The sequence below is a fragment of the Diceros bicornis genome, chromosome 38 (genome assembly GCF_020826845.1).
Source record: "Diceros bicornis minor isolate mBicDic1 chromosome 38, mDicBic1.mat.cur, whole genome shotgun sequence".
Taxonomy (NCBI): Eukaryota; Metazoa; Chordata; class Mammalia; order Perissodactyla; family Rhinocerotidae; genus Diceros; species Diceros bicornis.
This window is the reverse complement of record NC_080777.1, coordinates 26,674,557-26,745,929: the sequence shown is the minus strand read 5'-3', so window position 1 is coordinate 26,745,929 and position 71,373 is coordinate 26,674,557. Positions and strand designations below refer to the sequence as shown.

The 71,373-nt window shown below is 44.3% G+C and overlaps 2 protein-coding genes and 1 long non-coding RNA gene across 5 annotated transcripts in view; all 3 read right to left on the bottom strand.

Moving 5' to 3' along the window:
- LOC131399467 (uncharacterized) overlaps window positions 1–17,569 on the bottom strand; it is a 20,450-nt gene extending 2,881 nt beyond the window's left edge. The window contains exons 1-2 of the long non-coding RNA XR_009217136.1: window positions 17,487–17,569; window positions 1,635–1,745 (exon numbers count right to left, since the gene is read on the bottom strand). This is a non-coding gene — a long non-coding RNA (uncharacterized LOC131399467). The remainder of the gene's footprint in view (window positions 1–1,634; window positions 1,746–17,486) is intronic.
- Window positions 17,570–39,912: 22,343 nt separating this feature from the next.
- LHX9 (LIM homeobox 9) lies at window positions 39,913–56,677 on the bottom strand. Of its 3 annotated transcripts, XM_058533931.1 has the most exons (6): window positions 56,498–56,677; window positions 54,290–54,408; window positions 52,200–52,402; window positions 50,726–51,081; window positions 44,685–44,887; window positions 43,234–43,491 (listed from the first exon to the last, which is right to left on the bottom strand). In XM_058533931.1, the coding sequence occupies exons 2-6, from the start codon at window positions 54,404–54,406 to the stop codon at window positions 43,234–43,236; spliced, it is 1,137 nt and encodes a 378-aa protein (XP_058389914.1). In that variant the 5' UTR covers window positions 54,407–54,408; window positions 56,498–56,677. The 3 variants fall into 3 exon arrangements, with proteins under 3 accessions (XP_058389915.1, XP_058389914.1, XP_058389913.1); XM_058533932.1 differs by lacking the exons at window positions 43,234–43,491; window positions 56,498–56,677 and adding an exon at window positions 39,913–40,587 and having other exon boundaries at window positions 54,290–54,566; XM_058533930.1 differs by lacking the exon at window positions 56,498–56,677 and having other exon boundaries at window positions 54,290–54,566.
- An 8,190-nt stretch (window positions 56,678–64,867) lies between these two features.
- On the bottom strand, window positions 64,868–69,940 carry C38H1orf53 (chromosome 38 C1orf53 homolog). The gene is made up of 3 exons (XM_058533929.1): window positions 69,677–69,940; window positions 66,401–66,502; window positions 64,868–65,091 (listed from the first exon to the last, which is right to left on the bottom strand). Exons 1-3 carry the CDS (start codon window positions 69,938–69,940, stop codon window positions 65,020–65,022), a joined length of 438 nt encoding a protein of 145 aa, XP_058389912.1. The 3' UTR covers window positions 64,868–65,019.
- Between the last annotated feature and the right edge of the window lie 1,433 nt (window positions 69,941–71,373).

Sequence of the window (71,373 nt, the reverse complement as noted above, 5' to 3'; positions counted from 1 at the left end):
ATGTGGGACGCGGCCTCAGCATGGATGGAGAAGTGGTGCCTCTGTGCGCGCCCGAGATCCGAACCCGGGCCACCAGCATCGGAGCGCGCGCACTTAACCACCAACCCACGGGGCCGGCCCCTAAACATTTCTATATAATCAACCCAAGCCACATTTTCATCTCAGCAGACAACAAAGGCTAGAACCTGCCAATTTCAAAGAATGCTGAAAGAACGTGTTCACATCTTTTTTCTGTTGTAGACAACATTAGTAGTCTGAATCTTCAGATACCAAATACTTACTACTATAAAATTTATGAAAGTATGACTTCTAAAAAAAAAAAAAATCCATACAAGTTGGGGCAACTAGTTAAGCACTAAGGTGTGTTTACATGTTTCTCAATGTGACTTAACCTCACTCTCACTGGAGAGTTGGGCTCCCAGAAGGCCAGGCCCCTGTCTCAGCCACCTGTGTGTCCTGGTGCCCAGCACAAGCGTTTGATCCCGAGTGCTCATTGGCTGAGTGGACATATAAATTAATGAGAGCCATCAGAGGAAAGTCAAAAATTACTAATCATAACATGTTTTTTCAATTATTTACCTTTAGTTGATAAATTAGAACAGAGATTACCTCTGCAAATCCTTTTAGTTAAGTGATCCTAATTTTGCTGAACATTGTAATTTCTTACAAAATGTATAAATGCCATAACTCTAATACGGTGAGGTATGGGAGGGAAGAAGAATTGATCTCATCACACTATGATCCAGGCCTGTTATATGTACATTTACAAGGAAAGGAGTGACTTTGTTTTAACTAAAGTCCATTAAACTTAAAGTCTTTTTTATTTCCCCAATGTTTTATTTTGAAAATGTTCAAATCTCCAAAGATGTTAAAATAGTAATGAACACTCAAATATTCTTCACCTAGAATTACCAATTTTCAACATACTAGTATTTTTGCTTTATTTCTCTCTCAAATATTTGTGTGTATTATTTTATATATATATTTCACACACATACATATATATGTGGATGTATTTCAATTTTTTCTCAACCATTTGAAAATAAGTTACAAACATGATAATTCACCCTAAATTCCTCAGTATGTATCTCCTAAGAACAAGGATATTCTCCTTCACAACTACAATATGACTATCACACTAAATAAATGTAATATTACACAATTATATTTTCAAAAGTAAGTCCACATGCAGATTTCCCCAACTGTCATCAAAATGTTCTTTATAGCTGTGCTGTGTGTGTGTGTGTGTGTGTGTGTGTGGCATCCAAGATGCCATCAAAGAATACACCTTACCTTCGGTTGCCATGTCTCTTTTCGGTCTCCTTCAACCTAAAATAGTCCCCGTCTTTAATTGTCTTTCGTGACACTGATATTTTTGGAGAATCTAGCTAATTGTCCTGCAGATGTAGAATGTTTCATGATCTGGATTTTTCTGATTTCATATCCGACGACAATCTTCGCCTGCATTGATTATACAGGTGGTTGTGGAGTACTGATCTTTCTTAATTCTATTAGTCCTTTTACATTCATGAGCTGGCACTTTCTGTACAGCAGAGCTCCTCCCATCCCCTCTCCTTTTTAAATGCCCCTATGCACTCACACATTCTTTTTTATTCATGGTTATAATACATTACCTTTTCTTTTTTTGGCTGCTCAAATTGTCCCATGATTGGCTTGTCCTCTTCCAGCCAGCTCCCGTGTCCTTTCGACATATACCTATCATTCTTCATGTCCTCTCTTGCTTTCTGAAACAACAAAATGTTCCAGGGTCACCTTGTGCTTCTCCCGGCCCCGGGCCTGGAATCAGCCATATCTCAATGGAGCCCCAGTTACTCTAAGAGGATACCAGAACTTGGAAACTCAGATTTGTTGGTGTGCTTACTGCTATAACAAACTTCTTAAAAACAGAGAAGGCGTCTGGCTTATCTTGTATCACCAGTGCCTAAGCACACGATCTCGCACAGTGTAGGTGCTCAATAAACAGGTGTTGAATGTTGACATTTTATGAAATGGATACACTTGCAAAAACTAGTATGTGTTTTTTAAGAGTATTAGAAATTGGAATATCTTTCATCCACAGGGTCTCTGATCACATTTTATTATGTGACATTGGCCATCATACACTTAGACTTGGGATAGAATCATAAATGATCTTCCTCTTCCCCTTTATGAGCACTGATCAAGTCTCAAGTGTGCTCTCACTTTTAGGAGCCATTTTTGATGACTAGATATATAGACACAGAAACATATCTATACAGAGGACCAGACATATATGCAGCAAAAATCAGGAAAAGAAATTTGGGATTCAGTGCTAAATATTTTTTTCCCATAATTTACACATTGTACCATTTTGGGGGGTTGCCCATTCCTTAGTTGTCTGCTGACTCTCAGTGCGTCCGCGCACAAATGGAAGAACAGTATCCATATTTCCTCACCTTAACAGAAGCTGAGTTCTTTACAATTACTCTATTTGAGCAGCCAGTCTGGATGCTGTGACTATAGACTCCACTTCTAGCAAACGCTGAAAGAGTCTTAAAACAGGAATTAGGCATCTTTTCTGCTCGCTTTACTTACTTTTTCCTCAACTTACATCTAGTCCCAAGGGGGTGAATTCAATGGCTTACTAGTTTTTTTCTTCTTTCAGAAAGCTGCAATTTTCCGCAATGGCAGACTGCCATTTAAAGCAGAGCTGTTAGGCGTCTCTCTTGTGGATTTAAACTGTGGCTGCTGGCTAAAAGCTGAAAGGGCCATTTTTCAAGCAGCACTTAGGTTTTAGGAGCCAAGAGGGTCCTAAAATCTAAAGTGTTTCTACTTTTACTGGGGGGGGAAAAGCGTTAATTTTTTTTTTTAACCAGGAGAGAGTACATGTTTTCACTAGTTTGTCTCTTCCACAGTCATCATAATTAAGAAAACCATTCATCAAAGAGCTTTGATTAGCATATAGTGGCATATCAATATATGTTTCTGAAAACATCTCCGGTTTACAAGCCACCTTTCATTCTTCCTATCTTAAACCCATAGAGGGATACTTCAAAGTCAATCTTTTATGACTTTATGTAAATAACATTTTACATAAATCGTCAACAAATAAATATAATGCACTTTTAGTTAAATGCTTGTAAGGGCCTTCATTTGTAAGCCAACAAAATATATATTACTGATGTTATAAAAAGTATTTTGTTTACATAGGGAAAGGTACAGCACATTATGCGAAAACAACTATTTTAAATAATGTTTTTGCTATAATTTATCACCTATCACACTGAAAGTGACCCCCTAGGACTCCAACACCTTATGAAAGGAGAAAAGGAGCCTCAACTTTTTCTAAAGAAAACTCAGAGATGACTACGATTCTAGGTCAAACATCCTGCTGCCAGGCCATATTGGTTGAATGATTTGAAGAAATCATTCAACAAATATGCAATTTATAAATAACACACTCCAATAAGTCTTCCTTGACAATTTAGCTATTCCTGGCCATGTGATTCCAGGCATTGCCTGTGCAGAGATGGCTCATGGTTAGAAAGTCCTCATTCATACTGTGGAGGAACTTCTCTCTGGGTTCCAGTTTCTCTTATCAGAAATGGCCCCTTCTAACAGTATTTGTCCCAGGACTGCTTTTTCTTGGCCCCCATCTCTCCATATATGCTTAAAACTTTTCTAACAGTCAGTAGTCAGCAACAATTCATTGATTGCCAACAGGGTGCATAGCACAGGTACCAGGTTGCCTCTGTTACTTTGATGCTCCTTTCTTTACTGCTAACAGTGAAAATGGCCTGTCTTTGCTTCAGCCGGCTGCACTTTGCAATTGCTAGAGGATCAAACACCTCCCATCTAAGGAAAGTTTAGCTTGAGCCTTAATTATAACCTATGGCAGCATTTAACTAAAGGTTGAAATTTTTGATCATGATTTATGGAGAACAAGATAATGTTTGTTAACCACGAAATGAGATAATGTTTGTTAATTATATATTGTCAATTTGGAGCTCTACGTTTATATATATTGTCAGTCAATTTAGAGCTCTAAAAATCAATCTAACACATGATATGTTTAGATGATTTAAAGAAAATTATTTAATGAAAATTGTGGTTGGTTTATTTTCTGTGAGGCATGGAAATTATAAAAGACAAACATTCTAGGAATTAAGCAAGAAACTTCTAGAGATTACTCCAGCTGAAATATTGTCATTAATGCCCAAAGATATTTGATCAACTATTCATTTGGCACTCTTTGTAAGAAAAAATTGTTAATAATTAAAACTTCCATCGATTGATAGTTAATTGCTAATTGATAATCTATTGATAAGAGATTGATTAATGAATAATGGACTACCACATAGTCATGTAAAAATAGCTCAATATAAATTGACTCATTCAAGGGGGTTGGCCCAGTGGCACAAGCGGTTAAGTGCGAGCGCTCCGCTGCTGCGGCCCGGGGATCGCCGGTTCGGATTCCAGGCACGCACCAACACACCACTTGTTAAGCCACGCGGTGGAGGCATCCCATATAAAGTAGAGGAAGATGGGCATAGATGTTAGTCCAGGGCCAGTCTTCCTCAGCAAAAAGAGGAGGATTGGCAGATGTTAGCTCAGGGTCGATCTTCCTCACAAAAAAATAAATAAATAAAAAAAAATAAATTGACTCATTCAAGATATATTCTCTAGTGAAAAATGCAATTTATTGAATATGTAGGATGTATCATATGATCCCACTTGTTATTATCTATATGCACATATAATTATAACACATATTTAAAATATTAAATCTAATCTACAATAAGTACATATATGTATACAAAGACAACACATACTTTCCATACACACACACGCACACATAAGTATGTATTTTCATAATCAGAGGAAAAAGGCAATTAATATTTTTTTAAATAAAGAGGATTCTAGGGCCGGCCCGTGGCTTAGCGGTTAAGTGGACGCGCTCCGCTACTGGTGGCCCGGGTTTGGATTCTGGGCGTGCACCGACGCACCGCTTCTCCAGCCATGCTGAGGCTGCGTCCCACATACAGCAACTAGAAGGATATGCAGCTATGACATACAACTATCTACTGGGGCTTTGGGGGAAAAATAAATAAATAAAATCAAAATTAAATAAAGAGGATTCTTTAGTGATATGGTAAAATACTGACAATATATCAACTTAGGGGGAAAAAAGTCACACAGCAACACACACAGTGTGACCCGAATGTCTTAAAAGAAACATGTGGCCCCTGGGGGTCCAAGATGGCAGCATAGGAAGACCTGAGCTCACCTCCTCCCACTACACACCCAATCTACACCCACATATGGAGCAAGTCCTCCTGAGACAGAGCTGAGGGCGGAATGAACAGCTTCTGCACAACAGACATAGAGGGGCCACTTGGAGACCATAGGAGAGACGGAGACGGTAATGGCGGGAACCCCACCCTGAGGTGAGGTGGGACCTGCAGCAGGGAGGGCATCACTGAGTGTCGGCCCCAGGGCCCAGTAGGAAAAGAGCAAGGGCACCTAGACTCTACATGAAGGAAATCCAATTACTAGCCCTAGAGCATCTGCCCAACTGAGCCTGACCCACTAGAACTCTCTTTAGGTTGAGACACCACAAGCTCCATTTTCTGAGTCCCCTCCACCCTAGTAGCGTGCATGCGGTGTTGCCTTGGGTCCTGTTCCAGAATACAACTTCAGGAACCCTGTGGTTGCTACTGTCTTGACTTCAAGTATCAACTCTGCCCGGAAGTTGTGTTTCTGTACCTCTCCAGACTGGACCAAGATGAACTCACATGCTATTTTGGCCAAAGACTCCTTTGGTGTCTTAGATGCATTCCTCAAGGACTGTATGAGTGATCTTGCCTGATGGTTTCTCTTGGCCTTAATTCCTCCTGGTTCTGGCTTCTTCCTCTTTTTCCTCTGCCTGTCACTGAGGTCTCAACAGTCCAAGTCTTGGCACCGAGGGCCCTTCCAATTGCAAGATGTTTATTAGGTGATACATTCCTCGATCATTTCATACCACACTAGACTCTGCCCTCTTATAAATTATCGTGTGTTGCCTGTACCAGATATTTTGGATTTTAAACAAATGAGGGTTTACATTAGTCTCTAATTCATCATTTCCCGAACTGTTCTACAGAATGCTAGTGTACTGAGAGATGTGAAAGGTGTTTCTTTAAGAGGAATGATGAATGTCTGCAATTTACCTAACAGGTAATTGATATTTCTCATCACACAGGACTAGAGGCAAGAGAACTGTTCTGGGATCCAATCTTAGCTTTATTGTAATTTCCCGGATGGTCATGTGCAAGTCCCTCTCCCTCTCTGGCTTCAGCACGCCCGTTGCAAAATAACTTGAACCAGGGCTTCTCTGAGGTCATGTCCCACCAGGAATCTACAGGCATTTAAGTAATGTCCAGGATAAGAGTCTTTAAGTTATCTTTCAGATAAAGAAATTTTTTCAAAACGCTGGTACCCACAAATGTGCCACAGAGCGCACTAAATATTAAGTCAGAGCATCTGATATTTAAAGAATAAGGCCTGGCACTTAAGTAATGAAAAGAAATCTGAAAAGGGAGTAATCAAAGCAAAAATTTGTTTTCCTTGAGATATTTAATTTATTCTATGAATTTAGATGTAATAAATATTAACTGCTTGGTCAAACTCTTGAATTTTCTTAAGAACAATGATGTTTTAAAATAATATTTGCTTCTTCAGCTTATATATTAATGCTATAATTATTATAATGTCTAATTGTGTATCCTCCAAGTTACTTCAAAGAGATTTACCCATTTATTAATTCATTTGAGAACTAGAAATGTGAAAGCATCAGAACTAGGTTTGATTCACAAGTTCTTATACTTGGGAAGATCCATTAAATTCTTTCCACTTTAATTTCATCATTGGAGGAGAAACATTGTCAATCCCTGGCACAAAGTAGCCAAGTGATAAATGGTACTTGATAAAAATAAAGGTGCTTCTTTAAAGAGATATGAAGATTCAAGATGCACCTAATTATGTAAAAGTCTCCATGAAGTTGCAAAGTGAAAAACTGTTAACCCAATGATTCTCAAACTTATTTATAGCTTTTCTTTAGTGCATCACCTACTAACATCTTATAGGACACAAATATTCCTCGGAACATCAGTTGAAAAATACAGTTCTAATTTTATCACATAAACATAATTCCTTTCAATGAGACTTTAGTCTCTCATATTTATGACAGCCACCATAGTACTGAGAATATAATAGACACTCAATAAATACTTGTTTAATTAGTCTTAGACGGACCTGTGAGGAGTGTGGGCAGGCTGAGGCCTCAGCAGACATGGTACCCAATGTGCCATGGCCAAACTGGCCTAAAAATACCCCCAAGGAAACCAGGAAATGCTTCTGGGGCTGCCTGAGGCTGCCAAGGAGCCCAAACTGGCTGAAACCTTCTGTGTCTGCCATTTGCTCATTAAGGACATGATGCAGGACATGGTGACTTCCCACTCAGCAGGACCAACTACATGATTTTTGAGGTCCAATACAAAAGGCAAATGCAGATCCCTTGCTCAAAAATTGTTAAGAATTTCAAGACAGTAACAGCACAGCATTAAACCAATAGCAAGGCCCCTCTTAGCATGAGGTGCAGTGTGTCTGTACAGATTGCATGCCCTGCTGCTCAAATCTGGGAGGAAAGCTGAAGGCAACAGTGGAAACTGGGAGACTGCTAAGTGAGGAAATGATAGAATACTCATTAGGAAGAATTTGGGGAGCTCTCTGTGCAAGAATGGTTTCTTTCTGCATCCTTCCCTTGGACTAAGGCAGGCAGAAATACTTGATGACCTCAGGGAAAAGAGAAACTTGACTCTGTAATTGAATTCAGCACCCTAGACTCCCTGCTTACCCAAAGTATCACAAGAAGTCTGATTGACCCTGTGGGTGGCCATGAGGAGGGGTCATCAGGGTAAAGATGCAGAGAGGTGGTTTGGGATTCAAAAGGAATATTTGGAGGAGCAAGAATGTTATTGTAGTTAGGCAATTTCTTTTTTCATATAGATAGGAGCTTATAAAAGTATAAATAAAAAGAGAAATTTTATTTTTAAAAAACTGTGATTGCAGGGGCCGGCCCGGTGGCGCAAGCGGTTAAGTGCGCGCGCTCCGCTGCGGCGGCCCGGGGTTCGCTGGTTCGGAACCCGGGCGCGCACCGACGCACTGCTTGGTAAGCCATGCTGTGGCGGCGTCCCATGTAGGGTGGAGGAAGATGGGCACGGATGTTGGCCCAGGGCCGTCTTCCTCAGCAAAAAAAGAGGAGGATTGGCGGATGTTAGCTCAGGGCTGATCTCCTCACAAAAAAAAAAAAAAAAAAAAAAAAAAAAAAAAACTGTGATTGCAGATATAGGCTATGAAGGGGAAGCCTATCCTCTAGCCACTCTGGGTCCTTTCTGGCTAGGGTACGAATTAAATTGACACGAGACAGAATAACAGGAGAAAATGAAACAAAGCTTTACACCATGTATATGTGGAAGAGACCCGGAAAAACTGGGTAACTCAACAAAACGGTGGAGGTTCTCGTCTTAAATACTATCTTCAGCTAAAGACAAAGGAGGATGCTGGGGGTGGGGGGAGTCGGTTATGGGGGATTACCAGAAAAGCGCAGTAAACAAGAGTAAGATTATTATGCAGATTTAAGGCCTCGCCTTCCACAGTGATAAGAGTTTCTAGAGATAAGGTCATCCCCCTTCTTCCTGGTACAGAGAGGGAGATACCTTTACAAACGGAGATTTCCCTTACAAATGTAAATGTTTGGTAAACAGAACTTTGATAAGCATGGGCTTAGCAAGGACCCTCCCAGTCTATCCATACCCAGAGTTATCTATGGTGATGGCCTGTCCTAGGGACAGGCCTTCTATCTTAAATTCTTTTAGGCAGTTAGTGGGGTGGGGGCAGGTCAAAGTTTCTTTCAGATTCTTCTGAGCCTTTATCTCGTCTTCAGCTAGAAATAATCCGCATACCAGAGTAGCACATCTTGGGGCAGTCTGCCCTGAACCCCATCAGCTAAAACATGGAGATACAGTATTACTTCTAATTAACCAAGGGCATTGAATTTTCATTCATTCTAGAATGATGACAATATTTAAGAAACAAGTCTATGAGCGAGTTTCACTTTCAGCATGACAGTGTAAGGACCCATTCCTCAGTGCAACTGGTGAAAATTATTTTTTAAAAAACCAAACAAACACCATTATTGTCTCTGTAAATGGTCCTAAGGGCATACAGTAAATGGAAAAAAAAAACATTTATTCAAGATAATCTACAAAAACTCAGTAAGAACAATGAGCGTCAATGAGAACAATGAGGTATTTGACCAAGGCCTACTCCCTCTCTCCCCACTCCCAGCTCAATGACACAAAATTCCACTCTAGACTAGTGCAGCCAAGAACACAGAGCTCCCTCTCCTCTCAGTTCCCAGTCAAAGGAATATCCTTCTGAGGAAGGGGTGGGAGGGAAGGCAAGATGTCAACATTTCTCACCCTGCACCCAGCTTCCAGCTGCTGAGTCTAAATTCCCAACAAGTGCAGCCAAAAGGCGGAGGCTCCCTTCTTCCACCCATCCCCCACTTGTGAGGTGGGGGCTCTATCTTGGGCATGGCACTGCTGAGAATCCTGGAGCACCAACTGCACTTGCCCAGGCTCATAAGATAGTGGTTCTATTCTGGGAGAAGCAAGAAGATCTGAGGCTACTGCTCTCCCCTCCTGAAGTGCACTCAGCTCCTGAAGGAGGAGTAACTCAGAGAAGCACACCATTGGCCCCACCCCAGCTTCAGAGCTATGGCTCAGAGATTTTGCCAATGGAGAGAAGCAGAGCATAAAACAGAGAACTCCATATCTCCTCCCAAAGGAAATGACTTCATTTGCAACAGAGTGTGGAGAAGTTCAAGCCTAGGTGTGGTCTCAAAAGCAGTGGCAGTTGTAGTGAAAGGCAACTGAGAGGATATTGGTAGATTGATTGGAGATGAAGCAAAACTGTAGGCCTGCTAGTTTCCTGAAGAGAGCTGGGGAATAAGACAGCTGGGAGGAGCCCTCCTGGAGTCAGAACAAATCTCAAACCCCAACCTCAAGGAACACCCCTTCAAAGGAGCTTGATCTTGACTGGATCAGTCTGTGGAGCAATTTATGCCTCAGGGCATTGTTGAAAACAATGGAAGAGTAGCCTACAATTAGAGCCAAACAGCTGGGTGTGGCAAGGAAAAGAGACAGACAGAAAGAGGCCTGCCAAAACCATCATCATCCCAAGACAACTGTGCGCATACCCAAGGCTGCACCCCTGAGAAGAAACATCAGAAGCCTCACGCTGTGGATGGAAATAGACTTCACCAAAATAACCCAGCCAGTCACTAGACAAAGAAAATGTAAATGACAAGCACCTAGGTGAAGGGGAACCAGTACCCAGAGTTGCTATAATATATTGTCCAAAATGTCTAGTTTCCAACAAAAAAACTAAGAGACATGCAAAGAAGCAGGAAGGTATGCCAAGGGAGCCCACATACATTGGGGAAAAAAAGCAAGCAACAGAAACTGCCTGTCAGAGTGACAAGATGTTGGATTTAACAGATAAAGATTTCAAAGTAATTATTGTAAATATGTTCAATGAGGTAAGGGAAAGTATGATGACAATGTCACATCAGATAGAGAATATCAATAAAGTGATAGAAATTTTACAAGAGAATCAAATGGAAATTCTGGAGTTGGGTCTGTGGGCAACTGATTTTCTGTAAGAGTGCCAAGACCATTCAATAGGGAGATTAGTTTTTTCATCAAAGAACGGTGCTGGGACAACTGGATAGCCACACACAAAAGAATGTGCACCATCTACAAAAACTAAATCAAAATGGATGACAGTTAAAATTAAAAGCTAAAACTACAAAACTCTTAGAAGAATACATAGGAGTAAATCTTCAAGACCTTGGATTTGGCAACGGATTCTTATATATGACATCAAAAGCATGATTCACAAAAGAAAAAATACATAAATAGAATTCATCAAAATTAAAAACTGTTGTGCTTCAAATGACATTATCAAGAAAGTGAAAAGACAATTCATAGAATGGGAGAAAATATTTGCAAATCATATATCTGATAAGGGACTTCTATCTAAAATATATAAAGAAGCTTTACAACTCAAAAATACAAATAACCCATCTTAAAAATAGGCAAGAACATTTCTCCTAAGAAGATATACAAGTGGCCAATAAGCACATGAAACAATGCTTGATATCATTAGTCATCTGAGAAATGCAAACCAAAACCACAATGAGATACCACTTCATACCCACTGGAATTGCTGTAATCAAAAAGTCAGATAACACCAAGTTTTGGTGAGGATATGGAGAAATTAGAACATTCATACGCTGTGGGAATGTAACATGGTGCAGCTGCTTTGGAAAACAGTCTAGTATTTCCTCAAATAGCTAAACAAACAGTTATTATATGATTCAGCAATTTCACTCCTAGATATATACGCAAGAGAAATGAAAACATATGTCTATACAAAAACTCATATACAAACATTTATGGTAGCATTATTCATATTCAGCAAAAAGTAGAAACAACCCAAAGGTCCATCAACTGATGAACAAAATGTGATATATCCATTCAATGTGGTATATCCATACAAACAAAATGTGCTATATCCATACAATGTAATATTATTCAGCCATGAAAAAGAATTAAGTACTGATACAGGCTACAACATAGATGAACCTTGAAAACATTGTCAAAGAAGTCAGACACAAAAGACCACATATTACATGCTATTTCTATGAATTGTCCAGAACAGACAAATCTATAGAGACAGAAAGTAGATTAGTGGTTGCTTAGGGCTTGGGAGATGGGAGTAGGGGAATAAGGTGCTGATAACTAAAGGGTGCAGATTTTCTTTTTGAGATGATCAAAATGTTTTGAAATTGACTGTGGTGACCATAGCACATATCTGGATACTAGACACCATGAAATTGTACATTTTTTTGTGTGTGTGTGTGAGGAAGATCAGCTCTGAACTAACATCCATGCCAATCCTCCTCTTTTTGCTGAGGAAGACTGGCCCTGGGCTAACATCCATGCCCATCTTCCTCTACTTTATATGGGACGCCGCCACAGCATGGCCTGACAAGCAGTGCATCGGTGTGCACCCGGGATCCAAACGCGGGCCATCAGCAGCGGAGTGCGCACACTTAAGCGCTACACCATGGGGCCGGCCCCTGTACACTTTTAAATGAGTGAATTATATAGTATATGAATTATATCTCAGTAAGAATTTTTAAAAAACAGTCAGACTTTAGCTTTGATCTCAGGACCTCATGGATTGTCAGCCCAAAAATGCAACAAATATCTGTTACCCTATTTGCCCTATAGCTCAGAATAGGAAGAGTTTGGCTACTGACCTTGATCTACACACACACACACACACACACACACACACACACACACATCCTGTGAGGCCAAAAATGTACCCCCCCATTTGGAAGAGACATAGGGCATAGTCATGATTATGGTGGGTCATCAAAGCAAGGTCCCCCAAGTTCCTGGGGAGAGGAGAGCAGGCTGGCCTCACTGCCTTCCCCTGGCTTGCCTCTGATCTTGCCACGCCACCTGCTTTCCTGGCATAGGTTAGCAGCTGCCCAGCACAAGCCAGAAGCCTATGCTCTAGCTTTCTTCCGTTCACGGAATATGAAAGGATTCTCTTTAATAAATAAGCAATGATCCCACATTGTATCATCCAAAAATGGTTTTTTCCATCCTCAATTCCTGTGCCTGGGATCACTTGAAAGCACTGTGATATATTTTCAACAAGATGTCTTACTCACTAAAGGCTGCCTTGTTTGGCTTCTGAATCAATACAGTCTGTTACAAGTTTAAAAAAAAAATTACCTTAGATCAGTGTATCTAGAAACAGTTCAAAAATCAGAAAACAGAAGACTAAAGGAAATGCTTTTTCTCATTGCTATAATTTTCCCTCTAGGTTTCCAAAGTCCAGCTTTTGTTGTTTGCTGATTCTGGTTTGAAGAACCAGGATTAACCTAATGACTATGTGAAAAATAAATTTGTGTAGGCAAATCCTTATGTAAGATTGAAAAGAAAACCCTCTGGGCGTGAAAATGATTAGTTTAAAGAAGGACGAATTAGTCATCTTCAGGTAGATGGCAGGTTGTTATGAGAGATGTGAGTTGTGTGGTCCCAAGAACATAGGAAGGACTTTGTACTCCAGGGAGTAGGCCATGCGTAGGTTTTGTAGTAGTCCTTCCCTATTGAAGCTGATCAGAGAACATCGAGGCTTCTCACCTGTGCACCTGCCTTGGTTTCACCTTGAGATTGAATGGCTGTTGTAGATCCAATATCTACCGTGTGCCTGACGCATAATAGATATTCAATAAAGTCTGATTAATTGAATCATCAGCTTCTAGAAGTATTTTGATTGAAAATAAAATATTATGTCAGAGAAAAAAATGAAACTAAGACCACACAAGCTAAAACTTACATGAACTTAGGAATTTTCAAGAGATACTTGAAAATGAAAATTATGATGTCAAAAAACAAAGCAACAACAACAACAAAAAGACACTATTGCCACAATGCTCCTCATCATAAATTTTCAGTATTGGTTATGAAAATCACCACTCATTCCATTGCCCAAGTGGGAAACCCCAAGGTAATACTTGGCTCCCTGGCTCCACCCAATCAGCCACCAGTTCCTGTAGATTTTATGTTAGCAATCTCCATGTTCATTGTTGCTCTTCTAGACTTGACACTCATCCTTTATTCTTGTCTGAATTATTGAAAACTACTCTTGTAAACCACAATATTTCCTCCACTTCAACTCCCATTCACTACATGCATCTTAGCTAATCATGTTACTACGACACTTAAAAACCTCCATGGCTCTCTACTGCCTACAACATCCAAACTCCATGCAGAAAAGGCTCTTCAAAATCTGGTCCCAGTCTGACTTTCTAGTCTTATTTTCCAGTCATTCACCAGCAGCACCCTCTTCTGGCTTGTTCCAGCAGCTTCCCTCAGTTCACTCTTCGTGCTTTCTTGCCTCCAGGTCTCTTGCCACTGCCTAATATGATATTTCTCTTTCCCGTTCCCTCTCCCCTGAGTCCTACTTCGACTTCAGGACCCACCTTACTTATCACTTCTCATTTCCTACGTGTAGTGCCCTCTCATCCCCCTCCCTCAGGCAGAATTAATTTCCTCCTCATTTGTATTTCCACGGCCCCATATACCTCCTTACTGATCACTTTGTGTTATGGTTATGTCGCTTACATGTCAATACAATTTTTAAAGGAAAAGACTTATTTATTATCTGAGTCTAGCGTAGAGTAGATACATATTTTGTTGAATGGAACTTCTATGTAAAAACAATGCAGGCAACATGATCTTTGGACCTTGAGTTCTAAAGTTTCTATTACCCACAGAGACAGTATAGTGTAATGGGTAAGAGGTCAAAGGGACAGCATAGATTCAAGTCATGGCTTGTGTCCCTCTGAGGAGTTATTTAACTTCTCTGTGACTCAGTCTTCTCAAGTACACATTGTGGATCATTGTACTACCAACTTCAAGGAATTGTCCCCAGGAATAAATGAAATCATGCGTGTTCAAGCACGTTCAATAATATCTAGCACATAGTAATGCTAAATAAATGTTAGCTGTATAAAACTCTGCCATAGTGATGCGAAGACTCTGCATTACATATTTCTATTTCAAAATATAAGGCTTCTATAATCAGGATTTAAGGGCAAAGTAGGGTTCTTATAAAACCTAGACATTAGTTACCCCCTGAAAGTAAAAGTAGGAGGAATGAATGTTAGAAGGAACAAGCTTTGAGTCAGACAGAACTGGTTTGGAATTCCAACTCAGTCAGGATCAGGCTGTCTGACCCTAGGCAAGTCATTTAACCTCTTTCAGCTTCAGTGTCTTTATCTCTAAAATGGGCATTATAATACGCAGTCTGCAAACTAAAAGAGATAACATGAGCCTGGTGGCATATTATAGTCTCAAAAAAATGGCAGTGACTATTACCATGAGATCAGCCATCTGTGAAAGAAGCCCACCTTGATAGTCTGAAAGTGGATGGTTGAGAGACATTTAGAACCCCCAAGTCCAATCGATCTCACTGGGCACTTAGCTACAGGAAAATACGATGGCCTGGAAAAGATAGCGACGGCTTAATAAAAGACTGGACTACAGCCTGCATGGAATGTAGAATGCATGGAAACACAAGATTAAAGATTTTGACACTGTTTATATGACTCTGATTCAGAAAAGAGAAAAAGAGATGCTGAACCTAGAAAATGAGTCACCACAGAAGAACACCCTGTCGAGGAGCAGAGAAAATTCACCTAGATTTACCGTGGTGTCGTCAAAATATTCAAACAAATCCAACTCCCTTTGGTCTGACTCTACAATCACCAGGCAATATTCCATTTATTATTATGTCCTTCCTAGTAACTGAATTCCAGAAACTGGAATCCCTGAATGGCAGAAACAAATACCTGGATATTGGAAGGGCATAGTCTCCGGAAATTAATTAATGTTTGAATAAAATCAGACGTCTGTTGTTATTGTTGTCGTTAATTTAGTTAACATCAGCCAGACATGAAGAGCCTGATAAAATCTGAAGACACGGCAAAAAGTCAAGATGGTTTGCTTTGAAATCAGGAGACTGAGTCCCAGGGTAAGGAAACTCCACCAAAGACTGCTTCCGGGAGAAAACCCATCTAGCCGGTCAGCCCACCTGCCTCCGTGACGTCTCTACTCAGACAATGTGTCTTTAACATCAACCACTAGAGTGTAGCATGAATGACTCAGTTTGATGATTTCCAGCCCCGAAAAGATCAACCCTTAGATGCCATTCTCTTTCTCACACATGGAACGCAAAGAATCGCTAAATAATATTAGATGTCTTGCTGAAGTCCATACATCAAGTGTTAACACAGCAGGGATGGAAATCCTTAGTACCATCCTAGATTCTGACATTATCTCAAATCCACTTTCATATTTATAGTCATTCTCCCATATTAAATATTAACCACTATTGCTATCATGCCAATGGTAGGAAAGATTAAATTAATAATGCCTAATAATTAATGTAGGTGTATTCATCTTGGTATACTAATCTACATATTTCATTAAACTTGGTTAATAAAACAAAGGAAGGGCTATCCTATATCTTTCCACTCTGGTCCTCACTGAGATGTTTCTGACACCTCACGCACAAGAGAAAGATGAAAGTTTTCAAGTTGTTTAAATGAAAACAGAATCTAGCGTTCTATTTTTTAAATATAGTCATATCAACACCACCAAACACAAACTAAATGCCTTCCAAGTGTTTTAAATCAAAGAATTACAGGGAATTTCACAGTTTACTCCTTGGTTGAGGATGGTATCTCAAAATATGGACCATTTGGTTTTTAAAAGCTTCTTGGCAAGATCAATACATGAGCCAAAAGGCATACAAAACGTAGAGAAGAAAAACGAGCCCTAAATTTTATTTCTAAAATCTACTAAATGAAAACATATAATCTATTAAGAAAAGAGAGAGACACTCCCCTCCCCATTTTACTCTCAAAAAGGAGGATGTGTGAAGTATTGCAGCCCCGAGAGAGCAATATTTGACTCACAGCAGACGACATGGTTTCACACATTTGTTACTATACTAGTCCAAATAGACGCAGAAATACACAGCCACTCATTCGGTAAAGTTTCTAGGTTACTTATGAAATTCAGATATCTTCCCTAAAACTGCAAATTTTCTTCTTGTTTTTCATGCTCCTAGCATAGAAATGTGTTACCAAATGGGCCTGTGGTCAAATTTATCGAAAATCTTTTGTGCTGCGATTTCCTCAAATATTTAAAAATGCAATGAAATCGATATATTAAATATTTACTAAATTAATGTTAATGGGTTCAGAGAGACAAGAAAAATGAACTCCACCTTATTACCATCCATGATTCCAACACATGGCACTACAGAGGGAGAGGGGTCCGGAAGGCAACCAGACCCTGGTTCATCAGTGGTGAGCTCTATGCATTCACACCACGTGACCTAAAAGGCTTGTGAAGAGAAGACGGCAGAACAGTGCTGCACTGGCGAGAAGAGCCAGAGGGAACTAGCACTTAACTATGATATATGATATTCCCCAAAACCTCTCAAGTCTCAGGACAGAGACTGCACAACACGTCAACAGGAACACAGTTGTGCAAAAAACTGAGCCACTATGCAAACTATACATCTGCCCAAGGCCCACTAAAATCAACCTACTTATATAAAGTCTTCTATATTCATCGCTCCTGGGGTGTTGCCCTAGCCCACAGCCCTCTCAGAGAGCTTCCGGTGCCTGCCCGCCCACCTCCAAGGAGAAATTTGGCCTTCTGGTTCGTTCCATACGACCCTGCCTTGCTGGCGTGGCCTTGATCACAATGGGGCCTATCACAACCTCTCCAGCAGTTTGTACTTACAAGACAGGTCAGTCAGTCAGCCACTCTGGTCCTCGATTTCAGCACAGACACACAAAGGAGCTGTGGTGCCGCCATGTTGATCACATGTTGAGCAGCAGAGCAGCCAAAACACAGCTAGAGAGAGAGATTGAGATCGGGAGAGAGAGAGAGAGAGAAGAAAAAGGAAGAGGGGGAGGAGGAGGGGTGGGGGCGAGGAGAAGGAAAGAGAGAAGAAAGGAGCAGAGGACAAAGACCACGTAGGGTGTGGAGCTGAGGAGGGGAGGGGGAGAGAGAGACAACCTGGTTCCCAGTTTCATTCCACTTCCTATTTCTAGTCCCTCAGACCCAGCTGCATTTACTTACTCCGGTTCCGTTTTCCCTTAAGCTAGTTTGAGTAAGTTCTGCACCTCAGTCTGTTCGAGCTCTTCCCACCTTCCCCTTTGAGATATCTCGTTTCCTACCTTCTTCCCACCGTGGGAAGCATCCCACCTTGAACTAGCCTGTTTCTTCTTTCAACGGCTTCCTTCTAGTAAACTTTGTTAGAATTCTGTGAACGTGTTTCCATAGGTGCTTGTTGCTTCAGTAAATGAGGCAAGTTTGAAATAATCTTTGTTCTCACTTCTCTCTTGAATTTAGGACTTTTGGGCCCCTTCACTAAGAAGAATTTCCTTTGAAAATCTGCTTACGTTTAATCAGAACCAGAAACATACAACCCACAGACTACAACAGTCCCAGTGGCAGCAACAAGGCCTTAAGAAGCAGTTGTTTAAAAAAAAAAAAAAAGAAGCATTGTTTTCCCTTCACTTTGATTTCTGGTTAGTGTGTCTGGTGTGCTTGTTTCCAGCCTTTAAAAAACAAAAAGAAAAGAAAAGACCTTCTATCTGACTTTCCATATTTTTTAATGATTTAGCGTACTGACCTGCCAAAAAGCCAAAGGCTCAAAAACCCTAATAAGGCCTCACAATAATAGTTTCTCCTCCGAACAAAATTCCCCTCCAGAGCACCTGAGTCAGCTTGTTCCCTCTGTAAGGAGCCCCCTAACAAGCCGCCCTCCTACAATTCCCGACACTGCCAGAAAGGAGGATAGGGTTCCTGAGCAGGCCACCAGCGAGTTCCAAGTCCAACTCAAGCCGACGCAAAGCATCGTCAAGGAGACAGCCCCAACCTTTGACACAATAGGGATTATTTTTTTTAATATGTTAACACTCGAGTTTTGGAAATTTGAATCTTACCTTTTTTTTAGATGCAAAGGTCCTGATTTTTCTGAGATTTCATGCTATTGTTGTAAATGCACAGAAAGGTCATTTTTTTTTAACATAGAGGAGTCAGGCATTCCCATGTCAATGCACTGTAATGAATTTTCTCACGGGCCTTTTCCCATCAGAGGTCTTTCTGTCCCTCTCTGCCAGGTGAAAACCTTCTGCACCAAACTCTAACTGGAGATTGCCTTCCGGTGTTTAAGGGTTTTTAAGCAGATGATTTTGATCTGCTCTTCTCTCTCTCCCCTAAAGGGAAAAAAAAGGATATAGGCTTTACATTCACCAAAAGTGTTTTACAAAAACTATACCCTGACCGAGAGTTCTAGAGCAAATTACGATGTAGCCCGGGTAGAGTTTCTCCCCCAGGGTGTTTATACCTGGTGGGAGAGTGTGAGGAAATCTGAAGCAGGACCTCTTGAAGTTGCTTCCAGGCACATGGCTTTATTATTCAGAACTTCCGGGAAGACATTAACATGCCTGTGTGCCTGCTCTCTCTGTGGCAATAGTCACAGATGGGAGTCACGGCCCTGGGGTGCTTTTAGACTTCATCTACAACTCGTATTAATACTGGATTTTATCTGTTAGTCCAAGGCGTTTCTGTAAACTGGATTTTGAGGATTCACCATCTCCATTTTAAGATTCTCACTCTCGGCCTCCACCTCCTCTCAGGCCAGCTCGCTTCCTCTGGGACAGGACTCCAACAGTTCTTTGCAGGCCCAGGGAACCTCAGTCTGTTGATCCTGCCGCCTTTTCAAGGGCGCTCAGCACCCTCGTGTCATCACCCTTCTCCTGTAACAGCTCACGGTTCATAGTTGGTCATGATAACTGCTTCCTCGCTTAGGCCCTTCTCTCCCAGAGCCCTCTCTCACTTTGTTTTCCTTCCTTGGCAAAACTCCAGGCCCCTGCCGAATCCGTGGCTACACCTGCTCGGCTGATTGTGGCTGGAGACAGGCTGGTCTCAGTGTAAATCCACCACCATAACCTTAAAGGGGGCCCTTCCGGCTGCAGGCAATTCTGCCATCATTTCCTAGTCCATGCCTTCTCCATTTTCTCGACCATGGTTTCATATCTTCTTTTTCATCAAAGCTCCAACACCTCCTTACCTATCTTCTCTCTCAGCTGATCGCCTTGCTTCCTTTTCCACTGAGAAAATTGAAGTCATCGGTAGAGAGTTTCCACTGGCTCTCACCATCACCTTTACCCACCACCTGCACCTGGGCTACAAATTCTGCCTTTTTCCTGTTATTGTGAATAAACTGCCTATGTTCCTCTGGGGCGCTAGATACCACCCCTCACACCCCAGCTCATCTCCCCTCTCATCATTGTCAGTTTTCCCATCTCTGTGATGTCTTTCCCACCAGCCAGCACACATACTGTCATTTATTCCATCTTAACTGGATGATGTCATTTATTCCATAGTAACTGCTTACTCAACATCTCCACTTGAATATCTAATAAGTGTTATCTCAAACTTGTCTACATCCACGCTCCCAATGTTCCATCCCCCAACCCCACACCTCTCCTCCCACAGCTTCCCCACCTCAGCTGATGGCATCTCCATCCTTCTAGTTGCTGAGATTAAAATTTTTTGAATAATTCTTAATTCCTTTCTTTCATATCCCATATCCAATCTGTCAACAAATCCTTTTACTCTTACCTTCAAAATATATGCAAATCTGATTACCTGGTGCCACCTCCATTGCTCTAGTTTGCTTAAATCCACAATCATTTCTCAACTGGACTTCACGACAGTCCCCTAACAAGTCTCTTAGCTCCCATCAGGTTCTTTTCAACATGACAACCCCAGTGATGGTGTTAAAACATTAGACGTATTGTGTCCCCCTCTGCTGCCAACCCTACAATGGCTTCCCATCTCACAGAGAGCTAAAAGGAGAGTCCAATGACCACCCTACAGGGCTTTACGTGATTGGCTTCCCCTCTACTCAGTAAGGCTCTGAGCTGATCTCCTTCAGCTCTCCCTCTCCTGCCACACTGGCCTCCTCTCTGTTCTTGTCTGTTCTTGCAGCACACTCAGGCCATCTCCAGCCAAGTGGTTCACTCCCTCCCCTCTTTCAGGTCCTTACTGAAACTCAGCAAGCTCTCTATTAGAGGTTCTGACTCCTTCCAGCACTTTCCTACTCTCCTGCTTTGCTCTCCTCTTCTCCGTGGCACTATCACTATCCAGCATTATTTGTATATTGACTTAGGTTTGTGTTTACGCCCTCTCTGACCATAACGGACAAACTGGAATGCAGGCTTCATGAAGGCAGGGATTCTGAGGATTATCCTCAGCACCTGGAACAGCGCCTGACACAAGGGAGGCCCTCAAAAAAGGTTTGTGGAGTGAATTCTAAGAATTACGTAAGTGATCCCTGCCAAGCCACTTACTCCCCTCGTTTGCAGTGCATCCACGTGTTAGGTAGTGACCTTTTGTTGCCTTAAAGTAAGAATAGTGACAAGTCACTCTCACCAGCTCCCCTTTGGGCTGGTGGGACTGCTGATTGATAGAAATTAGGAGCAAAGAGAGGAAAGCTAATGGAGATCACATATGGCCTGTCTTAGTCTGCTGGAGCTGCCATCACAAAACACCATAAACTGAGTGGCTTAAACAAGAAAAATTTATTTTCTCAGTTCTGGTCCATGATCAAGGTTCTGACTGATTTGATTTTCAGTGAGGGCCCTCTCATCTTGCAGATGGCTGCCTTCTGGCCATGTCCTCAAATAGTGTGCACATGGGAGAGAGAGAGAAAGCTCTCCGGTGTCTCTTCATATAAGGACACCAATCCTATTACATCAGGGCTGCACCCTTATGACCTCATTTGACCTTAATTACTTCCTTAGAAACCCCATCTCCAATTACTGCCACACTGGGTGTTAGGGCTTCAACATGTGAATTTGGGGAGGACACAAACTTTTGGGCTGTAACATGGCCCCATTGAATTGTCTGGCCTCAGTCTTAGCATGGAGTAAACCAACTTCTGTTTTTCTTCATGAGTCATGGAGTATGTGGGATTCAACTCCCAGGATATCCTTTTGTTTGTTCTCACACACAATATCCTTTTGTTGGATATAATTATGCCTTTTCTTCCTGAGTAATTATTATGATTCTACTTAATGCTCAAATCGGTCACAAAAACAAAATAAAAACATTACGTAGGAATTGAGTTTTAAGGTTCTACTCATGATCTGATTTCTTAGTAATAAACAAATGGTCCAAGATTTACAAGTGGCTTTTCTTACTCCATGAATCCATCTACCAGCAATCACTATGCTCAGGCACGGACACAGGCCCCAAAGACCACAAAAATCACATGACACTGTCCCTGGGTGCAAGAAGCTGTGATCTGAGAGAGGAGAAAAGATTTGCACAGAGCTCAGCAGTAAAACGAATACAAGTAAGACGAATATCATGACACTGATAGAGTGACACGACAAATAAGAGGTCACAGACCGTGTGTGCTGTAGACCATCAGAAGGTTTCTGTGCAATTTGGTCTAAACGAAGCCTCTCAGTAACATTTCTATGTATGAAAATGTGTTAGTTTTTTAAATCTCAGTGAACTTTGATCAAATATGCCGTGTGAATTTCAGAAAGAAACAAATAGAAAACTATCCTGATCGGGAAAAGAAAAACATCCCCCAACAGTGGGGAGAAGGTAACTCCTCTGCTGACACTGATCAGATTTAAGGGAGAGGAGACAAGGCTGGGTGCTGGTAGGAATGATCGCTTTTGATTCTATCTTCGCTGCTTTCTAAATTGGGACACGATTGTCAGTCACCAGAGGGAATTTACACATTAGACAAACTGTTATCCTGCAGAGTCAATGTGTGGGAGGGCAGAATTCTTCCTTAAATATTGCTTTCACACGTGTGAATGGGCAATGGAGTTTCTGAGGTCTTTCAGGGAAAAAAATATTTTTTCCTACCTAACTTACTGGAATGAATACAAGGCATTTGGCAAATTTTAGAGCATAATGTTTACTGTGTAACCTGTATGAACATGTGAAATACAACATGCCTAAAATGATCTAGTCACATAAAAAGAAACCCAGACTTATTTAATTCAATTCTGTATCTACTGAGTGCTCATTACACAAAGGAAGTGCTCCAAAATTTTATATTTCCTTATATTGAAAAATATCATGTTTATGAAGTGATATATTCTAAAACCAAGAGCTTCCCCTGCATATAAGTCAAATAGCTGTGTTTCTAAAGATATTGATGACAGCTGGGCTGTGTCAGACTTGACACTCCATCACCTGCTTGTGGGTTTCAGGGAAAGTTTGTCACTCTTCTGGGCACAGTACTTCCTCGTGACTTAGGTCCTCACATCTCGAGCAGTGCACGTTCTACAGGAGCCCTGAGTATTTTGCAATTTTGCTCTAAAAATGGCTTGATACAACAATAGCTGTAGAATCTATTCGGGCAATAGTGATGTTTTTAGCACTTTTAATAAAAAAGTGGAATCTTAATGGGCTATGACAACTTGTACCAGTATTATCTCCTCAAATAATAGGAGATGCTTTTATCTCCTCAAAAGCAAGTATGACAAAAATTTTGACACTTGCTCCTACAATTTGGGCTCTTTCAACAGCACACTAGAGATTGTGTGACAGAGATGGAGCACATGTTACTTCACAATACCAGCTACCTTACAGGAGGAGCCTTTGGTTTTTCCCGGGACCATTGTTCCCCTATAAATGAGGCAGGCAGTGAATAGGGAATGAAAAATTAATATAGACAGAATTTGGCCCCACACACAAAAAATGTTACCAGCCACCTTTTCTTACATTAGGCTGCTCTCAGTGCTCAAAGCCTTCCTCCTCTCTCTCCACTTCCTGCCTAATTCTACAGTCTTCCTTTCCGTGAATTATGGGTTCCAGCTAAATTAGCTTATTCTCGATATTTCCAGGCACATGGTTTGCTTCCTCTCCTCTATATCATTGCTCCAACTGTCCCTCTTTGATATATTTTTTCATCCTACTCCACCCTGAGAATTCAACCCCTCAACCCTTCTTAAGTTTCGCTTTAAGGCTCGCTTTAAATCCTATGAACTATTATAATCATTTCGGTCTGAAATGATCTTTCTTTTTCATAAACACTGATGGCAATTACTGGCCATAAAATTGATATAGCAATCAATTACATGTATCAACAATAGACAATAGATCATGGCACGTCTTTTCTATTGTCTGCCTTCCACAGTTTTTAAATACTGTATTTTTTAACTCAGATTTCTCTTATCTACTATTTGTACCTGAACAAAATTGTAAATTTCTTGAAGAGCGGGACCATGTCGTAATCATGTATTTAACTCCCTAAAGCAATGGTCCTCAAATTGTGGTCCCCGGGCCATCGACCTCAGCATCACCTCAGAACTTGTTAGAAATGTAAATTCTTACCTGACACCCAAGTCCTGCTGAATCAGAAATTCTGGAGTTGAGGTCCAGCGATCTGTGCTTTAACAAGCCTTCAGGTGATTCTGACGCTAAAGCTTAAGATTCTGTGCCCAGAGCGTCTCAAACAGTGCCCTGAACTTAACATTATTTATTCAATCCACATCCACTCAATAAATATGTATGGCGTGCCTACCACATGCCAGGCATTAGGCTAGGGATACACTGCAAGGGCAGAAATGTCCCTGCCCTCATGAGTTTGGAGGCTACTTAGAGAGACAGACATTAATTAAGCAATCTCACAAATAAATATAAAATGGCAGCTGTCATAAGTTGTATAAAGGAAAGGCACGCGATACCACGAGACCTTATCGTGGAGAATTGATCTTGTCTAAGGTGTGCTTTTGAGAAAGTGACACTTAAGCTAGAAATGAAGGGTAGGTACGTGTTTCACAGGTGCAGAGGGCCTAAAGCACATTCCAGGCTCAGGGAACAGCATGTGCAAATGCCTGTGTTGAGGGAGAACATGGCCGCTGAGGCTGGAGCGCAGGAAGTCAGGAGGAGCCTAACGGAAGATGGGCCTTCCATCCCGAGTCAGAGACTGGTCTTCTTTCTAAAATGGTGGGGAGCAATTTGAGAAAGATAAAGCAGGAAGACTGGGCTGGGGTTCAGGTGGTCACAGTTCCAGTTATGTTTGAACAGATCACACTGCACAGAAAACGAGGGAGCAGGAACGACCGTGGCAGGACCAGGGAAAAGCCCGTGCTGTGTTCCAAAGAAGGGAGGGTGCGAGCTTAGGCCACGGAAGTGATAGAGGGGGAGGTGGATTTGAGAAATGTTTCGGAGTAGAAATTGACAGACTGTGATGATGGATTGGATATTAGCAATACAGAAAACTAAGTGTCAAGGATTGGTCTAGGGTTTCTGGCTTACATAAGGGATAAAGGACGGTGCCAATCCCTAAAATAAAAATATAATCAGGAGATCAGTTGACAAACAAGAGAGAAGATGAATGAATTGTTGTGTATGGCTCCTGAAAACACTAGAAAATATGGATCCACAGATGGAAGGATTTCATATAGGAGAGGTAAACTTCTTTTATTGTGACAGGAGAGAAGAGAGGCTGAATCTTGATGTGGCTAGTTTGGTATATTTCAGCAGGAGTGGATATAGTTCCATCTAATAAATTCTGTTTCCTGGGAAATAAGCCAGGTCACCTGCTTATAAAGAGTGGAATGTACAGTTGTGGGGGGTCATGGAGGAGATGATGTTAGGGGTTTGACAAAAGTGGAGCAGATGTGAAGAGCTGTTACAGAGAGTGAGAGATCAATTTGATCAGAGGAATACATGGATTACCAGGAACTATTGAGGTTAACATTGTGAAATTATCACACTATCCATCTGACCTATTGTGCCAATTTCTCTGGCAGAGTTCAGCTGTTTCTCTGTGGTCGTGGGAAAAAATGCAGAGTTAGGCTCATCCAAGTTTGAATTTTTGTCACTGAAATGTGACGAAAAGACGAGAGAACTTAGAGTATTAGCAAAAGTGTATAAATAAGTGAATAAATGAATGAATGATGAGTGGTGAAAGAATTCTATTCCATAAATATGTTAAACTCAGTTCCTTGAAAATTCGTGTATGAAAATCATCATAGCCACCCATATGACAGATGATTGTATATCATAGTAACCTTACACTACTTCTTCTAACCTTGCTTGAAGGCAGCCCTCATCTAACTATTCCAGCATTTGCTTAGGATTTTGGCTGTCACCTTCCCTCTTCATGTGTTCCATCTGATGAGCCAAAATTGCAGTGAGCTTGACTTCGACATCAGGGGCTGACCCTGGGGAAAGCTTCCAGGATGTCATTACTGGTGACCTGATTGTGAATGAAAGGGCCTGAGTTATGCCTGTGGCGTGGATAAAAGCCACTGTGTCCCTTCCAATGCTGCCTGCATTCCAGCAGGGGTTGAAACCAGCCTCTACCTGCCTCCCTGGGGGTCATGTGTTTCTTCACTCTGAGTGAGAGAAAAACAGGAATATGGAAAAGTTAAAAAAAAAAAAAAAAGTGGGAGGGGGGACGGGGAATTCAACAGGCCAGGGATCATCTGAAAATTCATTAGGAAGGTACATGAAAGTACAAAACTTTAAGGTCTTTATATACTCTGTTCTATCACTTCCTTTTTCTGATTCCTGCATTGTGAACATCCAAGCGAAGAATTATTTTTGAGAGAGAGGGAGAGAAGAGTAGTCCAACTAATGAGGCATTTCCAAGTCAACGCAGGAATCCAGGGGCAGTTGGCATTCACCTTACAGCTTCCGGGCTCTGCAACAGACATCACAAACCTGGCCCTCATTTGAGTGACCATGGGGCCCCACCAGATCTGGGCACATCCTGGCTCTTTCCCAGGAGTGAAAAGAGCCCAAGGTGGAGTCATCCGGAGAAAAACATCATTCTCCTTTCCTGCGGGATTCTTCCAGCCACAGCGACTATGAGGCCGCTCTTCCTACATCGTCTTTTGGGGAATAGAGAAGGGTGGTGGGTGTAATCTCTTTTCTGGAATCTTGGACTTCCAGTATTGCCTTCCACCCTCGTCTCAGCTTCCAATCCTCTTCTCCACCCTAAACATTCCACTTCTACTCCCAGGAGGTCTAACAATTATTCTACCATTTTGTTCTTATGTAGATTTTCTTAAAAAAGCTCTTAATTGAAACATAACTCAGATAAAAATTTCCATGAAAGGAAATCATGTCATAGTTTCAAACAAATCAAAATATAAGAGCTCAAAGAGTTCTACAGATATTACAGGATGATCACTTTTCAAATTCCTGACACACCCTCATATAAACAAATGGGGACAGGACAGTAGGCAGTTCCAGAGAGAGATAAGAGCGATTCACCTACTCAACGAGAATATTTTTCTGTTTTGATAACATTTTAGAACATCTGTTCTCAAACTTTTTGGTTTCACTCTTAATATTTACTAAGGACCCCCAAAATCTTTGTTTTTTGCAGGTTATTTATATCAATGTTTATTGTATTAGAAATTAAGACTGATTCTCATATCTGCTTCTGTTTTCAATCTGTTACATTGTATTGTTTTGGCTGCAGTATACGAAGAAAATTTGGCCTCATTAGGATGTGTAACTGCAAAAGAGAGGAACATTTTAATAGCCTTTCTGATCATTGTGAATACTCTTCTTTGACACTTAACCAATACTTGACAACGGTAGTTTCTTAAAGGTAGTTGCAATATGGGATCTGGAAACAGTACCATAAATTTCTCATACTTTGTACACTCATGAGAGAATGAGAGTGAAAATGGCAAATAACATCTTGGTATTCTTCAGCAGATAATTTTGACCTTGTGGAAGCCCTGAAAGTGTCTTGGGAACAGCAAGTGGTCCCAGCACCATTCTTCCAGAACCGTTGCTTTAGAATCTCCACAAGGAGCTTGCATGACTCTGACGTGGAATGGATGGATTCAATTATAATATAACGTGCTAGGTAGTATCACTTCCATCTCTGAAAAACGTGTTTTTCACTGACTGGAAACTATAATAGAATCATGAAGCATTAACGTCGAAAGGAACATTGATATCATCCATCTGAATCACTTGTTTTTAAGGACAGGAAGCTACGTGCTGAAGAAGATCAGAGCTGAGTTAAATGATAACCCTGAAGCCGTCCTGCTGATTTGGGCAAGTCAGACTCACAATTCATCTCCTTTGTGGATTGTGGAGAGAATACTGGGAACTTCATTGTATGGAATATTTTTATTGCCTCGGTTACTCATCGCACATCCCAACAAGAAAACAACACACCCTGGTGTTACTGTAATTCTTTAAATCCTCAAGGAACAAATATCTTTTTTTTTAATTCATATCATTTTCCAGCCCTACCCAGTGGTGTGTGTCTGACCTTAAAAGAAGCCATCTTAGAGTTCTGAATGGCAGGCAATCTAAAGAAAAAAATTAAGAAAAACAAACCTTTATAATCATTATGGTCTCTGAAAACAGCATCCATGGACTTGTACAGTGCACAGCGTGTGCAGCCATATGTGACATCCTTGGCTAAGCTTCCAACAATGATAAAACGTTTATGAAAAAGCAAGATGCAATATCATAGCTTCCAGATGATCACAATGGTGTGAAAACATAATGTCCCTGTATGGTTTGTCCAGCAGAGACACATTCCCAGTCTCACGACTCTGAGTCTATTAACACAGCCTGAGATAAAATCGCCATGTTTGAGGGAACAACCACATGACACTATTGGCTCACAGCGAGTCTGCCTTGAACTAAAATTGACCAAGTTTCTTTCGCGTATTCAGCTGCTTAGCTGTGTTCAGTTCTCCCACCTCTTTCTCCCACACTCACTCCCCACCACCCCGGAGTCCAAGAGTTTTCAAACTGTGTTTACAACACGTCCTCTGGGGCCATGGAGAGAGATGAGGAGGAGTAGGGAGGGGGTCCCTGATTCCTCCAGTCCGGCTGCAACCAGAGCAGATGTTATCTTACATATGGGAGTTCTGGTAAGATTTTGTTTGATGGAAGTATTCGATGGTAGCATAAATTTAAGGATCACTCCATAGCTTGTAGCCAGCCCTGGTGGTCTAGTGGTTAAGACCTGGCGTTCTCACTGCTGCGGCTCGAGTTCATGTCCTGGTCAGCGGCTGAAAGCTATGCCACAGGGATTTCAAATACCGGCAGGGTCACCCATGGTGGACAGGTTTCAGCGGAGCTTCCAGCCTAAGACAGACTGGGAAGAAGGATCTGGCCACCCACTTCTGAGAAACTGGCCATGAAAACCCTGTGGAGTATTGTCTGATAGAGTGCCGGAAGGGGAGAGGATGGCACAGAAAGATCACCCTGCTGGACACAGGGTGACTAGGAATCGGAATCCACGCCACGGTGCTATGAATAACAACAACAAACCACAGCTTGCGTTCATGCACGTGGATTTTAGGACCTACATGTAGCTGTACACTTTCTTCCTACTAAATTTTCTCTCTTAGGTTCAGTTCCACATTCCAACCCCTTAGTATCTCTTCAATTTGGATTTTACCATCCGCTATCTTTTCTGTCCCTCCCAGCTTTGTGCCATCTGCAAGTGGGATTAGCTTGACAGCTCTTCCTCAAACTAATTCAGTAATGAAAATGTTGAAAAGAACAGAGTCCTTGAACAAGCCCCTAGACACCTCCCTCAGGGTATATTAATTCATTAATTGGTCCTCTCTGGGATTGATTTTTCAAATCAGTTATCAATCTACGTGGCTATCTACAATGGCTCTCCCACCTTGAGCCCAAATCAAGATTCAAATATGTTGAACCATGTCTGGCAAAATGGACAGGCTTAAGAAGAGTAGATTTGCAGGACTTAGGTGTCTGAGGACTTTTGTTTGGTGCCGAAGGAGGAAGATTGTATGCAGATGCTTGGGGTGAAGTGGGGTGACATTAAAATGGTGGCTCTCCCTACATGGTCCTGTGGGTTGTATCAAGGTCTGGGGATAGGAGAGACCACAAGCAGAAGTCGAGTGAAGGACTCTGTGACAAGGGGGTGCCCACAGAGCTTCTCGGGTCCCAGGTGACAAAGTGCAGCTGTGAGTGAGGGAGAGGGCATTTTGCTTTTTTGGGAACATTTAGGAAACAGCACCTTTGGTACAAATGTTGCATTCTCATAGTTGGCCCCCTTATATAGTTTTATAAGCAGGAGACACCCAGGGAAGCCAGGCTGCAGGGGAGAACATGAGGGCATCTCCCAGTAAGTACCTGACAGGCTGGTAGATGAGCATGTCTGAAACACCCCCAGGTCTTCCCAGACCTTTCCAGTAGGGGGTGTAAGAGCATGAGGAAGTCCTTGAGGAGTACAAAGCTGCTACACATTGCGATTCGGGTGTTTGAGATTATGTGATGCCTCTATACCTCCAGATTGACGAGGCCTGGAGAGATGCAGAAATATGTATTTATTATTCAGTACACATTTCTCCCCAAAGGATATTGTGAAACACTTTGAGAGCTTCCTGAACTCCAAACACAATCTTCCAATGTACACCCTACTTTTTGCTACTTTCTAAAAGACTCCTGACTGCTGTTCGGGCAAGTTTTCCTGGAGTGAAACACCTTTATATAATTGCCATTGCTCCATCATGTTTAAATTCCTGCTTTTCAGAGTTGGTACACCCTTACTAGTCTGAAGAAATGTCCCTGTCACAGAGGTTATGGTAGAAATAGAGGAATTGAGTGGAATCCTAAAAAAAGGTTGGTGATGGAAGTTACCATAGAAAGTATCTAAGCCAGTGTTTTCCCAAACTTACCTGATCACTTGGCGTAATTACGAAATACCAGATTTCAGGTCTCTCACATGGACTTGGGGTGGGGCCAGAACCCCTCTTTCTAGCAAGCCCTCCAGGTGAACCTTAGGATCAAGTAACTTTTAGAAACAATGATTCAGGGCAGCCTCTCTTTCTACAAATGATGAAACTAAGACCAACACCATTCAAGCGATTGGCTCAAGGTCACAGCTTCATTTTGTCGTGTTTACATCTTCCCCCATCTACGTGACTGCTGCAAGAGTATCACTTTTGTGCCTCTCTACACTGTTATCAAAATCTTTAACAGGATCTCAGGACTGGGTCCAAAATTGTGGTTTCCATAAGAAGCACCCAGAAGCCCCCTGACTCCAGGGCAAGGCTCGGGGGTGCAGCGTCTGAAGGTGTTGGAGATAGCATGGAGGAACAGCCTTCTTCTCATCTTTTTTATATATTCAGTTCTGTGAAGAAGTTCAGCAAGCAAGGTTTTGTTGCTTAAAATAAGAATTTGAGGGGCTGGCCCAGTGGCATAGTGGTTAAGTTCCACCTGCTCCACTTTGGTGGCCCAGAGTTCGAGGGTTTGGATCCCGGGGTCAGACCTACACACCACTCATCAAGCTATGCTGTGGCAGTGTCCCACATACAAAATAGAGGAAGACTGGCACAGATGTTAGCTCAGGGCCAATCTTTCTCACCAAAAAAATTTTAAAAATAAGAATTGGAGAGCAACTGATCTAAAATATTCCCATCTGCAAAGTTGATCATACTTTAAAAGTTCACCTATCTCCAACAAAGCGAAATACTTCAGAGCCTCTTATTTAAATGCTCATTCCATGTTCATTAATCCTCGCCGCTAGTAACATCTACATATATTTATCTGAAGGTCGTACTTATTTTATTAATGCAAAGATGGCCAATTACTGGTGATCATTTATCTCAAAAAGTTCATACTTCATAAGGACTATTAGCATCGATTTGGTGGAGGAAATGAATACCTGTTTTCTAACATGAAGAATACCAAAATCAACAACCATCCTTGGAAAATAATAGGATCTATAAACACTGGTGAGCTGTGGCCTCTGGAGAACAAGGCAGTTTCCCACCTTCTCTAACATAGTGGTTCCCAAACGGAATGATGCAGCTTGTGGAAGCCCCGTGAACCCTTTACAGCTATGCTGTACACACCGCAAATGTTTGATGCCAAATTTTGATCAAAGTGTAAAATTTATTTTTGCTCTGAGTTTATATACTGATAAGGTAATGCTGTTGGTTAGAGTTTCATGGAGTCAGATACACTATGTTAGCAGGAGGAGAAAATGTAGCTTAACACAAATCTGGCACCAAAGAACTATCTATGCTTATTTAAATGTGAAGGTTGCCTTGTAAATATATAGGAAAGTCTGGTCAGGGCAGTACACAGTGGTACTCAAAACTGAAGGATAGACAAGTGAATGGTGCAATAGTGAAATGCCTTTATCATTCGTGTAAGCTGTCATGATTCAGAAGTAGTGATGGTGTTGTCATCATTAATGACTAGGTTAGTGCTTCTTTGAGTTTTTTAATTCCTTTTAAGTGTGCCTCCAAAAACTAAGAGTGGTAAGTGTTCTCAACCTAATGGAAAGAACTGCTACAGTAACATAACAAAAAGACTTAGTGCAAGGAGATCCTGCGCTTCCCAGGCAAGATACCAGGATGGGTCCCTGGAATGTTCTCCAATCAGAAATGTATACTGGGGGCCGGCCCCGTGGTTTGGCACACGCTCCGCTACTGGCAGCCCGAGTTCGGATCCCGGGAGCACACCAATGCACCACTTGTCCGGCCATGCTGAGGCAGCGTCCCACATACAGCAACTAGAAGGATGTGCAACTATGACATACAAGTACCTACTGGGGCTTTGGGGAGAAGAAGAGAAAAAAAAGAGAACTGGCAATAGATGTTAGCTCAGGGCCGGTCTTCCTTAGCAAAAAGAGGAGGATTGGCATGGATATTAGCTCAGGGCTGATCTTCCTCACACACACAAAAAAAAGAAATGTATAATGATGATGGGTGTTATTATATGCTACATTATATGCTCTCCATTCTGGAGACGTTACCTACAAGAAGCACTTGTTGGTCTCAGCGAAGGAAAGTAAGACTTGAACAAATCCTGCTAGACCCATGTCTGTACCTTTCCCCTGATTTCCCTCATGGAGAATTATAAGTGCCAGCAGTAGTTCTTCATCATGAAAGCTTCTCTTTCCCCTGGAGTTCAGGTCAAAATGTCTTCTTCAGCCTATCCTATCCACTAATCTATGAAAGAGTTACTGCTTCACAACTCGATTTTTTTAAATGCTTACTGAACAATTACCGTTTTCCTAGTGCCTTTAGAAAAACAACGGAAGTATAGGCATCATCCCTTTTCTCAAGAAAGGTATACTATTTGAGGGAGACATAGGAAATAATTAGACAATGTGTACATAATAAAGGCCTGATATTACTTATGTCAAGTGTGTAGGACACACAGTGAGACATAGGGCGGTCAGGAAGGGCGACATCGACTAGCACGAGTGTTAATGAGGACAATGTTCGTGGAGATAAGATCAGAATAACTTAAAGAAATGATAGTTTTAAGATTCAAGTCAGTTACCATTTACTGAGTGCTTATTATGTCCCAGGTACCACACTATGAGCTTTAACAGAATTATTATAATTATGTAAAAAATACAAGAACTGGAAAAGAACTGGGAAAAAATTTTATATAGATGCTATATGATAGTTTGGGGGTTATAGGTGATTTTATTTCTTCTTAAAATGCTCCTTTATTGGTATTATGTATGCAATATGTAGTGAAGAAAAAAGAATTTGTAAGATTGAGGCAGATAAGTAATGAAAAACATTTTATAATTAGAGAAGATACTGTGTGCAAAAACACGACAGAGAAAATTAATAGGACACGTGCTATGGACACAACGAGGGGTTAGTTCATGTTGTGAAGGAGTTGAAAATAACGTGGAACAATAAAGCAGAGTCATATTGCAAAGAACCTGGACTGTCTCAGTGAGGAGTTTATACTTAATCACATCTACAATGGGAATCCATTAAAGTTCCTGAGAAAGAAGGCATAGCTGAAAGACAATGTTTAGAAAGATTACCCTTGTAGCATACAGGAAGGATTTTGAGTGGAAAGAGATGAGAAGTGAGAGGACTCACAAAGCTGTGATTACAGTTCGAGGAACGTGAGAAGATGAGGGCTTGGACCAAAATCTCGGTGGAGGATGTAGAATATGAACTCAGGTCTGTCTGTTCCCACACCTGTCATGTGTGGTTGGAACCAGAAAGAAACTTGGAGACTGTCTACTCTACTACTCGAACTCCTCTGCTGAAGTCTTCCTAAGGACCTGGGGCACAACCCTAGTGGGTCCACCTACAAACCAAAATTTTCTTCTAAATAGGAGATTTTATCATTACAATTCAAGCAACGCTTTTATTTTCTTCTATTGTGTATCCCATTTGTTTTAATATGAAATTAACATTTAAAATTTTTATCAAGTAAAATTAAATGATAAGTATATTCTATTCCAATTATACATGGACTGAAAAAGGTCTCTTCCAGCTGCCCCACGTAAATGACAACCAGGCTCTTTTTAAATTCCCACAGAGAAGAGTCACCATCTTCTAGATCATGTGGTTCTACATTAGTGAGAAAGCCATTTCATATAGTTAGTTTAAATATAATCTTTTAAAAATTTCTGACCATTGGTTCTACTTTTATGGGGGATCAGGGCGTTGAGCTGGGGAAAGCAAAACCATTACCTGAAACAACTCCTCTGTGACTTTCTACAAAGAATATCTTCCCAAAGGTTAAGAAACCTAGTTTTTGTGAGCATAGAGATAGGGCCATGGCAAAAAAGAGGAAGATCAAGAAGGTTGATTGAAGACAGAACAAAGAAAGGATCAATAGGCTTTGGTAACAGAATGATACAAAATAATTTTTTTGGAAAGTCAATGAAGAAATTGATGACTTGACTCCCAGTCTGGGTGACTGGGAGAAGAGTAATATCATTAGCAGGAATGAAAAAGTCCAGAAGTAAAGTTTGCTGAAGAGAAAAAAACGAGTTCAATTTTATTTATAGTGCACTTCAACTGACAGAACAGTCAGGTGGAAATAGCCCAAGAAATATAGTTGGAGTCGTCACCACAAAGTCAAACCTTTAAGAAACGCCGTTTCCGGAGAAGCAGGCAGAGAGGAGATCCCGGAGCTGGACCGCGATGTGCTCGCTCTGAGTCAGCAGAGCCCGAGGGAAACAGCCGGTGCGTCGCCTGTGGCAAATGCCAGTCGGGAAATCGTTTTAAAGAGAAGCGAGTAATAAGGGGTGTAAAATCTGGCAGAAAAGCAAATGTGAATCAAGACAGGGAAAATGCGACGATTTGGAGAACGAAAAGATCGTTCTAACGATTGCTAACTTGAAGGAAAACGGTTTCAGCAGTGTAATGGGAATAGACCTGGGATGAAAGAGTTTTGGAAGAATGAGGGTGAGCAACTGATGAGCTGAATAGAAGCCGTGAACATTTCTAGAAAATTCCATGAAGCGATGACTGTCAGTGTTTCGTAATGATTGCAGTCTTTCTAAAGGAAACGTGACTTGCACTAACAACACAGTGGCAATAAAGAAGAGGTATTCCTAGTGGCCTCATTGCTGCAATGACGTTGCTTCAGCAATGGTAAAAAATAAAAAAAAATTTTAAAGTAAATCTGCAGAGACTAAAGTGAAACTCTTGATATCCAGATTTTTCTGAGGAAGGCCCACAATCGTCTCTGGACTAGAAACGATACTCACCTGTCTGCGTGCTTTCTGTTTCAACTGCAAAAAAAAAGGAGATTTGAACCAGGCAACCTAGCAACGCTCTTTCCAGCACACAGAGTGACTCCATGAGTTCATCCATATCTGAGTCAAAGCTAAAACAAAAACAATGCCCATGTGATAATTTGTATTGGTGAACGTTCCAATCCAAGATACTCTAGAAAAAATCAAAAATGCCAGAATTGATACCAAATGCTTGATAATCCAACACTTCCTAGTTCGGTGTTCAGGCTCCTGAGGATGCATATGTGGTGAACTGTGTCTTGGTAGCCTCAGAAGCCAGCTCTGTTAGACCATGTGCATATCCAGCCCACGGCAGTGTATACCTGTGTGGACGTGCATATGGTCGATGGAGAAATTTATATTTCGTGTTCACTAATGAACTCATTGAGGCCCCACCACCTTAACAGACTAATAATGCTCACTTTAAACCAAAATATCCTCTTTGAATTGTGAAAGAGCCTTTTGTTTGTAATGTGCCTCCTTTAATAGGTGAAGTAAATTCAACTATTCATTCCAACAGAATTTGCCCTTGTTTTTGTTGTGGTGGTTGTTTATGTTGAAATGTAAGCATTCGTCAAACTTTGTTGAACGAGAAAGTTCAAAACAGCAACATAATTCCAGTAAAAGGCAAAGTTACGGCCAGGCTCAGTGAAGACAGTAACCTACACAGAACCCAGAAAGATGACCGGCCCTGGCAGGGGCGCCTTCCACAGCATCGCTAACAGAAAGCAGACCCTTTGCAGTGTCTCCAACCAAAGGAAAATTGCCATTGTTTTGCTGTTAATTAAAAATTGGTTTAAAAGAAATGAGCTTTCTTTCTTAAAAATATATATCTTTTCCTGGGTTTTGGGAAGAACATATATAACACACACACGCACTGGCCCATGATGCTTAAGAAGAAAACTGAGTAAAGAACTATACTACAACCTTGGGAATAGAAAGATCTCCTTGTCGTTAAAGTATCCAGGCGGAGACCTCAGATCTGCACTGAAATGATAAAGTAGCTATGAAATTGTATTTATAAAATAAGCTGTCTCAATTTCTATCACAGAAAAATACCATCATTTAATTATTTACATCATAGCATTTTGGAGATTTTTTTTTTTTATAATTTTATTTATTTATTTTTCCCCCTAAGCCCCAGTAGATAGTTGTATGTCATAGCTGCACATCCTTCTAGTTGCTGTATGTGGGACGCGGCCTCAGCATGGCCGGAGAAGTAGTGGGTCGGTGCACACCCGGGATCCGAACCCGGGCCGTCAGCAGCGGAGCGCACGCACTTTAAGCCACCGGGCCGGCCCTCGGAGATTTTTATAGCTCTTTAAAATGCCTGTGGAGCACCTAGGTCAATCTGGTAAAATGCTAAAATATTATATTTAAGATAATTTTCCACTATATTTTTCTTCTGAAAAACCTCTCTATGTGTTCGTAGAATTCAAACAGCTTCAGCTGCTCGAAATGGTGAAGTACCTTTGTGCTTTTCAGAAATCACATTTCATAAAGGGCATTGATTCTATAGAATTAAAGTTTACTGAATAATAAATAGAACTTTAAGTGAGGCAAGCTGTCAAAGCCCTTGAATGTGAGAGTCAGAGCTGAGCCCGTCATGATTTTTGCCGCTTCGGAAAAGAAAAAGGAGCAGAATGAGAATGAATAAGTAAAGGCAACCTCACCTTTGAATTTCTTCCTCTTTGTATATTTGTCGTAAATAACAATTTAAATATCCTTTGAGGCTAATATTTTCTGGTTCAATGGGGAAGTACAGGAAAAAAACTAATATATTCACGCATAATATGAGGCAACAGAGACCAGAGCATCTTATTTGTAGCAAATTTTATTTTCAAATAACCATAAAAGGTATCCAGTTTCTCTTCAGATTAATTTATAAGATCATGCAAGATGTAAACAAGAAGTTCCAAAGGAAAAAATCGTTCCTGACAATTCTAATATGTGAGGGAAAAGGACACAGAAATGCACACCAGAACTTTCTACATACGGCTAATACCTGATCTTTGTTCTCGCCCGCTTTTGTCGTTTCAGCCAAGATGAATGTAGTGCAAAGAAGCAAAAATTAATAATCCAAGGGAAGAAAAACTTGTTGATGTGATGCATGATAAGGGAGGATTTACTATATTAATATTCACAAAGAAATGTTGGAAGTGGAGATTGATTTTAGATAAAAATATCTATTTTGCAACACAGTTAAAAAGAAACTTAGTTGTGGTGATTATATTGCTACTTACATCATATTCTTGGACTTTTCCTTGAGTACCATGCACAGTTCAGAACTGTTTTTTTCTTTGCTATGGAAACAGGTAATGTGAAAAGGAAATCTTCCCAGAGGCCATTCAAAATAATATATTAACCTAGAATTCTAACTTGTTTTGAAAATATGGTAAATGGCAACGATATTCTGAAAAAAATGTTATAAGAGCAGAGTAGGTATTATAAAAATGTTTCAAAATCAATGGCACACCGTAAAGAAAATAACTTCCCATTTTTGACATTGGCTATAAAGCAAGGACTGTGGCTTTACATTTATATTTATTTGAATATTCAGAGGCGGTTCCCAATTACTAAGAACATAAAACTGATGCAAAAGGCCAATCCAGAGTTTATCCATACGTATGGTTTCAAAGAAAGTACAATGCCATTTCTCCGTTTAGACTAAGTCCTAGTGTCTTTATTTAACGTTGGTGTCCAGAGACCATAAAATGTAAAAGGTCTTGAATCACCTCAAGAATACACAAACTCTCTACAGGTAAAGCTAGCATTGTTTATAACAGAGTTGAAAATTAAATAGCAAAACTCCACACAAAATTAGGTGTTCATCTTTTATAACAACGTATTATCTCTAGTCTTCTCCGTAAGAGCCTAGAAGGACACGACTCCAAATTTCCATTCCAGAACGTCCCACTTTGAACGCTTCCCACCATGGTACCCCTTGCAAGCACACTGCAGCAGAAAATGAGATGTTCATATGTGGTTTAAAAAATGCTCTGCCTCCAAAGAAAGGATATTGTAAAAGAATGTACGATGGATTCTACTGGGGTTTTGTTGAATAAAGCTATGTTTTAGGTGATGAAAAATCACCAAGGTCTTAAAAGTGTTTGCTTTGGGTCCTTTATCATGGAGTTTTATCCTTATTTGAGGTATAAAAAACCTACCCACTCTGTAAGTCAGCATTGAGGTGGCTACTCAACCAAAGCAGACAGATGCTAACTCTCAGTAGAGTCTTTTTTTTGCCCGAGATCAACTTGCCAGAAGTTAGACTAACCCAGGCATATGGGAGGTAGAAGCTACGAAAATGGAGTGCCCTGTTCCCTTCTAAGAAGCCCACTTCCTTCCCTTGCACGCCAACCAATACGTGTTCGGTTGAGACTCCAAGACCGCTGAGCATCCCAGGAAAGCAAGACAGACCTCCCAACTCTGCATCTCACGCTGTTTTCTCTTCCCATTCACATAATTAGTGCTCCTTTCTTTTACTTTTTAAAAATGTGCCTGTTTCAAATTTGTATTATTTTTTTCAGATGTCTAATTTCAGTTATGTTCTTTCCCTCTTTGGTCTCTTCCTGCATTTCACATACCAGACAAATATTTAAAGGTCTGTAAAAGCAGGCAAGCTTCCAAAATATTTCTCAATGAAACTGGCATAGGTGACAGCACAGGGAAAGAAGGCAAAGCTGAGGAACAAGGCCTTCAATAAACTGGCCGGAAATGTACTGGAAAATCTAAGTTGCTATAGCCGTGGATGAGGTTTCAATGAGGCATGAACATTCAAGTTACTGACAAAACCAACCTGTTTCATGATCACTCAAAAATAGTCTACTTGTCATGGTGCATTGGTTTTTTTTTAATTAGCAAGTTGCTCTCTCTTCTTAAATTTTTTTTTTTAGTATTCAGGAAGTGAAAGCATTTAAGACAACATTCAAAATTCTGAGAATACATGTAAGTGAAATATTTAATGTCTGCCATTCATAAAAGTTACATCATTTACATAGGGTTCATTTGTATATAATAAAAATTTCATCATAATGAAAATTTTCTGGAAAGTTATATGTTAATTTGTTTAACATATGCTTTGGATAAACAGCTAAATAGGAGTCGTTAAAAAATTCTTTCTTCAAATATTCCCTTTAACAATTAAAAAACCTCATTCCTAAATATTTGTTTTTCTTTCCACTTGATCCTTTGTTTGTAATATCATCTGTAATTTGAACTATGCAAAGATTGGATCTTTTCATAGTTCAGAATATATTTGTATACATCAATAAATTTGCTCATTGCATAGTGAACATGTAAACTTAGAGAGGATCTATAAATTTTACCATAATAATCTAAAAAAATTGCTGAAATTTTACATGACAGTTTATTCTAAGGTTTATTTTTGTTGTAATTTGGATTTTCTTTGTTTTGCTTTATTTTTAATACGCATGTCAATTGATTACAACAACTAAAAAGGAAAAGTTAAAAACCAAGTACTTAATTTTATCCTAGACTACTAGAATTTAACCTCATATTGTTTGGACTTCTTCCTAAGTATAACAAGGTAGAAATGTATTGTGCTGCCTCTTAAGACAGTGTTACAAATTAATTTCAACAGTGTGTTTAACATAAAGTTAACTATGTTTGCATCAAATAAAATGTTTATTAATGAAAGCTATTTATCATACAAGAAACAGCAAAGATAAGTCATCATACAGAGATGTACACTAGAAGTGACAGATGTAAAAGTGCATGCAGAGATTTCTGTTTAAAAAGGAAGTACTAAACAATAATACTAAAATTACTGGGTTTGGATGCCTACTCTCTTAAATGAGTGATAGCTTCTCTTTGAATTTACAATTGGAAAATGCCATTAACAGATAGGACTAATACACATTAGCAAGCAGGTGAAATGAGTGTTTTGGGACTTTATTTTACAGCTACTGTGCTTGACAAATGTGTGGGATTTTTTTTTCAATCATAATTTTCTTCAAATATGGGGTGGGCATATTACTGCCAGGTTGCTCTGGTTTATACACGGTTTATCTAATTTTGTTTTAAACCACATAATTTTAAGCCTCCATTTGTGTTAGACACCATAAAGAACAGAATTTTTCTTAACATTCAGTAAATGACATTTAAGTCTCTCTCTCTCTCTTTTTTTATTTTTGGCTCAATAGATTTTAAAATGTATGATTATCATAACCTAATATTGTCTTTGTCTTCACTGCAGTGGATTTCCGAGCAAACTTTTCCCCTTCTTTTAATACTTTAGGGAATTTTCAAACGTCGGGTTGTTTGGCTGTAATGCCCCAAGATTTGTTCTCCCTGAAAAAAATCATAGTGACAATTTATTAACTACAGAGCAACTTGGCTTTTAGGGGTCTGCAATTTCTATTTAGATTTACAAATATCCATTTGTGCTCAATAGACCTAACATTAAATCTTAATCATATTTAAAGTTTCTTTTCATGCAATTACTTTATCTGCTAATTATCTTTTTTTTTAATTCTAAAAATTAGACTGAGTCAAATCAGTGGGGCATTACTTTTATTCTAAGAAAATATATTTAAAGGTAATTCTAAGTTGAATTACATTGCATATGCAATGGTGTGTACATTTAAAATGAATCAGAAGTTTGGAAATCTAAAAACTATTTGTATGTTTGAATATTTAAAAATCTTTTGTATTACCGTTTAATAGCTTTTACATATAGATATTGGAAACACACTAGTACAGTTAAACCTTAAATAAAACTGATGGGAAATAAAACTCCTTAGATTCAAAGTGGTTTATTCACACAAATTTAATAGGATATATCACAATTGTTTGGTCCATAAATATTTAGGGGAAATAGTTTCTATACAATGCATTTATCAATAAACAAAGGAACATGGACAATTCTGCTAGACCACTTACTGTACTATAAACACGAAGCTCAATATATAAGATTATTGAATTCATCAACTATATTTGAAAGAGTGCACAACTGCTTTCTATGACATGTTCGTCCCCTCTAACAGGATACACCATAAAAAGAGTTTCAGAAATAAGAGGTAAAACAGTACAAAACTAGTGAGGTGTCAAAAGGGCTTAAAACAGTTAATTTAACAAACAACACATATATCCTGATTTTTCACAAACTTACTTCCAAGTTATATCATAAGGCACATAGGAGAACTGAGTTATAATTAGTCTACTTAATAAAGTAGATCTATAGTACCATATATTGTTCTGTCAAAGAACAAAATTTATAAGTATCAATATTTTACCTGTAAAAGTGTATTAATAAGATCTCAGCCTTACCAGGGTTGTTTGGTCTGGTTAGTGGTAAATGCCCAAAATGTAATAGAAATATGAAAAGTCAAGATTTAAGCTCCATATAAGATGATAACCACACTTGCTAAATATATAATGGCAATCACACCTTTCTTCTGTTACAGTGTTAACTTATCTTCCATCATCTTTTTTTAAAAAATAAGCTACTTTCTGTGCTAATTTTCTAAAGACCCTGAGCAAAAGTTACAATAATGCACTTTAATGTGGGCAGTGAACTGTCAATATGTAACCACACATTTATACAGCCAGACGGACACCTTCAAAATCTATTAAATAGCCACTCTGACCGCCAGAGATTTAAGGGGTCCAAAAAGTGGAGAATATGTGCAAAGTTATTCTTAACAATCCACTAAAGCAAGACACATATCTTGACTTCTTTTTTATTTTTTTAGGAAATCCACAATCTAATTGGTATTTAACTACAACAGAAGCATAGATATGAACATTCACCACTGCCCAGACCATTAAGATTTTAGCTTAAATTAAAAGAAAAAAATGCTACTGTAAACTAGGAAATATATTCAGATCAGCATCCACGAGGCTTCTGAGTTTATCTGCTTTAAGACTAACTTCAAATCTCTAATGTCAGAAAAATTATTTTCTGACAAATATATCAACCTGTGCCAAAGTAAAATAAAGCAAAACAAAACCAAAGAAATCGCATTGTTGGTTTTAGTCTGCTAAGTTTTTTTTAAACATTTTTCGTACAGAATGTCAGATACAATATCATGGTACAGCTGAAGCCAATTAATAGAGCTATTAATTAAATTATACTGACTTTTGTAACTTCTTAAAAAATTATATTTTGCTTATTTCCATTTTCCCTGGGAAAAAAATTAATTTAGAAAGAACGGTTTTACAACTATCATTTTTAGCTTTAGAAGGTTAAAAGTATAGAATTTCAAATTCTATTGAAAATTTTCATGGATACACAGGGAGTTTAAGTATTTTTCAAACGTTGAAAAGCAAATGACTAACCAAAAAGTTTTGTTGGGAGGTACATCCCTCAGAGAAGGAAAAGTCACATTCCTGGAATAGATTTCCCACCTAATTAATCTTTAATATTTAGAGTTGCTACAGTTAATGATTTGTTCAATCATATTCCTTATTTGTAAGAAAAAGGAATAATCAAAGTATATTTTCAGTTTTAAAATTTAAAAAAATCTGAAGTCTTCAAAATTCCATAAGTACACATACAATGGCAGGATTTGAAAAATAACTTTAATTTTTATTTTATTAACCTAATCATTTAACTGGGAATATGATTACTTGCCCATCATAATACAACTCTTTTTTTTTTTCCTTCGAGATTCTGGAAATAAGTAACATACAATTTTAAGAGGCACTTGTTAGAATGATTCAAAAACTCCCGTTACCATCGGAAAGATCTAATTAATTTTTAAAAATCCAAATCCACTTTGTAGATAAAAAAAAAAAATACACTTTGTAAAGGAGACAATACTGTAAACTCATTTGCCAAGTGGCTGCCGATGCTACACACCGAGCTGTTGTTTTTATTTCCCAAATATCTTGTGGGTTAGGAAAAAAAAAAAAGTCTTGTAAATAATAAAATAATAATAATTAGAATAATAATAAAAAGAAGACGAAGAATTAAAAAAAAAAAAAAAACCAATGTTAGAAAAGGTTCGTTAAGGTAGTTTGTGAGGGGCTTCCGGATTCGTGGCTGTCCAGGTTAGAGGTCACGGCTGTCACTACAGTGATAGTGGGATTGGTCAGGTCTGTTAAAGTGGTCGCTGTGCCGGGTGGAGTGAGAGCGCCGCTGTCTGCTGAGGGCGGGGCCGGAAGCGACGTGCCATCAGCTTTATCAACACCCCCATTCTCCTGCCGCAAAAGGTTCCTTCTGAATTTGGCTCGTGCGTTTTGGAACCAAACCTGCAAACCAATCCCAATGGATTTCTTTACCGATGTTTATTTTTATACTTTTTCTCTCTTTCCTTTTTTTTTTTTTTTTTTCCTTCTTTTTTTGGGATATTTCTTTTGTAAATATAATTGTTTATTTTTCTTGGGAGAGACGGACCTTTTTTTTTTTTGGCTTTCTTTTAAAACAGAGTAATGCAAGCGATGCTACAGGTGTCTCTCAACTGCACATACTCCCCCCAGCATTATAAGTGCCATTGCGACAACTGAGGCTTAAGTGGAGATACCATGGAAATGAAGGCACAGAGACAAAGAGGGGGAAATACATCCTGATTCTTCACCTGTTTGTCGTCTTTCCAGAGTGAGAAGGGGGAGGGTCAATGAAAGTTTCGAAAAGTGAGACTCACTCTTATGAAATGAACATCATGGAAACAGATTTCAGGCTATTCTTGAGTCAGACACACGGCAAGTATTCTTGGCATAGGAAAAGCTTCCAGGGCCACAGACCCCAAGCAGCCCAAAACTGGTCCGCAGAGTTTAAAATGCCTGCTATTTGTCGCTGGGAAGTGGAAGAGGATCACAGGGGACCCACAGCAACCACTATAATTTCATTAGTTGGATATTGTTACCATGATGAGTTTAGGAAACAACTGGACAGCTGATCTCACTCCCAGTATTTCGTTTTTAAATAAGGTTTATTAAAATGGGAAAATGCTGGCTCCCATTGGTCGCTGAGACACTAAGCAAACTTGTGGCTTTTCAGGAGTTGAGGAAAAGGGTCGATTTGAATTTGGAATGTTATAACACGTGAGTGAGGCTGCCAAGAGTTTGCTGAAGTAAGACAGCTCCAGCAGGTGCCCTCAAGTCTGTGCACTGAGCCTAATGTGAATGGAAACCTCTAAAGCCACAGCCTGTGCAAATGACCTGCATTTTCAAAGCAGTGACACAAGCTCTGCCAGCCTTGGTGGACCCACCTCTCCATCTGTACAGAGAATGTGGGTGCACTGTAAAAGATCCTGGGTCTCTCTTTGGGCACCCTCCGGGAGGCACCCTGCAAAATCTCAGTACACCCTCTAGGGAGATAACTAAGGTACACTAATGAGAAGCAGTTCAGGAAATATACCTGTCACTCTAAACAGGGAAGAGAACTATATTTCCTGGCAATGGGAAGGGAGATGTATGCACAGCCAATGATGGAGGTTTCTTACCTGCAAAACTCTTTTGGTCAGGCCTGTTTTTTGAGCAAGCTGCTTGAGGTCCTTGGCGTCCGGGTTATGGTTGATGGCAAAGTAGGATTTCATGGTCCGGAGCTGGTGGTGCTTGAAGGAGGTGCGCATGCGCTTGGTCTTCTGCGAGGGTGGGTAAGGCTGCTGATCGCGGTCCAAGTGGTCGGCCTCATTCTCGTTACAACCTGTTGTGGTAACAGTGAACACACAGGGCTCAGTGGAAACTCCTGCATTAGCTGAAACGATGGCGGCTGTTGGATACTAACGCTGGCATAATAAAGCAACGGTGGAAATGGCTGTCGACCCAATTATGAGCGGGATCCAGACAAACACAAGAGGTTAATCGCCCAAGTCAGCCAAGCTAGTCTGTTCATTTGGATGCATCCAAAGTTCATATAATAGAAAAACATGAGATGAATCCTCTCTTTTGCTTACTGGTTCCTAGAAATCTTGGGAAGATGAATAAGCCATAAGTGTGAGAGTAAGAGAAATCGCCAACCATGAGAAGAAAAAGCTCTTTTCTAATAGATTTATGCATATCAGCACAGTGCCCCTCCACACACACAGAGACTCTACATTTCGTCCATATTTGTGAAATTGAGACGTACTATCTGAAGGCATTGCTTTTTTATGAAAACAAGTAATTTCAGCTCCCTCAAATCTGAGCATTTCTGAAAGCCCGCCAACTAAGGAAGAATTCCAATTTTTAGCCTTTTCTGATGGTCCTAGAGCCTTCTAGATTAGGAAAAAGAAAGAAGCTAGGGAAGGGGGAGAAGTTAGAAAGTAAAAATTTGTAGATTTCTCATATAATCATAAGAATATTATTTTTGAGGGCTTTTAGCTATACTGAGTTAATGTAGGGCTATCCCAGGAAGAAAAGTTTTCCCCAGGAGTTATTTTAATAAATATTTCTGAAGGCGAATGAGCCCAGACTTCTCTTCATGGCTTGATTCATGCCTGAAGCACTCCCCACAGCTCATGGTTCAGACACACTGATGGTGCTTATTTCTAGGCTCAGATCTTGGCACTTTTTGCTCTGGCTGTGTGTGAGTAGGGTTGGAGCTGTGCCCTTGGCTGGCCTGGCGGTAGGAGGTGGCATCTTCTCTCCCCTTGCAAAGCCTCTTAGCACTGAGGGCAAAACAACCCAGCCCTTGAAACCAGCCTGAAGGTCATTATCCCCAGGATGCAAAGCTGCACATTTAAGAGGTCATTTCCAATAATCTACCGGCTCTGCATGGGAAATATGATTACAAAATGAAAACATTTTGCTAATTATTTACTGATGCAGCCAACTTCGCCACTTAAGAGCATGGCAATTTTTTTTCTTTAAACCCTTACTTCAGATATCTATCTGATATATCTTCAGGTCTGGTCATCCTGCATTTTGGTACATTACAACAGAATATCTAAAATCAACCTGATCATGTCACTGGGGAGAGGGGGAGGAAAAACCTGAATCTTGAAGAAAGTGAGGCGTCTCTTACTCTTAATTCTTCCATTCTGCTTGGTAAAATATTATTTGCCTGCTATGCTCTGGTTAGAATTACTTTTTAAAAAATATTTTCTGTAAATCAGGATACATACAGAAACACAGTAGTTTTAATCATTAACCAAGAGGTCAGCTGCATCACAAAATCCACTTAACAAGAAATTCTCTCCAATGTAAGAAGACCAGGCATGAACTAATGCCTCCTTTGGTTATATTTCCATAAGCTACATAATTTGGAGGGTACACTTGGTAAAAGAGCAGGCAAGTTCATTGAGGGAAAGACTATATCATATTCACCTTTGCGTCCCTGAAGTCAGGATCAGGGCCAGGAGCTCGAGAAGTGTTCAATCAAGATTTTGAATTTTTGTTCATCCACAAAATTATGAGTGACTATTAATGGAAAACCAAATCAACTTGAACTGGAATCCAAGTTAGATATATACACTCAAATGTTGAACATAGACTTCTTAAGCCCCACGAGAAAAGGGACCATATACCCAGAGATAAGGGAGAGAATATACTTTACATTTTATCCTATTTCAGCCCAGTGGGGATATGTCAAGTTCAAATATTCTACAGAATTGCACTTTCATATCCTCAAATGGATGCAACAGCATCTTACGACCTACTATAAAACTACACTTATCTCCAGTAAACTGAGCTATATTTCACGACCAGTTTATAAATGTACCCACAACAAAATGGTCAAAGAGCCATACCCGAATCATTGGGGGATTCTTCAAATAAGATTCTGTCCCTATCAGATGTGAGTAATGTGTAGCTTTTCCTGAGCAGCACATCAAATTGAATATTATATTTGGGATGGAAGACTTAACTTGGTGTTTAAATAATGCCCTTAGCCATTTTCCCTGCTAAAGTAATGTTTCTTAGAAATGAATATGATTCCTAACCTAACTATATACTCATTAGTCTTTAAAAGGAAGTTTGTGAAAATTAATTATAGAATGATTTGATAAAATTGCTTCTCTGACTATGCATTCTATATCCATTATTGCAGACTAAAAACTTAGCAGAGAATTTTAGTGCCTTAAACACAATTATGGGACTTGTTCCCACACAGAATAAAATTCGGTGTGTACGGAGATTGTTAGCTCTTTATGAAACAACTATTACTGTATATGATTTTCCTGTGACTGTGTTATCACTTATGTTATTCAACTTAATAGAGCAATCTATTTCTTCTACAGAGTAACTCAGTGCATTATTCTAAATTACTTATGTTTAACCACAAATGCATTATGTAAACTTCCAAGCAATTGTGTTTCCCCAGGGTCTACTTCTAAAGCTATAGATGTTTTTGCCCCCTGAATTATAAGATGAAATGATAACTCTCTTAAAACTGTCTTAAACATACACCTATAAGTCCAAATCTGGCACTATAAAGTTAATGAGAAGATCTAAATATTTTGTTTTCCAGTCACTTATGAAACAGTCACCTATACTAAAGTAGGTTTCTGTTCTGAAGGTATGGAACCTTCTGAGAACTAACTGATCCCTGGGAGACCACTAGGGGTCAGTGCCAGGCTAATTTAACGACTACCAGGGGCTTTAGAAGTTTGGAAGCGAAGAAAGAACCTAAGGAAGGGAGATTTTGAGAATCGGCAAAAATTTAGTCTCTCAATTAATGCTCAATTACCCAGATAAGAGCTGCCTGTCCTAGACTAAATCTTCTCACCTCTGGGGAGCTTTATTTCAATCCAGCATTTCAAATAAACTTTCCACGTCTTTCTAAAATATCTGCCTGATGTCTGCACAGAGAGATATAAACTAGATTAGCAATATTATCACTAAAAGGCATTTGCCTTATGTCAAGCACTAACTGAACTTTGCCAAGTTTTACGTCTTCTCTGGAAGTCTCTGAATCATAAACATATTTTGTGCACATGTTTTTGAAAACATATCAATGTATAAATTATATTTCTTCAGGATCAACATTACTCTTTCTAAGACTAGTCTACACTGAAGCAGAGATGGCACTAGAAGATCCAAAGAAAGCTAAAATAATGAGCTAACACTGCGGGTACGTTTTATTTTCTACCTTTTAACATGCTTTTAATTCACTGAAGTTTTTCTTCTGCTAGTTTTGTAACAAACCGGCATTCGAGTCATAAATGTTTTTTAATGGTGGGCTGATTTTTGGTCAGTCATCTTTAACCCAATTTATCTAGATTATTTTCACCTGATCTTAAAGATATATACTATTTACTTGTAACTCGGGGGAAAAGTGGAGAAAGGGTGGGATGGATGCTAATTAAGAGGCATCTGATCTGCAGTGGTATGCAGATTCCTTCAGGTTAGGGGGGCCGCAGCAACCTTTGCCTTCTGCAGGAGAAGACAGCATCAACTTTCTCTACAACCTGTAGCAGCACGAATTTGCAGACTAAAGACCTAAGTGGAAGATTTTCATCCTTTTTAAGAAATAAATTTATACTCTCTAGTTCTCCTCGGAGAAGGAGGAGAAGCTAAGTTCTACTGTCCTTAAAGCTCCTCAGATCTTTCGAACATAAAATAAGATCCAAGGAGAAATCAAATTTACCCAATTAGATTAAATAAACAAGCAAAAAACCAGGCTTGCCGCCGTTTGGCTAGAAATCTTCTCCACCCTTCTGGACATAGTCTGGACCGAAGGATTCCCTCTGTCTGAACGACTCGCTAGTTATGTGGGTCTCTCTCTCTCTTTCTAATTAGGGCCTTGGTGAGTGGCTCGAGATTCCAATGTCATCTTCTATTAATAAAGAACAATTAGTGCCCTGCCTGTCCTGCCCCGAGGACCAGGCATCAAAGGAGGTGCAGTAAGCGCCCTGGGCAAAGTGGCCCCTGGCGTAGCGCAGCAGGGGGAGCGCGAGGCCACGACCCGCCACTGCGGGCTGGCAAAACCCGGGCTGCGCCCGCCGCCCTGACACGACCGATTCTGGTGGGTCTGTAGCAAGCCGGCCGGCCCGTCCGCATTCGTCTAGCAACCCTGGCATGAACTGCCTAGGGACAAGCGCAGCCGTGGGATCACCGTCCCTACTCTCCGTGGGACGCCGCCCAGGACGCATTCATCCTCTCAAGGCCATCAGCCTAGAACCCCAGGAGGGAGCCCAGGGCTGGGGAGAGCCCGCTCACCCTGCGTGACTTCCCCTGAAAACTCTGGGCTCAAAACAGAACTCTTAGTTCTGAGTGGTTCACACTGGCTGTGTGACCTTGGGCAAACCACTTATCTGGCTGGATCCTGTTCCTTTACCATTGAGCATCAACAATGGTTAGGCACCATACCCGGCTCTGGGGACTGGAAGAGAGAAACAAGCCAGATCCAGGCTTGGGCATGTTCATGCTTTGGCTGGATCTGGGTGCTCATGGTAACAGAGTGGGGTTGCCACAGTGAGGTCCCCAAGGTCACCTTCCAACAGAATGGACTCCCCTAGCCTGATTCTCCCACCTGCTGAGATTCCCATCCCAGGCTGGGACAGGGCAGGGGAGGTCAGAGCAGCTGGCCAGTCCCTAAGCTCCCCAAAAGTTAGCCTAAGGCTTCCTGGAACCCCTTTCCCAGTGGCTGGGACTCACAAGAAGAGCTTCCATCCTGCTCTGAGTTAGAGTGTGGTCCGAAGGGCCTGTCATCATCCTCACCTGGGGGATGGAGGGTGGGGGCAGACACCAACAATGGGCAATTGGTGAATGGGAGAGATTGATAAATGATGGGTGTGAGCCCCAAAACAAAGAAGAAAGAGCGCTTTGGCCTGTTGCCTGCATTTTATTTTCAACTAAGAGAGAAGATTGGTGGAGGACAGAATAGCAGCCTGTGACACCACCAAGCCTCCTCAGTGGGCCTGACCTGCAGGCTCTGTGCGTCTTCCGGGGGTCTGGATATCTGCATGGTTGACCACACAGGGAAGGAGCTGGCTGGATGAGGACCCTGACTAGGAAGGGGCAGGCCAGCTCTGCTGTGGAGAGTGATCCCCACCCCTGCATCTGCTTTGCACCAAGATCAGGGATTTGGATTTTTAACACTCTGGCCAACTGTGTTCTGATTAACTCTGGGCTGGTGACCATAGCCTCTGCCCCCGCTAGACAGACTGGGGTTGGCTCTGAAGATTTTTTTTTCCCCAGTATTTAGGAAAACCTCCTCCAGGATCTATAATTTGGCTTCCACACAGGAATTGCCCTGGGGCTGTTTTGCTCCAACTGGGAGCCTGAAACTAATGGTCTCATTAACTAATGGGCAACCAGGATTTGGCTCTGCCTGTTGGAGGGAAGTCATTGCAGCCCCATGGTTATGAATGTGTTTTTTGCCACAACCTAGATACAAGTCTCTCTCTCTCCCTTCCTGCCTCTCTCTCTTCCTCTCCCCTTCTCCTTCTCACCCTCTCTCCATCTTTCCCTTCCCTCTGAGAGAAAGGGACTTGTAGGGACAAAAGGAGCATGTTATGGCAAAGTGCCCTCTTGCAACCAGATCTTGGACAGGGAAGGAGCTGTGTGGAATCCTCCCGCGGCAGCGGCAGGCTAGGACCGGAGTGGGGTGGTAGGGGCCCACCTGAGTTGTAATTGACGATGTCAACTCCCAGCGCTGGGCTCTTCCGCTTCCGGGGCCGCCCCTTCTGCACGGTGCCGGTGCCATTGAAGTAAGGCAGGGCCAAGCCGCCGCTCTTGGCCGCCAGCTCGGTGTAGCTCAGCTGCGGTGGGTACTCCCCTTGCAAAAGGGTCTCGAAGTGGGCGCGGCAGTACACCAGGCTGTCCTTCATGCCAAAATGGTCGCCCGTGGTCAGGGTCTTGTTGCAAGTGGAGCAGGTGAAACAGCTCAGGTGGTAGACGGAGTCTCGGGCGCGCATGACCATCTCCGAGGCGGAGATGCCAAGGTGGCAGCGGGCACATCTCTGCACAGAGAACCTTCTGGAAGGAAACAGTCGAGTCAGGACGCTGGTTGAGGCAAAGGCAGGTCCATCTCCCACCCGCGACACCAGGAGCTTGGTCAGCATTGGCCCAAGACTGAGACCTGGGAGGGCTCCGGGAGGAGAGGACATGGGCCCACTTAGACATTAATTTTATTTGCTTATTGACCTATTCTGGTGAACCAGGACAAAGATTCCTTACATTAAAATCAGAAGAATCGGGTAACATCCTCAGTTTCCTTCTCTGTAAAGTCGAGATTTAAAAAAACAAAAACCCGGCGCTAGCTAACTCACAATTCTGTCGAAAGAATACGAAATTGCGATGCCAAGTGAAAACGTTGCATCGATTACAAAACACTCTAGGAACGAAGAGTGGTATTGTTATCACGTATGGATCTGTGAGCGTGCGTGAAAGCTCTCAGACAGACACAGCCTCGGCAAAACGACCATTTTGCAGGAGAAAGCTTATTCTTTTTAAACCAGCTCTCTCGCTCCGGCTGAGAGCGGAGCTGGGTCACCTCCACATGGTTCTCTCTCCCGATCCAGAAACATAACCGGGAAGAATCAACAGACACGCCCGCGCCGAGGTCACGCTTCAGTCCGGCGGGCACAGCTCTAACCAGCGGTAAAAGGCACTCGCAACTGAGCGGCTTGGGTTTCGGCAACCGCGATTTTCCTTTTCAGGGTCATTGACAGGTTTCCTGCCCCTCTCGCGAAAACCTAACACCCGGTTGCGGCTGCTGCCCGGGCCGCCAGTTCAGTCCAAGGCACGGACATTGCTCAGTTCGTAGTAAACGGAAAAAAAAACCTCTTTCGTCTCGGTCGGCGGAGACACGTTCCTTTACTGTCCCGGATTTCTCCAGGTTCCCTCAACCCGGCTGCGCAGTGCGGGAGCGCATGGTGTGCACTGATGCCGCTCTGAACCTGGGTGTCCCTTCCACCCATCCTCACCGCCCTTCGGGGGACGGGGGTGCAGCTTGAAGGGTCTGCAGGGGTCTTCCCATGTCTCGGGATGATAACCTTCCCCGAACGGGCGAAAGGTGGGGCATAAGGAGGGGGCTCGGGCTCTCAGGTGGCCGCGCCAGGTGTACTGGGCGTAAGAGACAGGGGTGGGAGTACCTGTAGTAATCCTCCTTGCAGTAAATGCTACCGTCCTTGGCGAAGCAGGTCAGCTCGGACTCGAGGGCCAGCTTACATTCACAGCACTTCAGGCACCTCAGGTGCCACTGCTTGTCCACAGCCAGCAGGTAGTACCTGTCCGAGATCTTGCCCCCGCAGCCTGCGCACAGAGCGGGCTTCTCGGGGCTCAGCGGGGGCATGCCCTGCAAGGCAAGCAGACCGCGCGCTGACGAGGGCGCGCGGGGGCCGCACGGCGCGAGCCCAGGCGTCCGGAGCGCGGCAAGGGTCGGGGCCCCGGCGCAAAGGCACACATCGGGGACACGTTTGCAATTTTCCCCTTTGCGGCTCACCCCCTTTCTGGGGTGTCTGCCCCAACCGGCGTTCCGTCCTCCCGGGATTGTTCACCTAAAGAGAAGCCGGCCATCTCAAGCCTCTTTTAAAAAGGAGTAGGAGCGCATTGACTACAGTTTCGTGGATGTTTCTGAACTCGGATAATTACAGGCTAAAAAATGTGGCTTTCAACGCACACAAAATAAAACCACGGAAATTGTTATTGAGGAGTGGAAAGGAGATTTGAATGAGCACGAATTGTTTTTAAACAAACACTATTACAATTCTATTTCTCTACATTCTTATAAGCAGCGTTGAAATTAAAAGGAAGGGAGAGATTATGCCTGTGCTCATGATTTGGTCGACACTGTTTTGATCGGATATATTTGGCAGATCTACTATTCTCTAATTTTCGAGGATACTGGTCCTCTTCCTGGCAGGAGTATAAAGAGCCTGTTCCCCAGGGAGGGTTTGTTGTCCAGTGCCCTCGGTACAGTCCCTCTTTCCCTGGCATCAACACACCCAGGACATCTTTGTCCTGAAAATCTGTTTAACGCCCAAGCTTCCCGCCTGCTTCCCGAATGATGAGCCGAGGATGGGGAAACCTCACCTTGATGAGCCCAGCCCCACTGCGAAATTCGGGTTTGGGTTGCTGCTTTTTGTGTTTAAACGGGATAGCCACAAAAGAGGAAAAAAGAAGTTAACCGCTGGACATGTCCCTGAAGACTAGCAGAAATGGTTGGACTTCTCCACGAAACTTTGGCGGGCCTGGAAAAGTAAAGTTTCCCCCTTTGCTCAAACCAAGGGCCCGCACTGAATTCATGTTGCAAACGTGGAAAGATCTACCAACTGGGCTACTTGATGGAACCCCAAATCCCCAAACCCCCCTGACGTGCCCAGGCAGGCTACCAGGTGAGTTTGAGCTAGCAGATCCGGTGTGATGCCAAAGGATCTGCACGGCTCTGTTTGGCTGAAATCATTTCCAGAGAGTTTTTTAGTTTTTCCCCTCCGGCTGGTAAGTGGGAAAGGGAAGCACATAGATTATTAATTGGTTTTCTTTATTAAGCAGATGTGACTTTTATTCTTATGAATAGTAGTAACAGCCGCGGTTGATTACATCGTTTAAGGGTTAGACATTCCTCGCACTTGGTCTAGCTGCCCCGCTCCTCCGGGTTTTTCATTAGATTCCTCTACACATTACACCCGCCCGGCCCGGGAGCTGAACGCAATCCTGTCTCGCTAGAGGGGCCGAGCTGGGCTGCCAGAGACCCCGAAAATCATTGGGTCTGGGGGTGCCGAGCTCCAAGCTTCCGGAGAATCGGAGGTAGCCCAGTGACGTCCGAGTCCATTCCAAAGGTTCCCATCAGACCCAGAGACCAGAGTCCCCCGGGCTCCTGCTTGGCCCGGGCGCCCCGGCCGCGCGCAGCTCACCCTCTGGCCGCCGATACTCGCCGGGGAGGCCCGGGAGTCCAGGGGGCCGGAGCCCGGAGTCTGAAATCTGCAGGAGAGGACGACTCCGTCCTCTAACTCCCGGCTCGCCCTGTTCTCCCGGGAACCGCGGCGGCAGCGGGTAGCGAGCTCGGGGTCTCAGTAGTGGTGACATTTCGAGTCAGAAAGGGAGCTATTTCTGAGAAAACCCGCCCGCCAGCCTGGAGCGGCCGCCCCATGCCCCGCCATCCTCAACTCGCCGGCCGGGTTTTGAGGCTCGGCTTCCAGGGCGCGCAGGGGGCCGGCTCCCGCACCCCGGGGCCCTTCCTTACCGCGTCGCGGCCGTTGAGCTGGGCGCCTTTGGCCAGGCGGGCCTCGGTCTTGGATCTGCGCTCCATCTCCTCCATGATGCCTTGGATGTGGCCTCCGGAGATCCCGTGGAAGAGCATGGCTGGGGGGCGGAAAGGACACGAGTTGTCTTCTGCTCGGCACCCCACTATTTCCATATACACACGCCCAGGGCTCTCAGCTCATCCGAGTGCAGGAGCAGAAGGGACCGCGGAGTGCTGCGCGCTGGAGCAGCACAGAGACGCTCGGGGACCGAGGGCAAGAGGGAGAGGGAGGAAGAAAGAGGCAGACGGAGTGGAAATTGGTCTGCTCGGGAAAGAAAAAAAGAAGAAGAAGGGGGGGGAGCCCCAGCGGCTCCCTGAAGGAGATGTGCAGAAAACAAACAAACACGGAGGAGGGGAGAGCAGAGGGAGAAGGCGAATCTTACTGCTCCGAGAGATCGAGTTACTAATGGGAAACAACTGCAGCGGGGGAGGACAACAAAATCTGGTGAAGAAAGAAAGAAAATAGTTTTGAACACAAAGAAAGAAAAAGAAGTGCTATTTTCAGCGGTCCCTGGCTGCTCCAAGGTTCCCAGTGCCTGTAGGTTGGGTTGGGGACTGCTCCTGCCGTAGCTGTGTCCAATTTGTTAAGAGACTAAAGCCAGCCCATTTTTGATAATTTAGTAGGAGGAGTTCTCTCCCCGGAGCTGCCACGGATTTTTATTCAGACAACAAAGACCTGTCATACTCCTCTCAACCCCCTGGTGATGGGCGAGCGGGGACAAACATTACGGGGGGGGGTGGAGGGGGCAGGCAGGAGGAGGGGGCATTTACTTCCCCCCAACGCGCGCGCGCGCGCGCGCGCACACACACACACACACAACCACATATCCTTCCAAGAATTCCCAGCAATCACGTTTTAAAGGGGGAAGGAGCCCTTATTGTCCCTGCCCGGGTGCGGGAGGCAGAGAGCCGGCCTATTGGGTCCAAGTTCAAGATCAGACCCCGGCTCAAGACATAGAGAACGGCACCTCCAAACTTTGGGTTTCCTCTCTGTGGACTTTCTGGTCCACAAAACCAGACTTACGGGGACCCCAAATGAATAAATATTGGACGGATATTCCTCTCCTCCCCATCCCCTCTTCCTCAACTCACTTTTTAAAAGTAAATCGCCTTCTCTCCCCAAGCGCCCCCGGCCCTACCAGGGGCTGGAGCATCCCCCAAGGTGAAAAGCAGAGAAGGAGAGCCCATGTTTCTGGAGTATACTTTTGGCAAAAAGATTTTCTTTGCAAAATTAGTGTAGAGGACAGGGCATGGACTTGTAGGCGCGAGTATGCAACTGAACTATGACCATGGGGTGAAGTGTTCCCGCACCCAGTTCAGGTTTGCAGGAAAACTGCTGGCGATTCTCGAGTCCCGCTTGAAACTTGTCAATGTGGGCAGCAGCTCCGGGCCCCGGGGGAGCTCGGCGCCCGCCTCCGCAGGAACAGGCGCGCGCCCTACTGAGTGCTGTTCCCACCGCCCCGGCCGGACCGGGACTCGTAAAACTGGACGCACAGCACAGGGAGGAGGATGTGAAAGGGGCTCCTCGCCGTGGAGGAGGGGAAGGTGAGAGCTGACGAGCAGAATGGCAGACCTGCGCCTCACAAGAGGCGGGATTGTTCTGTCTCCCTCTGTCCCCGTTAGCGGCGGCCCCTTCTCGGCCCTATTAAAAAGTGTCCACAATACTGTGATATTGTCGATTCATTCAAACCACCAGAAGCCCCCTAGGGGCCCCAAGCGCGGAGCGGCGGCAGGAACCAACCCAGCTTCAGCCAGGGAGAGGAGGAAGCTGGGGCTGCTCTCTGCTCCCCTCCTCCCTCCGCTGCCTCTGTTTCCCCCACTCCCCATCGGCTTCCCAGGAACTCGGGCCTAGGTCCTGACACCTCCGGGATACTTGAGAGGAGCCCTTCCCTCCGCAGGGAACTGACAAGGAAGCGTGGCCGAACCAGAAAGATGAAGGGAGAGAGGCAGGGAAAGGAGGAAGGGAAGGAAGGAAGAGAGAGGGGAAGAAAGAAGAGAGGGAATGAGGAAGGAAGGAAGGAAGGAAGGAAGGAAGGAAGGAAGGAAGGAAGGAAGGAAGGAAGGAAGGAAATGAGAGAGGAAGAAGCAAAGAAGGAAGGAGGAAAGAAGGGAGGGAGGGAGACAAGAATGCAGGGAGGAGAGAACTACCCTCGTGCGGCAGCCTGACTTCCTGTCCCAAAGCATCGCCTCCTGAAGCTGCCGGAGTCGCCTCTTCTATGAAACCCAAGACGCCACGCTTTCCCTTGCTCTTTTCTCAGGGTCAAAAATAATGTTATTTGCAGACTGGACACTGTTACAGTCCTCCGGGTGCCAGAATACAGCTCATAAAACACAATTTCACACAAAAATGAAGCCAATCAAGTGAACTAAGCTGGAGACCTCCCCCCTCACTTTGGCAGCCCTACCGGACAGCAGGGCTGCTATTTACTGTAAGTAATGTAATTAGCCCCTTTGGATGGAAATCAATGAGCTTTTCAAACCCACGTGCACACACGGAGGGCCCCAAGGAGGGGGTGGGGGCAGCAGCCCTTTCAGAGACAGCAGGTCCTCTCACAAAGGGGCAGATTGCCTTCCCACAAGTCAGCGGCTAAATGGACTCAGACCCCAAGCAGGAGGAGGAGAAAGAGGAGGGGTCTCCGAGAAGAACCTCAGTCAATTTACCCAAGGAAGCCCCAAGAAAAAAGTAAATAGGGGACCTCAGTCCAGGGTCCCGCTTTGTCTAGTTTCTGGGCTAAACTCTTCCCCTCCTCTCAAATGGGAGTATTTGGAATCAGATTTGGCTGTTGCTGGATTTTGGTCCTGCTCAGCAAAAGTAATGAAGAGCCCAAGAACACCACTCCCCCCTTGCAAGAGATGAAATTTTGGAGACTTCAGGAAGTGAAAGTTTAACAAACTCCAGGAAAAACCAGAACCTTGTGAAGAGTGTCCAGGGAAGCCTAGCACAGAAGTCCTGTAAGCCCTCCATTCATTCATTCATTCATTCATTCATTCCTCTGTTCCACACATTTGTTGACCATCTATCAGGTACATGCAGCACAGAGTACCCTCTGCCATCAGCTTCCTGGTTGGACCCCAGCTCTGCCTGCTTTTTCTTATAAAACTCAGGTTATAAGTTCCTGCAGCCGGTGGGATTTGCTACTTCCCATAAAGAAGCGAACTGCCGGGATTCTTCCTTCTCAGCCAATGCAGGAAGTTCGCAGAAAGCTAGGGGTGGGGCGGCGGCTGCTGGAGTTTGGGAGGTCCATGTTAGTTCTGCGGAAATTGCTCCCCATCGGTCCCGCCCTGCCTCCTCTCACAGTTCCTTAAAGAGGAAGCCCATGGGGGAGTGGGGGGGTGGGGTGGAGATGCTCCAAGAACTGGGTGTGTGACCTGGGTGTCCTAACCTTTTTGTCTTGGAGCCCTGAAAGATTACCTAAGAGGGTCCGCCTCGCTACACGTCACTCTCAAAGGACAGTCAGCACTTTGAGGAGAGCGTCTTTGTGGCTCTCTCCCGAGAAGGGGCGGGGGCCCGGCTGCCGGCGGAATGGCCCGGGAGTGCTCCATAAAAGTTGGAGTGCTCGCTGGTTCAGGTCTTGGGGCTGACTCCCACCCCCCCCACCCCCCACGACCCGGCCTGGTCAGTGGGACAGGTGCACCGGGCTCTCCCCCGCCCGCGGCCTGGAATAGGATTCGAGTCTGCTTTCTGGACTCCAAGCTCTATTCGGGAGCAATGGGCCAGACCCCTGGCCAGGCGTTGCCTCCCCCTCAATCCGGCACACGCGGTCCACTCTCTTCTTTCTGCTCCGCCAACCACCCAGCCGGCTACTGTTGCCGCTCTCAGGAAAGCCCGCGGCTGGACGCCAGCGGGCGGAGGGGTCGCGATTGGGGGTCAGGGTCCTGGCATCTCCACGAGGGCGGCAGCCTTGTCGGGGCTCCGGCCCAGTCAAAGTCCCCAGAGGGGAGGAGAGGGGAAGTAAGGGGAACACAGGGCTTTACCCAGGAGCAGCGGGGGCTTTAAGGTCCAGAGAGGAAAGCAACCCGTCAGTCCTGCATTTCTTGAGAAGCACAGGCGACTCAAGGTCTCTTTAGACCTGAATTTTGGAGGCCAAGATCCTGTGCCCCCAGGTTTGCCCTTAAAGGGGCAGAGATCACCTTTCCTCCTGACCCTATTAAGCTGGTTGAGGAGCCCTCTTGGTCTGAGAGGTGCAGCTCTTGAGGCAGTGTCCGGCTTTTGGCACTGTCGGGAGCACCCCAGCGCCCGGGGAGGTCAGCACGGTCCTGGGGCTGGGAACGGCGCACTCGGCGCGGCGCCACCCAGCCCTGGTCGCCCCGGCTGCGCTGGGCGGGAGGTGAGCGGGTCGCCCGGAGGCGCCGGGCCTTTCTCTAGTGGGCGGACGGAGGAAGTCTCTACGTGGGAACCTTCCCCCACCGCTGGGGATGGCAGGTCCAGACTGGCCGCCTCACCGGCGCACCTCTGATTCAGTCCTACCGGGAGGCCTCCCTGAGGACCAGATGCGAGTGGGCTGAGCCGGGCTGGCCCCTGGAGCTCAGTTGCGCATCTTTGCTGGCTTGCGCCCCGGGGCCCTACGCGTCCGCGCGCCCGGTACGCACGCAACCCCCGCAGCCGCGCAGTCTCCCGACGGCTGCCTGCTCCTTTCAAACCTCTGTCCTCCAGGCCCTGGTCCTTCTCCAAGGGGGCGGCCGCCGAGTCTAGAACGCCGCGCTTCTGAAATCTGAAGCCCCGTTATCCGCCCTGTGCCGCCGCGGGCTCGGCCGCCCAAGGAATAAAGGAGACGTCCCGCCCCGCGGCCGCTACCCGGGGTTTGAGTTGAACAAGGAAATGTGGGTGAAGCCAGGTTCCAGTGAAGCCCCGCACAGGTGAGAACCGGTGGCTTCCCCGCCCCCATCCCTTCCAGGAAGTAGACGCACCCGCAGCTCCGCGGAGCTGGGAGAGCGCAGCCCTTTGGCCACTGACAACTCCGTGACCTCCGCCCCCCAAATCCCCTCCGTCCCGAGGAAAGTCAGCGACATTCAAGAGAAAGACAAAAGGAGGCAAATGCAGGTTCAAGAATCCTGTCAGCAGACTGCAGGAGACTATGTATTTCAGAGCCTGCGAAGCGCGGTTTAATTTCTAAGACACACACACACCCCTCTTCCTTCCACCCAATGGAGGCGCGCACACGAGTGTGCTCGCACACACTCACACTCACACGATTCCCGCACTGGCCCAAGAGAAAGGGAGAAAAGGCAGGGAAAATGAGAAGGTACCTGGCCTATAGCTCACCTGCCTCTAGAGCGGTGCCGTTCAGCATCCTTGGAGCGAAGGAGTGGATCACGCTGCAATGGAGCCTACATCGGCAGAGAAAAGCCGCGCGTCAGCCCGGCGCTGCGCCGGGGCCCCGAGAGCCTCCCAACCCCCGAGGGCCGCGTCCCCACCCCTCCTCCCGCTGCGCCCCCAGGTGCCGGGAGGCGCCCAGTGGGGCCAGACCTGCCTCGGGAGGGGGCCCGGGACGCTCCAGGGGCACCCGGCCGTCTGGGCGCGCACCGAGGCCAGAAAACCGCTCCAACGAGACAACCCCCGTGGGGATCTTACCTTGCACTGCAGACGTTCCCCCTAAGAACCCTGTCCTCGGCAAGGGAAGGCGGGAGGCGGCGGCCAGAGGTGCGGGCTGGTCCCCAAGTCTCGCCCAGGGGTTCTCTGTTAATCCAAATAAATAAACCGTTGGATGGAAATGAATCTTCCTCACTCTCTCTCTCCCTCTCTCCCTCTCTCCCTCTCTCCCTCTCTCTCGTTCTCTCGCTGTCTGTCGGATTGACCCCAACCCCTCACCTCTGACCCGCAGCTCCCTCCACCTGTCTTTTATTTTCTATTTATGCTTCCAGATCGGGAAGGGAAGGAGGGAGGGTGGGCAGAGGGCACAGGCGCGGGCCTGTGCCCGGAGCCACGCTCTGAGGCTGCGTTCAGCCCTTCCAGCGCCTCAATAACCAGGGGAGGTGTTAATGGAGGACTCGGCCGTAACTGAACCTCATAAAGCCCGGAGCATCTCGAGGCTTGGGCGCGGCTGGCGGCTGGAGTCCCGCGGCGCGCCCTGGGCTCCCGGTCCCCCAGCCGGCCTCTGCCTTCTCGGGGCTCGTACCTAAAAGATGCTGCGGCAGCTGGTGCCTGCATAGACGGTGAAGGGGCGGTAGCTTCTGCCGGGAGCGAGGCTAAACCATTGATTGCTCACCCGCCACATCCCCGCCCTCCCCTCACAGTCCTCCCTTCCTTCTCGGCGCTCCCGGACTGGGCGCCGGGAACCCAGCACTTCGGGATGCGCTCTGCGCTCGGGGGCGGCGTTCCCGGCCGGGTCAGCGCGCCGGCCGGAGGTGTTTCTGCCTCCCGGCCCCAGCTAGGAGGTGGGAGGGCGATTAACCTTCCGGGAGGAAACCGACTCAAAACATGGGAGACGCACATTCACGGGGACACAGACAGACTCCCAGACCCGGGACGGGGCGGGGGCCGTGTTACCTGGTCTCCGGTTCCCGAGGGGCTGCGTCGCCCCAGCAGCCTCGGGCGCAGTCAGGCCACGGGGAAGCGGAGGGAGGACCAGGCAGCCGGGCCTCTGGCCAATTATTTACCCACTCCCCCACCCAGTGCGCCCCTCGCAGTCGGAGATGGGGGGCGGGGACCACTGGGAGGCTCCCGCGCGCATGGGAAAGGGGGTGTGAGCAGCGAGATTGGCCGCCCCGGGACGCGGGTCCGGGCGGTGTGCCGCCCTCCCTACCCGTCCCTCCCCCTGGGCCACCGGAGCGGCTCTTCCGCGGCGCGTGGGCGGAGGGCGGCGAGGGCTGGGGGCGCCCGCGCGCGGAAGAGCCGCCTGCAAAAACAGCGTGGGATGCGGGGCCAAGAGGGGCTGTGCCGGGTTGGACCCACCTCTCCGCCGGCCCCGCGAGCTCCGCCGCAGTTTAGGGGTGGTGAGGGATCCAGCGGGAGCCGCCGATCCAAGCCCTCTGGCTTTCTCTTTCCATTCCAAATCCCGAATGTGGCTCAGAGGACCCCGGACGGAGTCCCTCTTTCTACCCGAACACTGGCTTCACTACCAGTCCCACCTGCCAACTAGTCCCACTAGTTTACCTTCTAAGCTCCCCTCACCCCCGACTTTCCCCTTCCCATTCCGGCTTCCTTAGTTCTTTCTCTCCTCGAGAATCCCTCCAATCTCGGCGCATGTTCGAAGCCAGGGAGGCGACAAGGTTCAGCTTCTATGCTCGCCGGCGAGGCCATCGAGTGGATGAACGGCGATACCGACCCGAAAACGCTTAGGTGCTCTCACTCATCCCTGTCCAAAGCAGCAGTTTTTATCCTCTTTTGGGTCCCGAACCGTTTTAGGTATTTGATAAAAACATGCGTTCTGCACGCGCGCACACACACACACACGCACACACAGAGGCGCGCGCGCACTGAAGCGCACGCCGATGCTCACACCTTGGAATACAAATTTTGGGTGGGAAGATGCGGTCGTCGTGAATCTCCCAATCCTCCAGAGCTTATCAGTTTCGGGTTTACACTCTCTTTTACACCCCTAGTCTCAGGAAGGGGAGCGTGAGCCTGGAGGTTTTGTGTCATGAGCCCAAGCTTGAAACTGTTTGTGGGGGCGACGATCGACCCAGCGCGGGGCGCCCCGGCACACAGCCGGGCATCCGGAGGTCCTGGGTAGCTGAGCCAACCCCTAGCTAAAGAGCTGCGGGTTCCTCCACAACCTTCTCTCAGAAATCAGGCCCTCCACAGAGGAGCGCAAGAGGATGCTGACAACCCCCTCACACACACACACACACACTCACACACACACTCGCACACTCTTAAACCTCTGACTTTTTTTTCTGAGGGGAGAGAGCTTTGACAACTAGAAGTACCTTTTAATTGTTGCAGGGTAGTGAAAAAGTAGCACCGAGTTTTAAATCCTCCACCATGGGCAGGCGTCCAGTGCACAAACTCAAGCCTTTGCTGGAACGGAGAGAAGATGGAATGGCAGGTGCTGGCATGGAGTGGAGGGGACGTTCCTTCTGGCCTAGCCGGGGACTGTGAGGTCGCAAAGTGTCCATAGGAAGGCAATCTGCCGACGGCTGTCCGCCTGGTAGTGTGCCCCTCCCTGGCCTCGTCTGGAGACGAATCTAAGCCCAGCTGGTTTCTGGCGGTGGAACCCGGCGTGCGTGCAGAACAGACTTTGGGGACGCCGCAGGATAAGGGGCCCTGCGGCAGAACGAAGACCCGCGCAGGCCCCAGGGAGCATCTCCGCCTCTCGCGGCCTCTTCTGTTCCAAACGCACCTGGTTTGGGAGCCCCAAGTTTCACTAGGAAAAAATAAATAAATAAAAGCCCTCCTCTTTCTTGCTCCGCAAAATCGATGGGGCCAATGTGGCTTCTGAAGACAGGGGAGTGTGCATGGTAATCCACCTGCTGCCAGGACTGCCCAGGGCAGGGCCCTTCCCAGGGAAGGGAGGAACCATTCTGCAGGAATCTATCCCCATCGCCACCCCGATAAACCCCACAACAAGATTCCCCAGTTTCTCTCGGGTCTTTCCGTGTTAGAAACAATCTAGAAATCCATCTCCCTTGATTTATGGCGCCTTGCGGCAGGAGTCTCCTGCAACCTTGAAAGCGGAGCAGCACCAGAGTTGACTTGACTGGGAAGTCTCTATTTCCCGGCATCCACATGTGTTTGTGTACACACACCCAATAAGAAACCTGAATTTTTACTTTACAGTGTGCGAATACAATATAGCTTGAAGCTCTCGCAGCGAGGCCCATTTATGTGGCCGTATTGTGTTTAATGTGGGAGCACCCGCACGCCGCCACCCCTCACTGCGGTTCACAAGCATCTCCCCAGAACCACAGCGGAGAACCTCAGACCTTGGCTGCCGCCTCCAGACACAAGAAAGAGTGAGAGCCCCCGCCCCCAGCCACCACCAGCGGCGGCTCCTGTGCTATTTTTGCCAGGGAGGCTCGAGTTCTGCCAGGAAGAGTCACAAACATCCCACATAAGGGTCCTCCGGGATGGACGCCCGGAGTCCTTCCTCCTTGGTCCAGTTCCCCACTGCAGGCAGTGCCCTGGGAGGAGGAAAGAGCCGCCTCGAGGAAGGAGGCAGCCCATAGGTTATTTCCATCTGCCAAGAGGCTTTCTCAAAGCACTGCCCTACCTCGGAGCCCCTTTTCAAAATGAACTTCCTTTCCTGTTTCTTGTTTCTCCAGAAAGATGGCCTTTCCAGACTCCATTTCCTTCTTTTCTCCCTCTTGGGACCGCTGAAAAAAAGCATCCAGCCCCCACCCAGAAAATGGCCTTGGTAATCTCCAAATCGAGTGGAGAACATGGAGCAGGCCGGTTGCTTGTTGACCTAAGATGGAAATTGGCTCCCAGGGGTCCATAAACCTTTCCGGAAAGACTAACTGCCTCCTCAGCACGTTGCTGACCCCCTTCTCCTAGTCTCCTTCTCGAATTAATTTCTGGAATGGGCAAAACCTGCCCCCTTACATCCCAGGAGGCTGCTGATACCTCACAGGGCCCACGGGCAGTGTGGCTGAGGGCACGACGACTACAGCTCCAGGAAAACTGGGGCACCAAACTTGCCAACAATTTGGGGAAACAATTTTTGACATAAAATGAACAACAACAGAAGTCACAATGGGAATATACGAACTTTACTGTACTTCTTTTCACTTTTCAGTTTAGAAGTGCTTTTATTTTGAATTGAATTTGGGAGGAGGCACCAGAACCTTCTGGTGACTGAAGATCTCTAAAACCCTCATTCTGGCCACAGGCAGAGACTACAGCAGCCCCCTGAGATGTTCGAGAACCTTTCAGATTCTGCTAAGACAGCTCTGGGTAAAGCCAGCCCTGAAAGTGGGCAGCAGCCTCATTTAAGGGAGAGGCTTCCTGGGGGCTATCATCCTCAGGGGGAAGCAGAGAAGAAGGTGTGGACAGAATAGTCCCTGGGAGCCCCTAACCCAGGTTGGAGAATGATGCCCAGGGGCTGCACAGCAGGGACTAGAAATGGTGTAAAGCTAATAAAAGGTTCTAAGATAGATTCACCTGGGAAGTCCCAGGAGACACAGAAGGGTACAATGTGGAGGAGAGAAGAAACAGTGGCTTAATCGAGGCATCTTACCAGGCCTGACCCCCAAGTCAGAATGATTTAAAGTTTTTATTGAGAGAACAGATGGGAGATGAGAACATTTCTTGATGCAGAATGGCGCTTCTCGGGCACTCATATGCTGCACACGATAGCGTTTTATCAGTCTCCTTATAGCTCAGGATATAAATAAAATGAAGAATGTATTCAAACTCTTCTGTTTGCCAGCAATCTCCCTTGGGTTGTTCACACCGAGGAGAAAACACTAGGAGAACTGAGGCTATAAGAAAAATCAAGAGCTACTAATGTGACCCGATTGGTACTAATCTATTCAATGGAACAGTCACTATTTTCTTTCTTCAACATATGTGTCTGATAATGAAGCAAAAAGAAAGGGAAATAACTATCAACGTGCCATTTCAGAAACACACAAACATTTGCTAGCTTTTTCATTTTATTGATGTTCTTTTAATATATATACTTAAGATTAAACTAGGCTCAAGTACTAACAGCACAGAGAGCAATTCTGGATTAGGGTTTTTTTTTTTTTAAATAAGGTTCAGTTGGAGAACAAGGATGAAGTTGTTGTCAAACATAAAAATATGAATTGAATTGCTTCTTTTTAGATGGATCTTTAACATTGACTTGACCATACGGACACTGCAGAAGAAACAAAACAAATTATTATTCAATTATTTAACAGTCATCTTGCAAAAAAAAAGTACAACACTTCTCACAGTGAAAAAAAGAGACTGCTAATGATGTTGGATAGATCACATTTGATCTATCGGGTCCTGCAGACTAAGAGGAGAATAACGGCAACCTCTGGCAAATGGTCCTAATTAGGGTCCAAGAATCACTTCCTAAATGCATCCTTCCAACTTTCAGACTTTTACTGTCAAAAACACACTCTTAGAAAATCCTCAGGTCCTCAATTTATGCAAAGCTCTCATGCATTTGATTAGAAACAGCTAATGGTACAGGTAGGAACATACCTAAAAGTGAAGGTCTAATTTTTCAATACCGACTACAGTTAATACATGCATTTTTTGCATCTATTCCTTAATTATAAAGTGGGTCAGCAAAAGGAACTAATACCTTCTTGCCCCCAAAACAGATAGTCAAAATGGTCTGTAAACAGAAGTTGTTATCTGCTTAGAATCTTAACTCTATAACAATTTACCTTACTAGTACGCTTTTAAAAAGTTACAGTGAAGAACCCATTCCCATTTATTTTTTGCTCGAAATAGGGAAGGATTAGTTAGTTCATCTTAATCAGCGGACACAGAGATATACATTCACTGAAATATACATTTTAGGAAATGTACAGCACAAAGTGTGGGGTAGTTAGTTTCATGGTTATTTTAAAGAGAGTAGAAAACAGGCAACAAAATGAGAGAGAGAGAGGAAGAAGGAGGAGGAGGAAAGGAAGCAAGGAAGCTAGAGAGGGAGGGAGGGTGGAAGGAAGGAAGGAAGGAAAGAAGAAAGGAAAGGAGGGAGGAAGGAAGGAAGGAAGAAAGGAAGAAAATCACTATTACTTAAAGGAAACCCACCTCTCAATGCTTCACAAGTTTCTATTTATTCAGTTAATAATGAAGAAAAAATGCTTTCTGGGATCTAGTTTGCAATATTCTGGATTTCTTTTCCTGTCCTCTTTGTACTTGCCCAGTGAACGCGACTTATTTGAAACCTCGTGAAAAGTTTCCTTGTAATAAAGAACTCCCATGAATTTCAAGTCACAGCATTTCAAGGCACTGATGCTCACAATGAAATGTTACAAAATTCCATTAACTTTAAAGGTCCTATGTTGGTCCTAAGGACTTCATTGTCCTTGGCTAAAGTAGCTTGTGAAAAGTGCACTCCAGGTCTATTTAGCTTTTTTATTTGACTTGTTTTTCAAATAATAGGTATTTACGAAGTTACAGAGGCACCACCAACTGCTGCTGTAATGCGAGAATTTGCAACTCACGTGTCTGCAGGCGGAGCCACAACATTCTCCTCTCTGCAAGTGGGTGAGCTGTGTGAGCACCACATAGCCAGTAGCTGGATCCACGTAGTTTAGCTGGCCAGCCTGAAGAGTAATGAAATAAAACAATTCATTAATCTCAATATCCATCATATCTCCTCACCATAATTTCTACTCATAAAATACCGCAACATTTTCTTTAAACAATATTAAACTTCTTCCCGGCAACTTGAGTGGCGCTTGCAATTAAAGGCTGAATGCCTTCCAACATTATATACCGTCCAACTTTATGTGACATAAGGAGAAAATATACAGGTTGAGAAAAATGAGAAGTTGATGGGAAAACAAGAACTCCTCTATACCTGGTTACTATGTAGCCGCTGCTCAGGTATTTTTCATTCAGTTTCCAGGTAACAAGTTTAATAACAGGTGATTTAGATGACTTTAAGAGCTTAAGAGGCTGAAAATGAACTTTCACTCAGAAGTTGCAGTTACAATTTCAGTACTTAAAATATGTGGGTAATGATTTAAACTTACAGAAAAGGTGATAATCAAAACCAACAGTCCTTATAGAAAAGTATTAGCTTCTCTCTTATTGAACACTTTTCTTTGCCTTCACAATGTGTTACTCCATTGCACATTTTACACTATTTCTTTTTTTGGAGTGTTGTTAGTTATGTTTTTAGGCAAAAAAAAAAATGTATTATTTTAACATATTAATGCTCGATGCTTTCACGAGTTTGATCAAAAGCAACTTTTGCTCCACCACTTCAGATATCAAAGGCAGCATCTTCTACCTGCATTCAAATATGGTTTTAAAAAAGTGTCCCGGGGGCCGGCCCGGTGGCGCAAGCGGTTAAGTGCGCGCGCTCCGCCGCGGCGGCCCGGGGTTCGCTGGTTCGGATCCTGGGCGCGCACCGACGCACTGCTTGGCAAGCCATGCTGTGGCGGCGTCCCATATAAAGTGGAGGAAGATGGGCACCGATGTTAGCCCAGGGCCGTCTTCCTCAGCGAAAAAAGAGGAGGATTGGCGGATGTTAGCTCAGGGCTGATCTCCTCACCAAAAAAAACAAAAAAAAAAAGTGTCCCAAGTACATCACGTGAAGGCAAAGGAAATAATGCAACCTCTTCTGTGGACCTGGGCCACGTGGGTGACACTATTTAGCCTTGAGATTTTGTAGAGGAACTTTCTTCTGGGCTTTTTATATAACCTTTTCACCGTGCAGTAACTCTGCATCTCTCTGCATAGAGCCTCTTCATTTAAATACACGTGAAACGTCAATGTCTTTTTTAACGTATGTCTTTGTATGTGCCACAAACTACTTCTTCAGAGTGGCTTTCTTAATGGTGGAATATTTCATTCTGGTTGAGGTTTTAACCCACTCCGCTTCATGATCAAGTGTGGAGCAAAAGGACAAACAGAGTTCAAGTCTAGGTCTACCCCAAGGCATTCCAGCAAAGCTAGACCCGGGCCACAGAAATCCAGCAAGTCCCAAAGCCAGTGGAAGGGGCCTCCCAAATGCTTTGGGACCACAGAAGCAGATTACATGAAACCAGGAGCACTAAACACTACTTTAGAATGACCAACTGTCAAGACCTCACTTCTTTATTTACAAAGCCTGTGCTTGAAGACTTGGAAGAAAAACAAAACAACACTGGGAATAGTGTTAGCAGCCTTCTTCTCACTTTTCGTAGCTGCTGGGAGTCTTCTGAGGGCAATTATCCGGCAACCTGGAAGCCTAACAGATTGCTCCTGCACTTGTGCCTGCTCTCCTGCTTTCCATGTCGGCTCAGAAGCTTTGAGCTTGTTTGCTGCCCACACAAACTTCATTTGTCTTCTGTCAATGAGCCTCAAGTAACGGTGGCAACAGAGAAAGAGGCAGGAAGAGGGCTGACAGTCCGACTGGAGAGCAAGATGTTCAGTGATGCAGATCAGCACAGGGCGAGAGGAGGGCCACTGTGAGGGGGCGCTGATTTGTTGGAAAATAAAAAAACAAGCTTGTTACTGGGTTTACTTATGGTCTCCCGGACAGTGACTGAACCTGCGATGCTGCCACTGATGAAACAAGCATGCTTCCCTGAGGGAGAAAAGTCTCTTTCCTTCCCCAGGCTGAGTGAACCCATCTTTACATGCCACTGGGCTTTGCTCTAAAAAGAATGAATGTTTTTGCTTATATTTACCATATTTATAGGGTAAAGTAGGGGGAAAAATTACACATGGTTGTTTAAGAGAGTATAAACAAGAACAATCAAGAGCTGCCACTCATTTCCTGATGAATCTTAACGCAGAGGTTTCAACACTCGAATGAGTCAGGCGGGGATTCTCAGGGCCTACTGTCAAGGAAAAAAAGGCAACTGAGGCGCCTCCAAGGTTTTCTTCTCTACCTCTTGGGCTCAAGCCACACCAGATAACACAGGCAGTCCTGTCAAGTACTGGTCATACTGTATTAAATAGGTCACTTTCACACCGTTTTTGTATCTTTATTATAGAACTCACTTGCTCTCTCAAGATAATGAAAATATAAGCCTGCTACCTTTAAACTCACGTAGTCTGAGGTTTTAAAAAGTGTGAGGGGAGATGATAAGTTTTGATATTGGTGCTAACGAGCAACTGTCAAATCCCCAAATCAGAAGAAAACAGCTCAAGATTATCTAGGAAGAATGTAAACGCCTGATTATAGTTTTCTTGTAATTGTGCCCCTTCAGAGCAGAGAGAAAGGACGAAAGAATGGTAGCAAAAATTAAAAAGTTTGTTTTATCATTATTAAAATCATTGGATGGTAAAGTGTCCAACTGTGCAGACAAACACGAATATTTCCCGTGACTTCTCAGCTCCTCCACCTCCTCCATCAATTCCTTAACCCGCTCTCCCATCACACACACAGTGGCGTGACGACGGGTCCCACACTGCGATCGCAGTTTAGCTCGGACGCTGGTCAGAAATGAATTGCGCTCATACTCAGGACAGACACACGCTAACCCTTTGCCCAGAACACGAAACCGTGGTCAGTTTTCAAGCGAAATGGTCGGAGCTGGAAGTGCGCGTGCTGGGCAGGGGCCAGAGGCAGGACCCGCCAGCTCCCAGCAACCTCTCCCTCGGCGGGACAGCCTCTGAGGCCCGGGCGGTCCGGGACGCGCAGGCGCACAGACCTCGGGGCCGTGGGGCGGGGCCGTGGGCCGGAGCGGAGGGGGGCGGGGGGGCGAGTGGGCGGGGCCCGGACTGCGTGGGCGGGGCGGGACCTGGAGGGGCGGGACCGGCCCGAGTGGGCGGGGCCTCACCGCGCAGGCGGCCGCGTGCAGCTCCACGATCCGCTGCTCCGCCGGCGTTAACTGTTCGCTCGCCTGCTGCCTCGTCTGGTCTTCCGGCCTGGGCTGCGAGCGGGACCCGGCGCCGCCGCCGTCTCCCTCGGAAGCGGGGCGGAGGGTTAAGCTGAGGCGCGGCCGGCACCCTGTTCCGGCCCAGAGAGGTCTCGGTGGCAGGGCGGCGGGAGGCTGCCTACCGAGCGTGGCGCCCGCCACCGCCGGGATCTGCCTGGCCGCCATGGCCGCCGCCGGCCTGTGGGAGGCGGGACGGTCGCGGGGCCCCGGGGGCGGGGACGCGGGGCGGGGGCGCGCGGGGCCCCGGGGGCGGGGACGCGGGGGCGCGCGGAGCCGGGACTCTGGCCTCAGGCCGGGCTCTGTGGGGCTGCGGGGTGGGGCGTGGACCGAGCCTCGGGGCTCGCCCCGTCCGGCCGCGGAATAAAGTGGACTTTTTAGGGCGCTGGTGAAGCTCCGGCAAGATGCGGGGACGGGAAGAACGTGCCATTTCCAACCTCTGCACCCACAGTCTAGTCCATTTTTCTTGTAAGTGGACATTTTTTTCTCATGTCAAGGTAGACTTGGGATCCTTCAGCATCATCGCCACAGCTGTTGAGATGCCAGATCCAGAAAAGGATCGGGCCCCTCCAGAAAGGCTGCGTGTTTGCGGGGATTCTGTGCTGGGAATGAAGGTGGAAGCCGAGCCTTGGGCTCGTTCTTTGGCCCGGCCTAAAATGAGGACCCAAAGCGAAATCGCACACCTGATAGGAAAAGGCGGTGTGTTAAGTTGCTAAGTATTTGCAAAATCCAAACTAAAATTATGTTTCCTGTCAGAAAGATGAAAGTTATCCTGGTACCCCCACAAAATTGAATTTGAAAAAATTAGCACAAGCCCAGGAGGTAATTTCAGGTGTTAGAATTAAATTAACACCACTCTCGCCCCCTCTTCCGCCCCCGGCTCCCCCAGCCTGGGTCTCCGGAAAAGGAGAGTCGAAGAGTCTCCATTTTGTAAGTGTTCTTCAGTTTTGAAGAACCGAGGGCAGGAATTGATCCCTGAGAGCTAGAGTGGATTCGTGAGTCGCACAGGAGAGGGGTGACTAAGCCACCGTAGGCCATCACCACCCCTTTTTCCATATCTGCATTTACCATGCAACCCTGTAATCATATTTGGATTTTCTTAGTAGATGCTGATTGAAACGACTGTATTGGTCCATTATAAATCTCATAGTGAATTAATGAATTGGAATCCCATTTTGCAAATCTGTGTCCTTTCTGTTGGAATAATAAATTAGTTATCAGGATCCGGAGACTGCTCAGTGATCTGAGAAAAGAATTTAAAACCTAGAAGGCTAAGGAGGGACGCTAGGAAAAACTACAGAAAGGTGGGACCAAACTTGAGATCACCAAAAGTGAGCAACTGTGATTAGAAAAGGGAATTCACCATAAATCAGGTGTGTGTGTGTGTGTGTGTGTGTGTGTGTGTGTGTGTGTGTGTGTGTGTTTGCTTGCCAAACCAAATTCTAAATAAGTCTGGGTGGTCAGGTTGATTGTATTGTTTTTACAGTTGAGGATGAGGACCTATAAATAGGTCATGACATTAATTCAAACGATGGCACAGAATTTTACAGCAATGAAATAGACTAGACCAGGTTCAAATAGGAAATGAATAATCATCTAGG

Coding starts and splice junctions, on each gene's coding strand:
- LHX9 (XM_058533930.1), bottom strand. CDS start 54,463: ATGGAAATAGTGGGGTGCCGAGCAGAAGACAACTCGTGTCCTTTCCGC. Junction 51,082..52,199: donor TGCAAGGAGGATTACTACAG/GTACTCCCACCC, acceptor GTTTCCTTCCAG/AAGGTTCTCTGTGCAGAGAT. Junction 44,888..50,725: donor CATCGTCAATTACAACTCAG/GTGGGCCCCTAC, acceptor TTACCACAACAG/GTTGTAACGAGAATGAGGCC.
- C38H1orf53 (XM_058533929.1), bottom strand. CDS start 69,940: ATGGCGGCCAGGCAGATCCCGGCGGTGGCGGGCGCCACGCTCGGTAGG. Junction 66,503..69,676: donor TGCACGCGGCCGCCTGCGCG/GTGAGGCCCCGC, acceptor ATTACTCTTCAG/GCTGGCCAGCTAAACTACGT. Junction 65,092..66,400: donor GTGGCTCCGCCTGCAGACAC/GTGAGTTGCAAA, acceptor TTTCTTCTGCAG/TGTCCGTATGGTCAAGTCAA.